Raw genomic sequence first — 72,089 nt, forward strand, 5'->3', positions numbered from 1 at the left:
TATATGACATATTTTCATACATCTTAATCAGTCACATGTTCTCTCGAAGCAAAGACACAAACTTTCAAACCACTCTTTTGATTTCACTGGGGGAAATAGTGAATCGAAATGATGTACACTACCATTCAAAAGTTTGCTTAGAAATGTCCTTGTTTTTGAAAGAAAAGCACATTTTTTTGTCCATTAAAATAACATCAAATTGATCAGAAATACAGTGTAAACATTGTTAATGTTGTTAATAACTATTGTAGCTGGAAACGGCAGATTTTTTATGGAATATCTACATAGGCGTACAGAGGCCCATTATCAGCAACCATCACTCCTGTGTTCCAATGGCACGTTGTGTTAGCTAATCCAAGTTTATCATTTTAAAAGGCTAATTGATCATTAGAAAACCCTTTTGGAATGATGTTAGCATAGCTGAAAACTGTTGTGCTGATTAAAGATAAAATAAAACTGGCCTTCTTTAGACTAGTTGAGTATCTGGAGCATCAGACATTGTGGGTTCGATTACAGGCTCAAAATGGCCAGAAACAAATAACTTTCTTCTGAAACTCGTCAGTCTATTCTTGTTCTGAGAAATGAAGGCTATTCCATGCGAGAAATTGCCAAGAAACTGAAGATCTCGTACAACGCTGTGCACTAGGAAACCTTAAGTCTTATTATATACAGCCGGGAGGAGTTTTTGGATATAAGAGCAACGTCAACTTACCAACATTACGACCAGGAATACGACTTTCCTGAAGCGGATCCTCTGTGTGGATCACCACACAGGACAATGGATTGGATCCCAGTAGGCGACCCAAAACAACGGCGCCGCAGAAGGCGCAGACGGAGCGGTCTTCTGGTCAGGCTCCGTAGACGGGCACATTGCTTACCTCTCCCGAGTTTACTACTCGCCAATGTCCAGTCTCTTGACAACAAGGTAGACGAAATTCGAGCATGGGTTTCCTTCCAGAGAGACATCAGAGATTGCAACATTCTTTGTTTCACGGAAACATGGCTCACTCAAGATACATTATCAGAGTCAGTACAGCCACCCGATTTGTTCACGCATCGCGCCGACAGAAGCAAATATCTCTCTAGTAAGAAGAAGGGCGGGGGTGTATGCCTTATGATTAACGAGTCGTGGTGTGATCATAACAACATACAGGAACTAAAGTCCTTTTGTTCACCTGACCTAGAATTCCTTATGATCAAATGCCTACCGCATTATCTACCAAGAGAATTCTCTTTGATTATAATCACAGCCGTATATATCCCCCCCAAGCAGACACCTCGACGGCCCTGAAAGAACTTAATTGGACTCTATGTAAATTGGAGCCAATGCCTCCACGCCTTCAGAGCCTTGACAACAGCCAACAGCTCCCGATCACCCACAACATAGTTTCACTCTGCCAGGGTGAGCTTCTTCAAAAAAAAGGCACAGGGGCGGAGCTTTGGTGGCGTACCCGAGCGGTGAGACAACACAGCTCCTATCCCAGCCTCGGACGCGTCTACCTCTACTATAAATGCCAAAGAGGGATCAGGATGAGCCAACACAGGAGCCGAGGTAAACAGAGCCTTTAGGTGACCAAAAGCCCTGTCCGCCCCAGCTGACCACTGCAGTCGCACCAGTCCCCCCTTTAGCAAAGAGGTAATGGGAGCCGCTACCTGACCAAAGCCCTGGATAAACCTCCGGTAGTAGTTGGCAAACCCTAAAAACCGCTGTACCTCCTTTACCGTGGTTGGAGTTGGCCAATTACGCATGGCTGAAATGCGGTCCTTCTCCATCTCCACCCCTGTTGTGGACAGGCAGTAGCCTAGGAAAGAGACGGACTGTTGGAAGAACAGACATTTTTCAGCCTTGACGTTCAGGTCATGCTCCAGCAGTCGACCAAGCACCTTGCGCACCAGGGACACATGCTCGGCACGTGTAGCGGAGTATATTAGAATGTCATCTATATACACCACTACACCCTGCCCGTGCAGGTCCTTCAAAATCTCATCTACAAATGATTGAAAGACCGATGGAGCATTCATCAACCCGTACGGCATGACAAGGTACTTATAGTGCCCAGAGGTGGTACTAAATGCCGTCTTCCACTCATCCCCCTCCCGGATACGCACCAAGTTGTAAGCACTCCTGAGATCCAATTTTGTGAAGAAGCGCACCCCGTGCAATGACTCTGTCACACTGGCTATGAGAGGCAGTGGGTAACTGTACTTCACTGTGATCTGATTTATACCTCGATAGTCAATACATGGGCGTAAACCTCCATCCTTCTTCTTCACAAAAAAGAAACTCGAGGAGGCAAGTGAAGTGGAAGGCCGAATGTATCCCTGTCCCAGAGATTCGGAGACATAGGTTTCCATAGCCTCCGTCTCCTCCTGTGACAAAGGATACACGTTCTCCTGGGAAGTGCTGCGTCTACCAGGAGATTTATCGCACAATCCCCCTGTCGATGGGGTGGTAATTGAGTCGGCGAGAGCCAAATCGGCATATTCAGGGGGGATGTGTATGGTGGAGACCTGGTTTGGACTCTCCACCATAGTTGCACCTATGGAAACACCTACACACCTCCCCGAGCACTGACGTGACCATCCCTTGAGAGCCCCCTGTTTCCACGAAATAGTGGGGTCATGATCGGCCAACCAGGGACACCCCAACACCACAGGAAACGCAGGTGAATTGATCAGAAAGAGACTAATTATCTCCTTATGGTCCCCCTGCGTTATCATACATAGTGGAGCTGTGACCTCCCTAATCAGTCCCGACCCTAAAGGACGACTATCTAAGGCATGTACAGGGAAGGGCACATCAACAGGAACAATAGGGATCCCTAATACACACATGTGCGAAACAGGAAGCTCTGGGTAAGTCGGGTGTCTACTCACCTGGGATGATCCACCAGTGCCCTGCCTGCTGCCTCGACTCCCTGGAGAACCTCCCCAGCACCGATTAGCAGTATGTCCTCTGCGGCCACAGGTGGTGCAGGGAATGGCCCCCCCTCCGGTCCCCCTCATAGCAGCACCTCCTAGCTCCATTGGTGTCGGATCTGAGGTGCTGGGGGATGGAACTGACGGACCCCGATCCGGACGTCCGCGGGAGGCCAACAGGTTATCCAGCCTGATGGATAGGTCTACCAGCTGGTCAAAGGTAAGGGTGGTGTCCCTGCAGGCTAGCTCCCTTTGAACGTCCTCGCGTAGACTACACCTGTAGTGGTCGATCAGGGCCCGCTCATTCCATCCCGCGCCGGCGGCCAGAGTTGGAAAGTCCAGAGTGAAGTCTTGTGCGCTCCTCATCCCCTGTCTGAGATGATAGAAGCGTTCCCCCGCTTCTCGCTCTCCCTTCAGGTGGATGATCGAAAACCGCCCGGAAGCGGCGGGTAAAATCCTCATAATTGTCCAACGTCGGTCCTTCCCTTCCCCAGACTGCGTTGGCCCATTCGAGTGCTCTAACAGTCAGACAGGAGATGAGGGCGTTCACACTCTCGCGTCCCGAAGGAGCTGAGTGAACGGTTGCCAGGTAGAGCCCCAGCTGGAGTAGGAACCCCTGGCATCCGGCAGCCGTTCCATCGTATATACCCTCGGGAGCGCGAGCCGAATCCCACTGGATCCAGGTGAAGGAGGGGTGGATAGCGGTGTGGGTTGTTGTGGGAGCTGGGGTGATGATGATGGGGTTGCTGGAAAACCCCCTCTCTCCCATCGCTCCATGGTTTGCAGCATGCGATCCATGGCTGTGCCGAGACTTTGCAACATAGTCGCGTGCTGCTGGACGTGCTCCTCCATAGGTAGTGGAGGGCTGTGTGCACCTGCTGACTTCATTTCATGGTGCGTATTTCTGTCAGAGTCTAGGTGATGTGGGTAAGGCGGAGTCAGGTGCAGGACACAGAGATGAGTAATAGTAACTTTACTCAAAATTAATCCTCCAACAAGGAGAACAAAAATCCAGAATCACATAAACGAGACAACTGACAACAATAAACACGCACAAAACCATGAAGGCTCCAGAGGGTTAAATAGTGAAATAATTCAAAAGTAATGGGAACCAGGTGTGTACAATACAGACAAAACAAATGGAAAAAGAACTGTAGATCGGTGGAGGCTAGAAAGCCGGTGATGTCGACTGCCGAACGCCACCCGAACAAGGAGCGGCATCAACTTCGGCGGAAGTCGTGACAAAAGGAGATGATCGTGGACTTCAGGAAACAGCAGAGGGAGCACCCCCCTATCCACATCGATGGGACAGTAGGGGAGAAGGTGGAAAGTTTTAAGTTCCTCGGCGTACACATCACGGACAAACTGAAATGGCCCACCCACACAGACAGCGTGGTGAAGAAGGAGCAAAAGCGCCTCTTCAACCTCAGAAGGCTGAAGAAATTTGGCTTGTCACAAAAAACACTCACAAACTTTTACAGATGCACAATCGAGAGCATCCTGTCGGGCTGTATCAGAGGGTAGTGAGGTCTGCACAACGCATCACCGGGGGCAAACTACCTGCCCTCCAGGATACCTACACCACCCGATGTCACAGGAAGGCCAAAAAGATCATCAAGGACAACAACCACCCAAGCCACTGCCTGTTCTCCCCGCTATCATCCAGAAGGCGAGGTCAGTACAGGTGCATCAAAGCTGGGACCGAGAGACTGAAAAACAGCTTCTATCTCAAGGCCATCAGACTGTTATTAAACAGCCATCACTAACATTGAGTGGCTGCTGCCAACATACTGACTCAAATTTCTAGCCACTTTAATAATTAAAAATTGCATATAATCATTCAACTGAGACTGCTTTTCTCTGTGTCACGGAGGCTCTCCACACTGCTAAAGCTAACTCTCTCTCCTCTGCTCTCATCCTTCTAGACTTATCTGCTGTCTTTGATACTGTGAACCATCAGATCCTCCTCTCCACCCTCTCCGAGTTGGGCATCTCCGGCGTGGCTCACTCTTGGATTGCGTCCTACCTGACAGGTCGTTCCTACCAGGTGGCGTGGTGAGAATCCGTCTCCGCACCACGTGATCTCACCACTGGTGTCCCCCAGGGCTCAGTTCTAGGCCCTCTCCTATTCTCGCTATACACCACGTCACTTGGCTCTGTCATATCCTCACATGGTCTCTCCTATCATTGCTACGCTGACGACACACAATTAATCTTCTCCTTTCCCCCTTCTGATAACCAGGTGGCGAATCGCATCTCTGCATGTCTGGCAGACATATCAGTGTGGATGACGGATCACCACCTCAAGCTGAACCTCGACAAGACGGAGCTGCTCTTCCTCCTGGGGAAGGACTGCCCATTCCATGATCTCGCCATCACGGTTGACAACTCCATTGTGTCCTCCTCCCAGAGTGCTAAGAACCTTGGCGTGACCCTGGACAACACCCTGTCGTTCTCTACTAACATCAAGGCGGTGACCCAATCCTGTAGGTTCATGCTCTACAACATTCGCAGAGTACGACCCTGCCTTACACAGGAAGCGGCGCAGGTCCTAATCCAGGCACTTGTCATCTCCCGTCTGGATTACTGCAACTTGCTGTTGGCGGGGCTCCCTGCCTGTGCCGTTAAACCCCTACAACTCATCCAGAACGCCGCAGTCCGTCTGGTGTTCAACCTTCCCAAGTTCTCTCAAGTCACCCCGCTCCTCCGCACACTCCACTGGCTTCCAGTTGAAGCTCGCATCTGCTACAAGACCATGGTGCTTGCCTACGGAGCTGTGAGGGGAACGGCACCTCCGTACCTTCAGGCTCTGATCCGTCCCTACACCCAAAGAAGGCCACTGCGTTCATCCACCTCTGGCCTGCTCGCCTCCCTACCTCTGCGGAAGCACAGTTCCCGCTCAACCCAGTCAAAACTGTTCGCTGCTCTGGCACCCCAATGGTGGAACAAGCTCCCTCACGACGCCAGGACAGCTTAGTCAATCACCACCTTCCGGAGACACCTGAAACCCCACCTCTTTAAGGAATACCTGGGATAGGATAAAGTAATCCTTCTAACCACCACCCCCCCCCCCCCCCCCTCCCAAAAAAAATGTTTTTGTAGATGTACTATTGTAAAGTGGTTGTTCCACTGGATATCATAAGGTGAATGCACCAATTTGTAAGTCGCTCTGGATAAGAGCGTCTGCTAAATGACGTAAATGTAAATGTAAATGTATAATAAATGTATCACTAGTCACCTAAACAATGCCACTTTATATAATGTTTACATTCCCTACATTACTCATCTCATATGTATATACTGTACTCTATACCATCTACTGCATCTTGCCTATGCCGTTCGGCCATCGCTCATCCATATATTTATATGTACTGTGGCGTACAGCAGGGCAGCCACCAGGGGGAGACTCGTCGAGGCCTGGTGACAGACGGCGTATACATCACGAGGCCATGGCGCCATCTGCTGGACGTGCCAGGTCTCGACGGGCTCTCCACCAAGGACTAATTGGGGCTGATTGGGGAATTGGTGAGTAATCAAGGACTGATTGCTCACCAGCTGTTCAAGCCCCATAAAGCTGCCAGAAGGGCAGCACACAGGGGAGTACTGGGGGAAGTGAGGTGGCTTCCGTGTAGTTGGAGACGGTGCCCGAGCTAAGACGAGGGAGTTGAGTTTGTGTGCCCCGACAGGATACAGCAAGACCCGGAGTCCAGAAGACGATATCCCGGAGAGGGTCTCATCGGGGAGACCTATCCTTTTCTTTTGATTTATTATTTAATAAACACCCTTGAAACCAGGCTAATCATACTCTGTCTGTGTCTGATCTGTGTAAACGTCTTGACCAAACCCCCTGGTCTGCCACAGTACATATTCTTAATCATTCATTTACACTTGTGTGTATAAGGTAGTTGTTGTGAAATTGTTAGATTACTTGTTAGATATTACTGCACAGTCAGAACTAGAAGCACAAGCATTTCGCTACACTTGCATTAACATCTGCTAACCCTGTGTAAGTGATCAATAAAATTTGATTTGATTTGACTACTCCCTTCACAGAACAGTGCAAACTGGCTCTACCCAGAATAGAAAGAGGTTAAAGACAGTTTGCACTGTTCTGTGATGGGAGTAGTACACAGCGTTGTATGAGATCTTCAGTTTCTTGGCAATTTCTCGCATGGAATAGCCTTCATTTCTCAGAACAAGAATAGACTGACGAGTTTCAGAAGAAAGTTCTTTGTTTCTGGCCATTTTGAGCCTGTAATTCAACCCACAAATTCTGATGCTCCAGATACTCAACTAGTCTAAAGAAGGCCAGTTTTATTGCATCTTTAATCAGCACAACAGTTTTCAGCTGTGCTAACATCATTGCCAAAGGGTTTTCTAATGATCAATTAGCCTTTTAAAATGATAAGCTTGGATTAGCTAACACATCATGCAATTGGAACACAGGAGTGATGGTTGATAATATGGGCCTCTGTACGCCTATGTAGATATTCCATTAAAATCTGCCGTTTCCAGCTACAATAGTCATTTACAACATTAACAAGGTCTACACTGTATTTCTGACCAATTTGATGTTATTTTAATGGACCAAAAATGTGATTTTCTTGAAAAAACAAGGACATTTCTAAGTGACCCCAAACTTTTGAACGGTAGTGTACATTTTTCAAGCAAAGTATAATACACCTATGTGTTGAATTGATGCGTCAACAGTCCAGGTAGTTCTGATATTCTGTAGTATTTTAGAGTAACATATTATCACAATCATCGATCACGGTTAAAAACTGATTTATTGCAGCTACATTGTCAAGCTGTCTGGAACAATGGCAATTCAACCTGCTGTGATCATGAGGAAGTGAAATACAAGTTACATATCGGCTGCCCTAGAATTGTATGGTACTGTATCCATGGACTTGTATATAGAATTCCAACTATTAAGCAATTAATTAGGATTTCTGTGTATCTCTGTTTTTTCAGGCCATTATTATGAATGAGAATTTGGTTGAGGGGCGAGCATTGTGTAAGAGTGACCTGTCAGAAGACTGTCAACTGTGGGACCTTACATACACTGCATTCGGAAAGTATTCAGATCCCTTGACTTTTTCCACATTACAGCCTTATTCTAAAATGTATTAACTTCATATTTTTCCTCATCAATCTACACACAATACCCCATAATGACGAAGTGAAAACAGGTTTTAAGATTTTTTGGGCAAAATTAAAAATGTTTCCATTGATCATACATGAGATGTTTCTACAATTTGATTGTGGTAAATTCAATTGATTGGACATGATTTGGAAAGACACACACCTGTCTATATAAGGTCCCACAGTTGACAGTGCATATCAGAGCAAAAACCAAGCCATGAGGTCGAAGGAATTGTTTGTAGAGCCCCGAGACAGGATTGTGTCAGGGCACAGATCTGGGAAAGGGTACCAAAACATTTCTGCAGTATTGAAGGTCCCCAAGAACACAGTGGCCTCCGTCATTCTTAAATGGAAGAAGTTTGAAACCACCAAGACTCTTCCTAGAGCTGGCCGCCTGTCCAAACTGAGCAATCGGAGGAGAAGGGCCTTGGTCAGAGAGGTGACTAAGAACCTGATGGTCACTCTGACAGAGCTCCAGAGTTCCTCTGTGGAGATGGGAGAACCTTCCAGGAGGACAACCATCTCTGCAGCACTCTACCAATCAGGCCTTTATGGTAGAGTTGCCAGATGCAAGCCACTCCTCAGTAAAAGGCACATGACAACCAGCTTGGAGTTTGCCAAAAGGCACCTAAAGGACTCTCAGACCATGAGAAACAAGATTCTCTGGCCTGTTGAAACCAAGATTGAATTCTTTGACCTGAATACCAAGCGTCACGTCTGGAGGAAACCTGGCACCATCCCTACGGTGAAGCATGGTGGTGACAGCATCATGCTGTGGGGATGTTTTTCAGCGGCAGGGACTGGGAAACTAGTCAGGATCAAGGGAAAGATGAACAGAGCAAAGTAGAGAGAGATCTTTGATGAAAACCTGCTGCAGACATCTCAGGACCTCAGACCGGGGTGAAGGTTCACCTTCCAACAGGACATCGAGTCCTAAGCACACAGCCAAAACAACACAGGAGTGGCTTCGGGACAAGTCTCTGAATGTCCTTGAGTGGCCCAGCCAGAGCACGGACTTGAACCCGATCAAACATGTCTGGAGATACCTGAAAATAGCTGTGCAGTGACACTCCTTATCCAACCTGATAGAGCTTGAAAGGATCCGCAGAGAAGAATGGGAGAAACTCCCAAAATACAGGGGTGCCAAGCTTGCAGCGTCATAACAAAGAAGACTCAAGGCTGTAATCGCTGCCAAAAGTGCTTCAACAAAGTCCTGAGTAAAGGTTCTGAATACTTATGTAAATGTGATATTTCCGTTTTTCATTTTTTTGCAAAATTTTCTGAAACCTGTTTTATATGTGTCATTATGGGGTATTGTGTGTTGATTTGATGAGGGGGGGAAACAATTGAATCCATTTTAGAATAAGGCTGTGATGTAACAAAATGTGGAAAAGGTGAAGCGGTCTGAGTACTTTCCCGATGCACTGTCGACAGGTGTGTGCTTTTCCAAATCATGTCCAATCAATTGAATTTAACACAGGTGGACTCCAGTCAAGTTGTAGAAACATCTCAAGGATGATCAATGGAAACTGCTGCATTTTGAGTCTCATAGCAAATTTACATTTATGTCATTTAGCAGACACTCTTATCCAGAGTGACTTACAGTAGTGAATACATACATTTCATTTTTTAATTTCATGCATTTTTTTATATATTTTTTTGTACTGGCCCCCTGTGGGAATCGAACCCACAACCCTGGTGTTGCACACACCATGCTGGCATTGCAAACACCATGCTCTACCAACTGAGCCACAGGGAAGGTGTAATGGGCTGAATACTTATGTAAATAAGGTTTTTCTATTTTTTCTGTTTAATAAATTAGCAACATTTTCTAAAAACCTGTTTTTGCTTTGTCATTATAGGGTATTGTATCTACATTTATTAGGAACAAAAAGATTTTATTAATTTCAGATTAAGGCTGTAACGTAACAAAATGTGGAAAAAGTCAATGGGTCTGAATACTTTCCGAATGCACTATGTGTACTTTGGATGGTGTGCATATTGATCGTGACCCTGCTTATAAATATCTGGGCATCTGGGTAGATGAAAAGCTGTCTTTTAAAAAGCATATTGATGAGTTAGTTAAGAAGCTGAGAATGGAAATGCGATTCTTTTAAATATATTTACTTTTTATTTATTTATTACCCCTTTTTCTTCCCAATTTTGTGATATACAATTGGTAGTTACAGTTTTGTCTCCCATACGGACTCTGGAGAGGCGAAGGTCGAGAGCCATGCGTCCTCCGAAACACAACCCAACCAAGCCGCACTGCTTCTTGACACAATGCCCACTTAACCCGGAAGCCAGCCGTACCAATGTGTCAGAGGAAACACCGTACACCTGGCGACCGTGTCAGTGTGCATGGGCCCGGCCCGCCACAGGAGTTGCTTGTGCGCGATGGGACAAGGACATCCCTGCCAGACAAACCCTCCCCTAACCCGGACGACGCTGGGCCAATCAATTGTGCGCCCCCCCAGGGGTCTCCCTTAGACCACTGCGCCACTCAGGAGGCTGAAAATTGGCTTCTTCTATAGAAATAGTTCCTGCCTCTCGTTAAATAGTAGGAAGCAGATTATTCAGTCGATGTTCCCATCAGTCCTAGACTATGGTCACGTCATCTATATGAACGCAGCTGCCACTTCATTAAAGCCGTCAGATGCAGTTTATCATAGCGCACTGCGCTTTATTACGGCAACAATTTTAGTACTCCTCACTGGATTCTCTACCAGAAAGTTGGTTTGTGGTAGGTTTGGTTTGTGGTTTGACGTCACTTAGGTTGATACATTGCTATGTTTTAATTTATAAAGCCCTTTTACTCTACTTAACATTATTACTAAACTTTAGACATAAGAGTTACCACACCTGGTCTCAGGGAAGTCTAACTCTGGAAATTCCTTAGGTCTCTACTGAGTTAGGTAAATAAGCTATTAGTTTTATTGAACCATATTTGTGGAACAATCTTCAAAATATTCTTAAATTTGATGTTTTGGAGCCTTTAGGGAATTTCAGAGAGCTGATTGAGGACATTAATACTGATGAATGTGTTTGTTTTTTATGACCGTGTTTTTCTTTCTGCTGCGTTTTTTTATATATTTTTTTATTCATCTTTAAAAAGACCTTGGTCTCAGTATGACTCCCTGATAAAATAAAGGTTCAATAAATATAATAAATAAATAGTCATTGAACACTGGTCATTTTAATAATGTTGACATACTTTATACACTGAGTACACAAAACATTAAGAACACCTGCTCTTTCCATGACACAGACTGACCTGACCAGGTGAATCTAGGTGAAAGCTATGATCCTTTATTGATGTCACTTGTTAAGTCTACTTCAATCAGTGTAGATGAAGAGGAGGAGACAGGTTAAAGAAAGATGTTTAAGCCTTGAGACAATTGATACATGGATTGTGTATGTGTGCCGTTCAGAGGGTGAATGGATGTCACGTCCTGACCATAGAGAGTCCTTATTTTCTATGGTAGAGTAGGTCAGGCGTGACTGGGGGGGTTAGTCTAGTTTATTATTACTATGTGGGGTTCTAGGTTTGTTTTTCTATGTTGGTGATTGTGTGTGATTCCCAATTAGAGGCAGCTGGTAATCGTTGTCTCTAATTGGGGATCATATTTAAGTAGCATGTTTTTCCACCTGTGGGTTATGGGATATTGTTTTGTGTAGTTGCATTGTCATCACGGTTCATTTATTCATTGTTTGTTTTATATTTTGCTAAGTTTCACGTTATAATAAAGATGTGGAACGCTACTCACGCTGCGCCTTGGTCCGACCATCATTACAACGACGAACGTGACAATGGGCAAGACAACAAATTGAGATGCCTTTGAACGGGGTATGGTAGTAGGTGCCAGGCACACCGGTTTGAGGGTGTAAAGAACCTTTAATACTACTGGGTTTATATTTTTCAACACCTAAGCAGCCCTCTCATATCATCAGTTTTTCAATAACCCGCTTTACAGAGTGGAATACCTTCAAAAACTAATATTGGACAACTTATAGACCAGCCATACTCAAAGGCGGACCGCGGTCTGGATCCGGATCCAGAACGGGGTCAATACGGACCTCGACTTATATATTTTTAAATTTAAGAACACAGTCAGGCTTTCAATTTAATGCAGTTGAGAGTTGTAATAACAGAACGCACAAGGTTCAATTTCGAAAATGTGGTAGTACAGTTTTCCTCGTTATGTCATTCACTGACAGATCACAGAGTCCTTTTTATAACCTGTCAGAAATTTCCAGCTTATCAACTAGCCCATGTTAAATACCAGCTGTCTAGGTCTTGTAGTTATTACGTGCCCATTGGGGCCTCAACCCCCAGGGGGCCCACATTGATTTTGTTGACTCATGCAGGTATCATAAGACATGGTAAAATGTGTAGAATCGCAGGAAATTAGCTTTAAACTGTTAAATGTTCTCTCTGCCCAATGGCAAAATGTGTTGAATTGCAAGAAATTAGCTTTAAAACTGTTAAATATTCTCTCTGCCCAATGGCAAAATGTGTAGAATCGCAGGAAATTATCTGCAAAACGTTTTTTTCTGCCAATAAGAGGGATCTTTTACTCCTCTTGTGTCAGTTACTATTTGTCTTTATATTAATAATTATTACCTCTGCATAGTTGAAGGGCTCATAAGCCAGCATTTCACGGTGAAGTCTACACCCGTTGTATTCGGCGCATGTGACAAATGAAATTTGATTTGATTTGAACAGTTTGGGGTCGCATGGGTCGCAAGTTGGGGGTTTGTTACTATGCCGATAATGACGATATTCATCCGGATTGTTGCTACCTAGAAAATGTGTGTGACGGGTAGTTGAGTGCCCCTGTTATAGACTTTCATAAACTAATATTGAACAGGTTGCAAACTTTCATAAACTAATATTGAACAGGTTGCAAACTTTCAGAAACGAATATTGTTCAGGTTAAAGACTTACTCTATAAACTGTAATACTGAACAGGTTAAACACTAATATCTAACTCATTATACAAAAAGTATAATATATAAATGGGAATATTGAACATGCTATAAAATCCCATAAACCCCCGTGTTATTGATCAGCAGAGTGAATACACAGGCAGATAGCTGGCAAAGAGATCCAGGAGGAGCGTTATCAGTTTTCAATAACAAACATTTTGAAAATGTTTCCTGTTATTATTGATCAGGTTATAGACTTGTATAAACTGTAATATTGAACAGATTATAAACTGTATTTTAGAAACAGTATTTAGACTTTCTTAAATTATATTATCAAACCGGTTACAGAGTGTAATATACACTTTATAACTTTAATATTGAACATGTTATAAACTGTGATAAATTGTTATATCGAACAGATGATATATGTTGGACCAGTTAAAAACACTTCTAAACTGCAATAAATGGTTTCCTATTGTAAAGTGCCGATCAGCAGAGGAAGTGTTCTCACCAGCAGCGATAAACAGGCAGATTATTAGCCCAGAGATCCAGGAGCGGATAATGCTGGTTATGGCCATGATGATGATCGTCTAGGTCCAGGTATCTCTCTCTCTACGATCCTTAGTCCTGATCCACTCACTGGTGGATGTACCTCTCTGTCAGACTGGTGTACTGAACGTTACACACACCTGTACTCTACACACACCTCTGGCTCCCCCAGGTCTGAATGGCAGGGTTTAGCCTTGGGGTGTTGTGTCCAATATGAGTCTGTCTAACCCTTGGACCCATTAAGTGTGTGTGTGTGTGTGTGTGTGTGTGTGTGTGTGTGTGTGTGTGTGTGTGTGTGTGTGTGTGTGTGTGTGTGTGTGTGTGTGTTCTGACCTACCTGGGTTCAAGTAGCCATTGTCATAAGGCGTGTAAGTGTCATAATTTTGCATAATACTTAATGGATGGAACCAAAAGACTTGGGACAAGATGGGAAGATACTCAGCGCAATCTTGAACCATAAAATAACAAACACTGTTACCAATGCACACATCATCATCACCTCATTTATGTGATTATTGGGTTTTATGCTCTGAAAATGGAGGAGTCAGTGACAGTCAGGCAATGTTGTGTCATGTCAATGATAGCATTGATGCAGGTTATCTGGGCTATTGTATCTTCTAATATTGTACTTATGAATACACAAATATGAATGATTGAATCGGGAAGGATGGGACAGTGGTCTATGTTGGTGACATCACCTTTGAATTCTGTGGCAACCGCCCCGCAAACACACAAACACACACCTATTATGTCTCTTTGTAGACCCTGGTAGGTTTGTGTTTCCAGTAATCATTAAACTAATCCAGTAATAATTGAATGTAAAACCTTTGTGTAGAGTTACTGTATTACCTAACACAGACAACAGGAAATAAAGGCAAGTCATGTCTCTGCCAGTAAATTGTGAAATGCTGCTTCCCTATATAGTTCACCAGTTTTGACCAGAGCATTATGGGCACTGGTCGAAAGCAGTGCAGTGGAAAAAGGGTGCCATTTTGGACATAGTCTTTAGTGAGAATGTATGACTCAACGAAAATCTATCTGTATTATAATTGGTTTGAATGTTGAACTTAATAATGTTTTGAGATGCTGTTGTGTATCAAGCTAGCCTGCTCTCTGAACCCAAAAGAGCCAAAGTCTCACAATGTAGCATACAATGTAGCACAGCACTACAATAAAATCTGCTAAATATGTGTAAGTGACCAATAAAATATGATTTGATTTTAATAATGGATGGGATATGCAGTACAGTGTGTATTCCACCAAGTTACTCAAAGTGATTTAAGAGGTGCGGCTGATCGATCCAACTCCTCCACTACCAAAGCACCAGGGTGTGATTGATTAAATGGATATGAATGGCATATCCATAACCCTAACTCCCTAACCCCAAACCCTTACCACTCTAAATCCAACATGGGTTTGCTGACCAGTGGTGTCTCTAGATTTTCCCTTCACTTTGGTGATGTAACGAGCGGCAGCCATTTTGTGCCAGAAAGCACATCACGCTACACCTCACGTTATTCCCGTTATCTAACATTTATCACACCGGTATGTCAAGGCTTCATTCAGATCATTCAAGACAGTATAATAGGTTTATACTTACTTTTATAATTACTATCTGTCTCTCTGACACTTAAACTGAAGAAGACATTTTTGGTTTAGACCTGGGAACTCATTTATAAAATGTTCTTAGTTTTTATACTACATTTAAAAGGCTTTTATAACTTCTCCATGTATAGCCAAGTACATTGATCTTCATCATGTAAGTTATTTTGAGGTAGTGTGTGTGTGTGTGTGTGTGTGTGTGTGTGTGTGTGTGTGTGTGTGTGTGTGTGTGTGTGTGTGTGTGTGTGTGTGTGTGTGTGTGTGTGTGTGTGTGTGTGTGTGTGTGTGTGGCATCAAAATGTGTGATCTGTTGCCACAAGAAAAGGGCAACCAGTGAAGAACAAACCATTGTAAATATAACCCATATTTATGTTTATTTCTTTTCCCTTTTGTACTTTCATTATTTGCACATCGTTACAGCACTGTTTATAGCCATAATATAACATTTGAAATGTCTCTATTCTTTTGGAACTTTTGTGAGTGTAATGTTCATTGTAAAAAAAAAAATGTTTATTTCACTTTTGTTTATTATCTACCTCACTTGCTTTGGCAATGTAAACACACGTTTCCCATGCCAATAAAGCCCCTTGAATTGAGAGGAGCAGTGGGACTTCTCGCGAGGCTTCCTCTGATCAGCCTACTACTACTTTTTTTCCTCAGTCGTGGAGCGCTTTATCAGCGGCAGTCTCCCCCCGTCGTCCTAACAGCATAGTAAGGGTCACTACCCCCACTCAATACACACAGAGAGAGAGACGGGCACATTAAACAAACACCTAGGTCTGACAGAAAAGCAGCGAAGACCGTAATTAAACCGCGCATCTTTGCTCCCCGACTAGAAACCCTCCCTCACCCCCTAACTGTGCCGAGGACACTGGGTTTAACGTCGTCTAAATAGGTTGACAGGGTGAGGAGGGTCGCTTGTCTCCCAGGGGATTCTGCGAAGCAGCGTCTTTAGCCGGGTTGGACCCACTAGGCTACTAACTAGCCAGGTAAGGTAAAACGCACAGCCTGAGCCCAGCTCGGTTCGGCTCGAGCTCCGTGCGTGTCTGTCATTTTATAGACGTTTTGCTGGAAATGACACGATCTAACCTCGCGCCTCTGTCATTCTCGTCGGTGAGTGAAATAGAATTGGAATATTCGAATGTGGGATATTCATTCACCCCGGCAACATGATCATGCAATTGGATATGGTGGGAAAGAGAGAGAGGTGGGAGGGAGAGAGGGGGTGACTGTGCGTGAGTGTGGTGGGGTATAGCTACTGTGCAGTCGTTGTTGCGTGTGTGACGCGCCTTCCACGGTGAGACCACTGAGACACGTGTGTTTGTTGGCGTTCGTCTCCTGGCACACACCTGTTTGGTTCATACTTTGCCGATGTCTCGTCTGTTATGTTTGTAATAGATTTTATAGACAGTGGGCGTCGTGTTTGTTACATGAACACTGGATGCGAAACGGAACATACAGGATTATATAGCTAGGCTTATTATTATGTTGCAAATGAAATTGTGTCAAATCTGTGCGTTGAGCAACACGGATTATGTAGGCCAAATCAGTGTTTATTGTAGGCCTGTTATTACTATTATTATTAGGCCTATTATTATTAGGCCTATTATCTTTTATTGTCCATTAGCTCATGACTGTCTCCTTCCATGTCTTTCTGTTTAATAGCGTCATTAGTCTTACCATGGCAACCAATTTCATAGTCTAGCCCGATGGCTGTGATCCTGTGCCATGTTGGAAAGATCAGGACAGACAGACATTTACTGGTAATGTCAGGAATGTCTGATGTATGTTTACCTCAGCTGGCAGTGACATAACACACACACACACAGCAGCAAGGTAATGTAGCTGGGTAACCAGGACTCTACCTGGAGAGAGAGAGAGAGAGAGAGAGAGAGAGAGAGAGAGAGAGAGAGAGAGTGTGTGTGATGCTCCTTGATGTTGCATAATGTCTGTCTATGGTGCTACTGTCAAAACAAGATGGCTTGGTTTGCTGCTATAACACCATATCTTCAGACTATAGGCTATATGTCTAATCTACATGTTACAAGATATAGGCTACTCCATAGAGAGAGATTGATAGATAGGCCTAGATTGATGGATAGATATGTGCTCTATAATTTCATTAAAAGCAGGAGGGTGGCGTCTTGTGAGTGGTGAGTGGCGCGTGGGCACACAGAGAGAGAGAGAGAGGCACACGTAAAGTCTTTTGACTAAAACAAAGTCTTGTTTACCTCGACTACCACCTGGACGCCTTTCCTACGCACTTCTCAGTAGTTGGTATTATTATCTTATGCAGGTGCATAACAGGTTTTGCAGGTGTGGTTCTCTTGCACGCGCCGAATACATTTTATTCATCAGCTGAAAAACCTTGCTGGCCAACAGATTCTTCTCGTGGAGTTTTCAGCCAATAGGGTTTTCAACACATTTATCTAAAGCCATCCCTTTAAATTTGGTCTACCTTTTTAATTTGAATGTTCTCGACAGACACAAGAACATATGAAGAGAACGATCAAGAATATTAGGGACAATGAAAAAAGCCATGTAAATACAGCATATTTGTCTCCTTTTCAGTGGTAATTGGTAGATTTAAAAATACTCTGATCTTGTATATTATTTAGGGTTAGGAAAGTATTTCTGAATAATAAAAACAACAGGGTTGGAGAGCCTTTATGCACACAATATATTGGCGAATCAAAAATAGTGTTTTGCTTCATCCTGAAAGTTCCCATTCAACTGTTCAATCCAGTAAATATTGGAAGGTGAGAAGAGTGTACAATAGGGGTTGAAGAGTAGTCCTATAAATCTACCCTAAGGAGCTGCATGGAACTGGGATGACAACGCTCCTGCGTTCCATAATGATTCAAATATGCTACATGTCCCCAATTATTGCACAACTTGTAATACATTAGCCTAATATGATCCACTATTGCTAGAGATCCTCAGGAACAACCACAGGAACGACCACAGGAACGACCACAGGAACGACCACAGGAACGACCACAGGAACGACCACAGGAACGACCACAGGAACAACCACAGGAACGACCACAGGAACAACCACAGGAACGACCACAGGAACGACCACAGGAACAACCACAGGAACGACCACAGGAACAACCACAGGAACAACCACAGGAACGACCACAGGAACGACCACAGGAACGACCACAGGAACAACCACAGGAACGACCACAGGAACGACCACAGGAACGACCACAGGAACGACCACAGGAACAACCACAGGAACGACCACAGGAACGACCACAGGAACGACCACAGGAACAACCACAGGAACAACCACAGGAACGACCACAGGAACATGAGAGAAATGAAAGTCAAATTAATTATCTAGTAATGGAATGATGCAAAATGTAAGGAAACTAACACTAAAGTGACAGTTATAAATGTAAGGAAACTAACACTAAAGTGACAGTTATAAATGTAAGGAAACTAACACTAAAGTGACAGTTATAAATGTAAGGAAACTAACACTAAAGTGACAGTTATAAATGTAAGGAAACCAACACTAAAGTGACAGTTATAAATGTAAGGAAACTAACACTAAAGTGACAGTTATAAATGTAAGGAAACTAACACTAAAGTGACAGTTATAAATGTAAGGAAACTAACACTAAAGTGACAGTTATAAATGTAAGGAAACTAACACTAAAGTGACAGTTATAAATGTAAGGAAACTAACAGTAAAGTGACAGTTATAAATGTAAGGAAACTAACACTAAAGTGACAGTTATAAATGTAAGGAAACTAACACTGAAGTGACAGTTATAAATGTAAGGAAACTAACACTAAAGTGACAGTTATAAATGTAAGGAAATCAACACTAAAGTGACAGTTATAAATGTAAGGAAACTAACACTAAAGTGACAGTTATAAATGTAAGGAAACTAACACTAAAATGACAGTTATAAATGTAAGGAAACCAACACTAAAGTGACAGTTATAAATGTGAGGAAAGTAACACTAAAGTGACAGTTATAAATGTAAGGAAACTAACACTAAAGTGACAGTTATAAATGTAAGGAAACTAACACTAAAGTGACAGTTATAAATGTAAGGAAACTAACACTAAAGTGACAGTTATAAATGTAAGGAAACCAACACTAAAGTGACAGTTATAAATGTAAGGAAACCAACACTAAAGTGACAGTTATAAATGTAAGGAAACTAACACTAAAGTGACAGTTATAAATGTAAGGAAACCAACACTAAAGTGACAGTTATAAATGTAAGGAAACTAACACTAAAGTGACAGTTATAAATGTAAGGAAACTAACACTAAAGTGACAGTTATAAATGTAAGGAAACCAACACTAAAGTGACAGTTATAAATGTAAGGAAACCAACACTAAAGTGACAGTTTTTATTTATGTGGGTATATTTGACGGTGGTTGCCAATAGTGGCTAATATTTAACACAATACAAATTGTAAAAAAAATACAGTGAAAAGCCTGGGAATATAATGAAGACATTCTAGAAATCATAAATCAACTCGGTAGGTTTGCTACTATACTGCCATGTGTGCATGGCTACAGAAGCTTATACTAAAGCTTGAGTCTCCAAATGTAATCCCTGCACTTTACAAGGCCAGCATTTCATAAACTTCACTGTGGGAAAGTTGACATGTTGATATCCAAACACGCCCCCATTCACATCAACTGGGCTGTAGTGGAGCGGTGTCCAAAATCACTAAGGATCTATCATGGTCCACACACACCAACACAGTCGCGAAGATTGCACGACAACGGCTCTTCCCCCTCAGGAGGCTGAAAAGATTTGGCATGGGGTCTCAGATCCTCAAAGTTATACAGATGCAACATTGAGAGAATCTTGACTGGCTGCATCACCGCCTGGTATGGCGACAGCTTGGCAACTGAATGCAAGGCGCTACAGAGGGTAGTGCTTATGGCCCAGTACATCACAGGGGCCGAGGTCCCTGCCATCCAGGACCTGTATATCAGGCGGTGTCAGAGGAAGGCCCTAAAAATTGTCAGACTCCAGCCACCAAGTAATAGACTGTTCTCTCTGCTACCGCACCTTTTTTTACTCATCACATACACTGCTGCTAGTATTTATTCTGTCACTTTATTAGTAGTACTAGTACTATGTACATAGAGTTGAAGTCGGAAGTTTACATACACTTAGGTTGGAGTCATTAAAACTCGTTTTTCAACCACTCCACAAATTTCTTGTTAAACTATAGTTTTGGCAAGTCGGTTAGGACATCTACTTTGTGCATGACAGAAGTAATCTTTCCAACAATTGTTTCCTGACAGATTATTTCACTTATAATTCACTGTATCACAATTCCAGTGGGTCAGAAGTTTACACACACTAAGTTGACTATGCCTTTAAACAGCTTGGAAATTTCCAGAAAAGTATGTCATGGCTTTAGAAGCTTCTGATAGGCTAATTGACATAATTTGAGTCAATTGGAGATGTACCTGTGGATGTATTTCAAGGCCTACCTTCAAACTCGGTGCATCTTTGCTTGACATCATGGGAAAATCAAAATAAATCAGCCAAGACCTCAGAAAAACAATTGTAGACCTCCACAAGTCTGGTTCATCCTTGGGAGAAATTTCCAAATTCCTGAAGGTACCACGTTCATCTGTACAAACAATAGTACGCAAGTATAAACACCATGGGACCAAGCAGCCATCATACCACTCAGGAAGGAGACTCGTTCTGTCTAGAGATGAACGTACTTTGGTGCGTAAAGTGCAAATCAATCCCAGAATAACAGCAAAGGACCTTGTGAAGATGCTGGAAGAAACAGGTACAAAAGTATCTATATCCACAGTAAAACAAGTCCTATATCGACATAACCTGAAAGGCTGCTCAGCAAGGAAGAAGCCACTGCTCCAAAACCGCAATAAAAAAAGCCAGATTATTTGCAACTGCACATGGGGACAAAGATCATACTTTTTGGAGAAATGTCCTCTGGTCTGACGAAACAAAAATAGAACTGTTTGGCCATAATGACCATCGTTATGTTTGGAGGAAAAGGGGGGAGGGTTGCTAGCCGAAGAACACCATCCCAACCGTGAAGCATGTGGGTGGCAGCATCATGTTGTGGGGGTGCTTTGCTACAGGAGGGACTGGTGCACTTCACAAAATAGATGGCATCATGAGGCAGGAAAATGATGTGGATATATTGAAGCAACATCTCAAGACATCAGTCAGGAAGTTAAAGCTTGGTCGCAAATGGGTCTTCCAAATGGACAATGAACTCAAGCATACTTCCAAAGTTGTGGCAAAATGGCTTAAGGACAACAAAGTCAAGGTATTGGAGTGGCCATCACAAGCCCTGGCCTTAATCCTATAGAAAATGTGTGGGCAGAACGGAAAAAGCGTGTGCGAGCAAGGAGGCCTACAAACCTGACTCAGTTACACCAGCTCTGTCAGGAGGAATGGGCCAAAATTCACCCAACGTCTTGCGGGAAGCTTGTGGAAGGCTACTCGAAACATTTGACCCAAGTTAAACAATTTAAAGGTAATGCTATAAAATACTAATTGAGTGTATGTAAACTTCTGACCCACTGGGAATGTGATGAAAGAAATAAAAGCTGAAATAAATCATTCTCTACTATTATTCTGACATTTCACATTCTTAAAATAAAGTGGTGATCCTAACTGACCTAAGACAGGATTCAATGTCAGGAATTGTGAAAAACTGAGTTTAAATGTATTTGGCTAAGGTCTATGTAAACTTCCGACTTCAACTGTGTCTACCTCAACTACAGTGCCTTGCAAAATTATTCACCCTCCTTGGCGTTTTCCTATTTTGTTGCATTACAACCTGTAATTTAAATTGATTTTTATTTGAATTGCATGTAATGGACATACACAAAATAGTCAAATGGTGAAGTGAAATGAAAAAAAAACTTGTTTAAAAAATATATATAAAAATGTCAAACGGAAAAGCGGTGTGTGCTTATTGTTCACCCCCTTTGCTATGAATCCCCTAAATAAGATCTGGTGCAACCAATTACCTTCAGAAGTCACATAATTAGTTAGATTGCACACAAGTGGACTTCATTTATGTGTCACATGATCTGTCACATGATCTCAGTGTATATATACACCTGTTCTGAAAGGCCCCAGAGTCTGCAACACCACTAAGCAAGGGCCACCACCAAGCAAGTGGCACCATGAAGACCAAGGAGCTCTCCAAACAGGTCAGGGACAAAGTTGTGGAGAAGTATAGATCAGGGTTGGGTTATAAAAAAATATCTGAAACTTTGAACATCCCACAGAGCACCATTAAATACTTTATTAAAAAATGGAAAGAATATGGCACCACAACAAACCTGCCAAGAGAGGGCCGCCCACCAGAACTCACGGACCAGGCAAGGTGGGCATTAATCAGAGAGGCAACAAAGAGACCAACGATAACCCTGAAGGAGCTGCAAAGCTCCACAGTGGAGATTGGAGTATCTGTCCATAGGACCACTTTAACCCGTACACTCAACAGAGCTGAGCTTCACGGAGGAGTGGCCAGAAAAAAAGCCATTGCTTAAAGAAATAAATAAGTAAACATGTTTGGTGTTCACCAAAAGGCATGTGGGAGACTCCCCAAACATATGGAAGAAGGTACTTTGGTCAGATGAGACTAAAATGTAACTTTTTGGCCATCAAGAAAAACGCTATGTCTGGCGCAAACCCAACACCTCTCATCACCCCGAGCACCATCCCCTCAGTGAAGCATGGTGGTGGCAGCATCATGCTGTGGGGATGTTTTTCATCAGCAGGGACTGGGAATCTGGTCAGAATTGAAAGAATGATGGATGGCGCTAAATACAGGGAAATTCTTGAGGGAAACCTGTTTCAGTCTTCCAGAGATTTGAGACTGGGATGGAGGTTTACCTTCCAGCAGGACAATGACCCTAAGCATACTGCTAAAGCAACACTCGAGTGGTTTAAGAGGAAACATTTAAATGTCTTGTAATGGCCTAGTCAAAGCCCAGACCTCAATCCAATTGAGAATCTGTGGTATGACTTAAAGATTGTTGTACACCAGCGGAACCCATCCAACTTGAAGGAGCTGGAGCAGTTTTGCCTTGAAGAATGGACAGAAATCCCAGTGGCTAGATGTGCCAAGCTTATAGAGACATACCCCAAGAGACTTGCAGCTGTAATTGCTGCAAAAGGTGGCTCTACAAAGTATTAACATTGGGGGGGTGAATAGTTATGCACGCTCAAGTTTTCATGTTTTCGTGTTTGTTTGTTTATTTAACAATAAATATTTTTCATCTTCAAAGTGGTAGGCATGTTGTGTAAATGAAATGATACAAACCCCCCAAATAACTATTTTAATTCCAGGCTGTAATGCAACAAAATAGGAAAAATGCCAATGGAGGTGAATACTTTCGCAAGCCACTGTACCTCGTACACCTGCACATCCACTCGGTACTGGTACCCCTTGTAGATAACTTGGCTATCATTACTCATTGTGTAAATATTTTAACTTTTATAACGTGATTTACTTCAATTATTTCGCTATTCTCTCTGCGTTGTTGGGGAAGGGCCAGTAAGTAAGCATTTCACTGTTAGTCCGGTTGTTCACGAAGCATGTGACGAATAAAAATTCATTTTATTTGAATGATTTGGTAAGCGTGTTGGGCCAGGAACCGAAAGGTCACTGGTTCGAATACCCGAGCCGACAAGGTGATTCATCTGTCGATGTGCCCTTGAACAAGGCACTTAACCCTAATTTACTCCAGGGGCGCCGTACTTCTATGTCTGACCCTGTAAAATAGGGTCGCAGGACCAAATTGTATTTTCTTCCTAATAGCGCGCACAGTGGACCCTGCGTGCCCATGTCTAGTAGGCTAGTATTTACATTTACATTTACATTTTAGTCATTTAGCAGACGCTCTTATCCAGAGCGACTTACAGTAAGTAGTGAATGCATACATTTCATACAATTTCATACATTTTTTTTTTTTTTTTTTTTTTAATAAATTTTTTTCTGTGCTGTATTTGTTGTGATAAGTAAGCTTGCTTGCATTCTATTCTACTCTGATTCATCGTGATCCCGTTACATGTTTTTTCTTCAACGAAAAGGCCTATATTGGATAGCCAATAGGCTCTGTGTATTAAGGTTGGGCGCTATTACAATAGCGTTGTCTATCGACGATGATTGACAGCCATCGTCTATGGGGATTTACATCGTGATGTGTCAGACGATGGTTTAGAACTTGACTGGCGCTGCACAGTAAAAAACGAAGTCTCGCAGCACACAGCGGGGCAGCACACAGCGGGGCAGCACACAGCGGGGCAGCACTCAGCGGGGCAGCACTCAGCGGGGCAGCACACAGCGGGGCAGCACTCAGCGGGGCAGCACTCAGCGGGGCAGCACTCACCGGGGCAGCACACAGCGGGGCAGCACTCAGCGGGGCAGCACTCAGCGGGGCAGCACACAGCGGGGCAGCACACAGCGGGGCAGCACACAGCGGGGCAGCACTCAGCGGGGCAGCACTCAGCGGGACAGTACACATTACATTCTGAGGAATTAGCTATAGTCTATTTCAAACAATATGTTACATAGTCTGCACAACGCAAGAGAGGAATGTAGGCCAGACAGAGCGGAGAATTCCACCAAAGCAGGAAAAATTGTCCAGTTGGAAAACAATATTATTTATTTTATTAGGCAAATTAAGCAATTATTATCCAGTTGTGAAGACGGAAGGCTGCTTCTATCCAGCCCATGATGTAGTCCTATAACCTGGCTTACTACGTTAAGACAGTCCTCATCAGACAGTCACTGTTCCATCATGATGTAGTCCTATAACCTGGCTCACTACGTTAAGACAGTCCTCATCAGACAGTCACTGTTCCATCATGATGTAGTCCTATAACCTGGCTCACTACGTTAAGACAGTCCTCATCAGATCATGATGTAGTCCTATAACCTTGGTCACTACGTTAAGACAGTCCTCATCAGACAGTCACTGTTCCATCAGGATGTAGTCCTATAACCTGGCTCGCTACGTTAAGACAGTCCTCATCAGACAGTCACTGTTCCATCATGATGTAGTCCTATAACCTGGCTCACTACGTTAAGACAGTTCTCATCAGACAGTCACTGTTCCATCATGATGTAGTCCTATAACCTGGCTCACTACGTTAAGACAGCCCTCATCAGACAGTCACTGTTCCATCATGATGTAGTCCTATAACCTGGCTCACTACGTTAAGACAGTCCTCATCAGACAGTCACTGTTCCATCATGATGTAGTCCTATAACCTGGCTCACTACGTTAAGACAGTCCTCATCGAATGTCACTGCTCCATCAAGATGTAGTCCTATAACCTGGCTCACTACGTTAAGACAGTCCTCATCAGACAGTCACTGTTCCATCATGATGTAGTCCTATAACCTGGCTCACTACGTTAAGACAGCCCTCATCAGTCACTGTTCCATCAGGATGTAGTCCTATAACCTGGCTCACTACGTTAAGACAGTCCTCATCAGACAGTCACTGTTCCATCATGATGTAGTCCTATAACCTGGCTCACTACGTTAAGACAGCCCTCATCAGTCACTGTTCCATCAGGATGTAGTCCTATAACCTGGCTCACTACGTTAAGACAGTCCTCATCAGACAGTCACTGTTCCATCATGATGTAGTCCTATAACCTGGCTCACTACGTTAAGACAGTCCTCATCAGACAGTCACTGTTCCATCAGGATGTAGTCCTATAACCTGGCTCACTACGTTAAGACAGTCCTCATCAGACAGTCACTGTTCCATCATGATGTAGTCCTATAACCTGGCTCACTACGTTAAGACAGTCCTCATCAGACAGTCACTGTTCCATCATGATGTAGTCCTATAACCTGGCTCACTACGTTAAGACAGTCCTCATCAGACAGTCACTGTTCCATCAGGATGTAGTCCTATAACCTGGCTCACTACGTTAAGACAGTCCTCATCAGACAGTCACTGTTCCATCAGGATGTAGTCCTATAACCTGGCTCACTACGTTAAGACAGTCCTCATCAGACAGTCACTGTTCCATCATGATGTAGTCCTATAACCTGGCTCACTACGTTAAGACAGTCCTCATCAGACAGTCACTGTTCCATCATGATGTAGTCCTATAACCTGGCTCACTACGTTAAGACAGTCCTCATCAGACAGTCACTGTTCCATCAGGATGTAGTCCTATAACCTGGCTCACTACGTTAAGACAGTCCTCATCAGACAGTCACTGTTCCATCATGATGTAGTCCTATAACCTGGCTCACTACGTTAAGACAGTCCTCATCAGATCATGATGTAGTCCTATAACCTGGCTCACTACGTTAAGACAGTCCTCATCAGACAGTCACTGTTCCATCATGATGTAGTCCTATAACCTGGCTCACTACGTTAAGACAGCCCTCATCAGACAGTCACTGTTCCATCATGATGTAGTCCTATAACCTGGCTCACTACGTTAAGACAGTCCTCATCAGACAGTCACTGTTCCATCATGATGTAGTCCTATAACCTGGCTCACTACGTTAAGACAGTCCTCATCAGACAGTCACTGTTCCATCATGATGTAGTCCTATAACCTGGCTCACTACGTTAAGACAGTCCTCATCAGACAGTCACTGTTCCATCAGGATTCGTCCAGTTGTGTTCGATTCCGCACTGTAGCCCAACTGTTTTTATTATTTATTAGTAGTATTTTTGGGGGCTTGGCCAATGGGGGCAATAGCATCGTATATCACTATGTTTTATGGGTACATAATCACCATAGGACAAAGGTTGACATCGCCCAACCATACTGTGTTCAGTATACTGCAATGTGTGCCTCCAATAACTGTGTGTGTGTGTGTGTGTGTGTGTGTGTGTGTGTGTGTGTGTGTGTGTGTGTGTGTGTGTGTGAGCAAAGCTGGAGTCTGGTGGGTGAAACATTAGCCCATACTCATCAAACTGTCAGTGTCCTGGAGACGTATAGCTAGGTCTGTATAGCTAGGTCTGTATAGCTAGGTCTGCCATGTAACCCAGAGTGACAGATCGGGGCGCGCGTCACTTAAAGTAAAAAACGACTGTGTGTGCACAGATAAAGATAAACAGAGAAATATATGTGACGATGCCATATACGCATACAGCAGCAGTTGGCCTCGGTGGGATCGGGAGAGAGGTGATACCACGAGAATAGAGCTACACACAGCGAAGACGGAGGGAGAACAGACACACACACACACACACACACACACACACACACACACACACACACACAGAGCTGCAGTGGAAGTCATGCACCCCTATTCCTGATGTGCCTCCCAAACTAATCATGTCGCTATGGCAACCACACATTGCAAAACCTAAACAACAACCTACAACTTCACGTGTGTGTGTGTTTTAGAGATCCTTGCGGCCGTATCAGCTGAGTTGGTCTGATTAATTTGACTGCTATAGTGTCATGTTTTCCTGCAATATTCAATATTGCTTTAAGTTATTTCCTTTCCCTTGTCTTTTTAAAGCCGAACTCACGCAGTCACTTTAGTAAATCCCTATCAAGCCCCTGTCTTTTTCCAAGCCTCCCTCTCTCCCTTTTTCCATATATCTATATTTATCTTTCTTTCTTTCTTCCTCTTTTTCTCTTTCTCTCTCTTTCTCTAGATCCGAGGGACTCCAGACACAACAGAGACCACAAACCTCTGACTACCTGAAACCAGAACCAGGAAGTAAACAACACAGAAAACAACAACATCATGAAGACCTCCACCGTCTTCCTCCTCCTCTCGCTCCTCGCCTCACTCTCTTGTTCCCAGAGCGACTCTCCAGAACTCACCGTGACAACGCGGGCAGGAAGCTTACGCGGCATCCGCCTACCGACACCCGACAGGAGTCACGTGACCGCTTTCCTCGGCATCCCATTCGCCGAGCCCCCGCTGGGCAAGAAGCGCTTCCGTAAGGCGGAGCCCAAGAAGCCGTGGTCGGGAGTGTTCGACGCTAGCTCCTACCCCAACGCCTGCTATCAGTTCATTGACACCTCTTTCCCCGGGTTCCAAGGATCTGAGATGTGGAACCCGAACAGGTTTACATTTACTTGGCCATTTTCCAGGGTTCTCAGATGTGTAACCCTAACTTGTTGATTGTTTAAGACATCTTCTTGTTGCGTCCCTAAATGCACTATATTCCCTATTTAGTGCACTACTTTTGACTAGGGCTCTTAGTGCACTACTTTTGACCAGAGTCCTATGTAGGAAACGGGGCCATTTCGGACATTTGGTTATCATGTTATTTATTCTCTTTTACTTCCTTTCATTATTTTACGGTAAAGTGTGTTTTGTGATTTTAAATGGATTTTAAATTATACCTGTTGTGATGGTAGCTAGCAAGGCCACAATGTTCACTAAATACAGTTTGATTTGATCTGATTCCAACAGGGAGATGAGTGAGGACTGCCTATACCTCAACGTCTGGGTCCCAACCTCCCCCAGACCTCACAACCTCACCGTGATGGTGTGGATCTACGGTGGAGGCTTCTACAGGTAAGTAGCCCAGTGGGCTAAGCAGATGGCCCTGTAACTGGAGGGTTTGATTTGGCAACTAGAGGGCTGCTGGGTTCACATCCTAACAACAATCACTTAACTCCAATTGTGCCCTTGTGCAAGGCACAACATGCTCTCCATCCAGGGGTGCTTGGTGTGTGTGATATCTGATTGATAAATGAACAAAAGACAACGTGCTCTCTATCCAGAGACAAAGTTCCATGTAACATATGGACAATAATGTTACATTGTTTTGTATTGTTCTACAGTGGCTCCTCGTCCCTGGATGTGTATGACGGACGTTACCTGGCCCACTCTGAGAAGGTGGTGGTGGTGTCCATGAACTACCGTGTCGGGGCCTTTGGTTTCCTGGCCCTTCATGGCTCTTCGGAGGCCCCGGGGAATGTGGGGCTCCTAGACCAACGTATGGCCCTCCAGTGGATCCAGGATAACATACATATCTTCGGGGGAAACCCCAAGCAGGTAATGATAACAAAGAGTTTGTGTGTGTGCGTTCTTGCCTGCGTGCTTGGGAGATGCTCTCTACAAATTCAATATTAATATTATGAACTACTACTACTCGTAGGTGACCATCTTTGGGGAGAGTGCAGGAGCAGTCTCTGTGGGAATACACCTCCTATCTCCAGACAGCCGCCCCACCTTCACCCGAGCCATCCTCCAGAGTGGAGTCCCTAACTGTCCCTGGGCCACTGTTACACCCGCTGAAGCCCAGCGGAGAGCTGCCATGTTGGGGAAGCTGGTGGGCTGTCCCTCTTGGGGTAACGACACAGAGCTGGTGGACTGTCTCCGTAACAAGCCCCCCCAGGACCTCATCGACCAGGAGTGGCAGGTCATTTACATTGACGTTTTACATACATTTTTACATCTTACGGAAAGTTTTACATCTACGGAAATTCATGTTTTGTAACGGCTGTCTGAAGAGAGAGTAGACCAAGGTGCAGCGGAGTTAGTGTTCATCATGAATATTTAATTACGTAAGAACACAATACAAAAAACAAGAAAACCGACAGCCAAACAGTACTGACAGGAAACACACTGAACAGAAACAATTACCCACAAAACCCAAAGGAAAAACATGCTCCTTATGTGTGACTCCCAATCAGCAACAACGAACTTCAGCTGTGCCTGATTGGGAACCACATACGGCCCAAAACAAAGAAACACACAAACATAGAAAAAGGAACATAGAACGCCCACCCAATGTAACACCCTGGCCTAACCAAAATAAAGAACAAAAACCCCTCTCTATGGCCAGGGCGTTACATGTTTACCTTTTATATTTCCGTTTTACGCAAAGCTTTGCATTTATGTTTACCTTTATGAGTATATATGTCTATTTTACTTTAAAATGTTGAATTGTGCATTTAAACTTAATTTTACATTTATATTTTACATTTTTACATATGTAAGGAATGTGTTCTAAATTAGGCTAAATAGAGAAATAAACAGTCAAGGTTTTGTGTTGACATTTATATTTGATCATGAATAAGTAGTACAGTTCTAGTGAATAGGGTCCCTATGGTTTATTTGATATTATTTACCTTTTTCCCCCAGGTCATGCCGTGGTCGGCCATCTTCCGTTTCTCCTTCGTGCCGGTCATCGATGGCGTGGTCCTTCCTGACAACCCAGAGGCCATGCTCTCATCAGGCAACATCAAAGACACCCAAATTCTTCTGGGAGTCAACCGGGACGAGGGCTCCTTCTTCCTCCTCTACGGAGCCCCCGGCTTCAGCAAGGTGTGTGTGTGTGTGTGTGTGTGTGTGTGTGTGTGTGTGTGTGTGTGTGTGTGTGTGTGTGTGTGTGTGTGTGTGTGTGTGTGTGTGTGTGTTAGGGCCATGACGATACCAGTATCTCGATATTCATTAGTAATGTTACAAGGAAACAAAACACGAAGCGAATTTCACTTCTTTAGGAAAACAGCCCTAATGTTGGAAACAACCATCATTATGTTGTCATCCAGTTTCACATGTATTTATTGTCCAAGCTATATGTTACATACAGAACAATACACATACATACAATATGTTACATACAGAACAATACACATACAATATGTTACATACAGAACAATACACATACATACAATATGTTACATACAGAACAATACACATACATACAATATGTTACATACAGAACAATATACATACAATATGTTACATACAGAACAATATACATACAATATGTTACATACAGAACAATACACATACAATATGTTACATACAGAACAATACACATACAATATGTTACATACAGAACAATACACATACATACAATATGTTATATACAGAACAATACACATACATACAATATGTTACATACAGAACAATACACATACATACAATATGTTACATACAGAACAATACACATACAATATGTTACATACAGAACAATATACATACAATATGTTACATACAGAACAATACACATACAATATGTTACATACAGAACAATACACATACAATATGTTACATACAGAACAATACACATACATACAATATGTTATATACAGAACAATACACATACATACAATATGTTACATACAGAACAATACACATACATACAATATGTTACATACAGAACAATACACATACATACAATATGTTATATACAGAAGGTTTTTAAAGGACCAAAGAGTTTGATCTGCTTTGTGTTTTCATTTTTGCCACGGAACAAATATTTTGATGCTGATATCGTCACAGCCCTTGTGTGTGTGTGTGTGTGTGTGTGTGTGTGTGTGTGTGTGTGTGTGTGTGTGTGTGTGTGTGTGTGTGTGTGTGTGTGTGTGTGTGTCTGTGTGTGTCTGTGTGTGTGTCTGTGTGCGCGCTCCAATGACACTAATACAATTCCACCCTAATCTTTCATTGGCCCTCCATAGGACAACGAGTCATTGATCTCCCGTGAGGACTTCCTGGAGAGCGTGAAGCTGAGTGTCCCGCATGCCAACGAAATCGGCCAGGAGGCTGTGGTGCTGCAGGTAGGTGGACCAGCAGGATAAGGAGGTGGACCTGTAGCCAAAAGGTTGCTGGTTTGAAACCCGGGTTAAGCCGGGCTCTGAAAAAAAGCGGTAATTGATCTGGCACCTTGAGGTTTGCTGGATGTGTGTGATTAGTGAATCAAATAGTCTAATAAAGTTGCTTTGTATGAAGGTCCCTGGTTTGAATACCAGTCTAATAAAGTTGCTTTGTATGAAGGTCCCTGGTTTGAATACCAGTCTAATAAAGTTGTATTGTATGAACGTCCCTGGTTTGAATACCAGTCTAATAAAGTTGCTTTGTATGAAGGTCCCTGGTTTGAATACCAGTCTAATAAAGTTGTGTTGTATGAACGTCCCTGGTTTGAATACCAGTCTAATAAAGTTGTATTGTGTTACAGTACACTGACTGGTTCGATGAGAACAATGGGGTGAAGAACCGAGACTCCCTGGATGACGTGGTCGGAGACCATAATGTCATCTGCCCTCTGCAGCACTTTGCCAGGACCTACTCCCAGCTCCACTCCAACCTGGGTGCCAACAATGGACAACAGGCGGGCAACGCTGGAGCCATGACCAAGGACGGGAACTCACAAGGTAAGAATTGTTCATAAATGTTTTTTCAAATATGTTATTTAATGTCTCGTTGGCTTTTAAAGTAACTGTTCAGTGAAAATCTTACTTTTAAAAGTTCAAATAATGTTGTTGGCTCATCCTATACTCCTATTTGTGCAAAGCAAAAATGTCCGATTTTTTTTTGTTTTCTGAACCCCCACTACTCGCATTAATATTTTTGATACCGGTGTAGAATATTATTGATACCGGTGTAGAATGTTATTGATACCGGTGTAGAATGTTATTGATACCGGTGTAGAATGTTATTGATACCGGTGTAGAATGTTATTGATACCGGTGTAGAATGTTATTGATACCGGTGTAGAATGTTATTGATACCGGTGTAGAATGTTATTGATACCGGTGTAGAATGTTATTGATACCGGTGTAGAATATTATTGATACCGGTGTAGAATGTTATTGATACCGGTGTAGAATGTTATTGATACCGGTGTAGAATGTTATTGATACCGGTGTAGAATGTTATTGATACCGGTGTAGAATGTTATTGATACCGGTGTAGAATATTATTGATACCGGTGTAGAATATTATTGATACCGGTTTGATTTAAGGTGACCACGCCCCCGAGTAGAGTAATCCCATGTAATCAGACTAGTTTTGGCGTCATCCTAAACAAACTACTGACACTTATGTCATTTCAATAAACGCTTTCAGCAGCGTCACACGTTGTTATTCACGTACTTGGCTGTCACAACAAATTATTTGCATGATACGTATGCTGCCACTCTGTGTTACCCGGCCAGCTAACACTGACAGTAAAGCTGTCGTATTATACTGACCTGCTAACACTGACAGTAAAGCTGTCGCATTATACTGACCTGCTAACACTGACAGTAAAGCTGTCACATTATACTGACCTGCTAACACTGACAGTAAAGCTGTCGCATTATACTGACCTGCTAACACTGACAGTAAAGCTGTCGTATTATACTGACCTGCTAACACTGACAGTAAAGCTGTCACATTATACTGACCTGCTAACACTGACAGTAAAGCTGTCGTATTATACTGACCTGCTAACACTGACAGTAAAGCTGTCGTATTATACTGACCTGCTAACACTGACAGTAAAGCTGTCGTATTATACTGACCTGCTAACACTGACAGTAAAGCTGTCGTATTATACTGACCTGCTAACACTGACAGTAAAGCTGTCACATTATACTGACCTGCTAACACTGACAGTAAAGCTGTCGTATTATACTGACCTGCTAACACTGACAGTAAAGCTGTCGTATTATACTTACATCACTGTTTGTTTACCGCTATCTTTTTTTGCCGGTTAACTGACATTAGCTGGCAGGCTAGTGAGAGAAATGAATCTGGATCTAATTTGCTAGTCTTAGACATACCGCGTAACTGCTTGCTGTCTTTGCCTGCAGTCTAGGTCTAGGTATCTAGAAAAGTTGATTCTTGTTGGCTTGACTATATGTCCTTTCAACTTGCTGGAGACCAGCTGGGGAGACAACCTTACCAAATGGCCCAAAGTAGACTATGGTGATATCTACACCTACGTGGTGGAATCTCCAGGGTTACACAGGCAATACACATAGCTAGTTAGATACAAACAAGTATTAGCTAGCGACTTACGGTGAATGAAGTGCTTCAAAACACACAAATGTATCGAGTAACCGGAGCCCACAGCTTTCCATCATCATTGCGTCGTATAGCCTGAAACCATGAGGTTCGTCTAACCTGGTCCTTGGGCAGTTGATGAAACTTAATTTGGCGGTCATTTCTCCTACTATTGTTCAAACAAAATGGTACGCAGCATCTTAGCTATGAAAGCAGGGTTAGTCAGCTAGCCTTAGCTATGAAAGCAGGGTTAGTCAGCTAGCCTTAGCTATGAAAGCAGGGATAGTCAGCTAGCCTTAGCTATGAAAGCAGGGTTAGTCAGCTAGCCTTAGCTATGAAAGCAGGGTTAGTCAGCTAGCCTTAGCTATGAAAGCAGGGATAGTCAGCTAGCCTTAGCTATGAAAGCAGGGTTAGTCAGCTAGCCTTAGCTATGAAAGCAGGGTTAGTCAGCTAGCCTTAGCTATGAAAGCAGGGTTAAGAAAGTCCATTGGAATTGGCTCTTTGGCTGATAATCGTGACAGACTGTCGCATGGAATGTACATCTGTTCACGCTAACATTTTCACGGTTAGAATCAGTGTTTTTAGGCATGATGTAGTTTGTTGATTTAAAAGACGACATGGAAGTATCGCTACAATCCCGTTAGCGGGATCATTTTTGTTAGAAATAAGAGCGCCGTATTCAAAACCACAAATCTAATCATTTCTACTTCTCAAACATAGGACTATCTTACACCGTTTTATAGATACACTTCTCCTGAATCGAACCACGTTGTCCGATTTCAAAAAGGCTTTACAGCGAAAGCAAAACCTTACATTATGTTAGGAGAGTACATCGACACAATAGCCACACCGCCATTTTCTGACCAACCACATGCATCACAAATAACCAAAACACAGCTAAATGAAGCACTAACCTTTGACAATCTTCATCAGATGACACTCCTAAGACATCATGTTACACAATACATGCATTCTTTTGTTCGATAAAGTTCATATTTATATATAAAAACAGCATTTTACATTGGCGCGTGATGTTCAGAAAATATTTTCCCTCAAATGCTTCCGGTGAATCAGTGCTACAATTTACAAAATTACTATTCGAAAACATTGGTAAAATATAATATTGTCATTCAAAGAATTATAGATTAACATCTCGTGAATGCAACCGCATTGCCAGATTTAAAAATAACTTTACTGGGAAATCACACTTTGCAATAAACGAGGTGATATGCTCAGAAAAATAGGCTAGGCGATACAGGTTAGCGCCATCTTGGAGTCATCTAAAATCAAATATACTATTGTAAATATTCACTTACCTTTGATTATCTTCATCAGAAGGCACTTCCAGGAATCCCAGGTCCACAAGAAATATAGTTTTGTTCGAAAAAGTAAATTTATGTCCCAATAGCTCCTTCTTGTTAGCGCGTTCCGAAGGCTACTCAAAATGTACGAAGCGCACGGGACTTGTCGTCACGAAAGTGCTTTTTTTTTCATTTACGTTCGTTCAAACATGTCAAACGTTGTATAGCATAAATCTTTAGGGCCTTTTTCAATCAGAACTTCAATAATATTCAAGGCGGACGATTGCATTGTCTTACAAAACGTTTCGGAACGAGAGAGTACCCACGGGCACGCGCATCATAGTAGAAATGGACTTCCCCCTATGACAAACTTTCCAGGCCTCTCGTTCGGTCAGTTTTTACCGGAGAAGACTCAAACCACTTTGTAAAGACTGTTGACATCTAGTGGAAGCCGTAGGAAGTGCTAAATGATTAATAAGTCCCTGTGTGTTTCATAGGCAAAGGCTTGAAAGTGATTCCACACATCAGATTTCCACTTCCTGTTAGGATTTCTCTCAGGGTTTTGACTGCCATATGAGTTCTGTTATACTTACAGACACCATTCCAACAGTTTTAGAAACTTTAGAGTGTTTTCTATCCAAATCGAATAATAATATGCATATCCTAGGTTCTGAGTTTGTGTAGGAGGCAGTTTAATATGGGCACGTATTTTTTTCTAAATTCTCAATAGCGCCCCCTGGCCTTAAGGTGCGTCAAGAGGTTAAAAATGACCAACCAATCATGTACAAAATGTTCATAGAATGATCAAAAAAAAGAATTTAACCATTGTTGGGTTATAAGTAAAGTAGGAAATTTAACATGGGAGTGAAGGGAGTAACCTAAGAAATTTAACATGGGAGTGAAGGGAGTAACCTAAGAAATTTAACATGGGAGTGAAGGGAGTAACCTAAGAAATTTAACATGGGAGTGAAGGGAGTAACCTAAGAAATTTAACATGGGAGTGAAGGGAGTAACCTAAGAAATTTAACATGGGAGTGAAGGGAGTAACCTAAGAAATTTAACATGGGAGTGAAGGGAGTAACCTAAGAAATTTAACATGGGAGTGAAGGGAGTAACCTAAGAAATTTAACATGGGAGTGAAGGGAGTGACCTAAGAAATTTAACATGGGAGTAAAGGGAGTAACCTGTGTCTGTACCCTCCTCGGGGGCGTGGTCACGTTAAGCCACGCCTCGCCATGTGTATCTGTACGTCCACACCATTCCAACACAGAAAGCTGGTTTTTAACATACTTAATTGCCATTTTTTTTGGAAGGAAAACTATTTCACTCATAATGTAATTGATGTTGTTCAAACAAAAAGTCTAACTCAAAGTCCTGTGTTATAATATAATATATGCCATTTAGCAGACGCTTTTATCCAAAGCGACTTACAGCCATGCGTGCATACATTTGACGTATGAGTGGTACCGGGAATCAAACCCACTACTCTGGTGTTACAACCACCATGCTCTACCATTGCCTCTCCTATACCTCCATTGATCCCAGGTGGAGTGTACCTTTGCCTGTTACAGATATAAAGTATAATACACCAGAGTGGTTGATGTCATAGACCTGCATAGCTTTAGGCAGCCATCTTGGTCAGGGATTCATTCTGGTGTCCTATTTTATTCTATGCTCTACCCCAAACTCTATAGGTGGAGTGTACCTGTACCTGTTTGACCACCGTGCGTCTAACCTGGCGTGGCCTGGGTGGATGGGCGTTATCCATGGTTACGAGATAGAGTTTGTGTTCGGCATGCCACTGGACAAGAGACTCAACTACACAGCCGACGAGGAGAAACTGAGCCGACGCATGATGAGATACTGGGCTAACTTCGCACGCACCGGGTAATAGAGAGAGAGAGAGAGGGGGGGGGGGGGGGGGAGCGGGCGAATCAGAGAGAGAGAAAGAGAGGGGGGAGAGAGCGAAAGAGAGAGGGGGAGAGAGCGAGAAAGAGAGGGGAGAGAGAAAGAGAGGTGGAGGGGAGAGAAAGGGGGGGAGAGAGAGAGAGAGAGAGAGAGAGAGAGCGAATCAGAGAGAGAGAAAGAGAGGGGGGAGAGAGCGAAAGAGAGAGGGGGAGAGAGCGAGAAAGAGGGGGGAGAGAGAAAGAGAGGTGGAGGGGGGAGAGAGAGAGAGAAAGAGGGGGACATATCTTTCTTCCTCTCTCTCTGACTCCTTCCTTCCACCTCTCTCTCCAGTAACCCCAACATCAATTTTGACGGCAGTGTGGATAGCAGGCAGAGGTGGCCGCAGTTCACCAACAGTGAGCAAAAACACGTGGGGCTGAACACAGAATCTCTGAAGATCCACAAGGGCCTGCGGAACCAGCTGTGTGCATTCTGGAACCGCTTTCTGCCACGCCTCCTCAATATCACCGGTAAGGGGGTTACACACACGCATATTCATTATTTAATTAATTATTGGGCTGCAAGTATATATTCAGCTGATTTATACAGAGATATTCTGAGGGAGCTCTGTGCAGCTAACTGTCTTTTACAGAGAAAAATACTCAACTGACTGACAGAACTATAAAAAGAACTGAGACAGGAGAGAGAGAGGGGGGCGGGAGGAGAGAGAGTGAACGAGAAGGGGCGAGTGAGGGGGGAGGGGGTGAGATGGTGTAGATTGTTTGGTTTTGCAGTGGAACTTTGTTCATGGTCAGTACCCAGAGTCAGATTGGATGAAGAAGTATAGGACAATGATGTCATAGATGTTAGGTTAGTTCCGGAATCTAAATGCCATACACACATTCTTGGGAACCAGATGTTGCATCCAGTGGTTCATTTGTAAATCGGGAGGTGGGGCACAAAAAGTGAGTGTGAGAGGGGGTGACCTGAGGAGTTCTGAGGTACCAGAACGCATGAGAAAAATAAATCACCTTTTATAATAAAGCATTGCATGTATATCATCGCATTTGCGTAGTAGCATAGAGCAGTAGAGTAGAGGCACTTACAGAAGTTGAACACATGGGAAAAATGTGGTCTTTTTTTACTTTTTCACATAACGTTTTTTTGAGGGGGCAGGAGAATTAACTCAAATGAACTTTCATCGATCGCTTTTATTATAATTTTGACATTGAAAAAAGTGAATGATTTTTTTATGCCACGGGAGGTACAGGATCTGGCCAAATAGGTTCAGGAACATAACAGTTCAGAACGGAGAACAGGATCCGACTCATATTAAACACTGACTGCATTCCAAATTGAACCCGAATCTCTATAAAGTGCACTACTTTTACCCGGGCCCATGGGGCAGCCTGTTCACTATAAACTCAATAGGGTGCCAGTTGAGACAGGTTAGCAGGAGGAAGAGAATGGAGATGGGTCGTTCGCGAACGAGTCGGCTCTAAGAGCCAGACGCAGTGTCAACCAATGAACCAAAGATGCGTGAGGGAGGGCCGAACCAACTCACACAGTCAGTCACACACTTAGCAGCCGACGAGAGAGAGGAAGGACAGCTGTGAAAACAACAGCTGGAAAATGAGTCGGAAGCGCAGTAGCATTTGGATGCATTTTAATAATGTAGACAATGTTAGAACACAGTATAGAATTTGCAAAACAAAATCTTATATGAAGGCGGTTCTACGCACAACCTACACCGGCATATGTGAACTGAGCACCCAACTGTGAAGCTAGCTGTAGCGGAGCTTGGAGAAACTAGCGGGCCTGCTAGTGATAGTGGTGGAGCCAGCACCTCCACACGTGGAGATGTATCCACTCAGTCCAGTAGACCTGCTAGTGATAATGGTGGAGCCTGCACCTCCACACGTGGAGATGTATCCACTCAGTCAAGTAGACCTGCTCCGCAACCCACAGCAACGCAGTCTTCTATGGACCAGTTCATGCCAAAGTCTATGTCTGTAGCAAAACAAGGCCAAATTGATATTGCATTGGCTAAAATGATTGCCACCAATTTCCAGCCATTTTCGATCGTGGAGGACAGAGGTTTTAGAAATGATAGCAATAGTCTAAATCCAATGTACACAATTCCAAGCAGGAAAACCCTTTCAAAATCACTTATTCCACAACTGTATGAGAGCACACAGGCTTCAGTGCGGGAAAGAGTCCAAAAAGCTACTGCAGTTTGCCATTTTATATGTTGAAGCAGTTTCTTGAGTCAAAGGATGCCATCATCTCTACCCTGGCCATTGTCAATGCACCTGTTGATGCTCTGACCCAAGAGAAATGGGAGGTGGTGGAGGAGGTCTGCAGAGTCCTGGAACCCTTTGAGTAGGTCACTGTGGAGATCAGTGGAGAGGTACAGTAAACAGTTATTACTACATCATTATTTAATCCAGTATTATATATGTATACGAGCAGTAGATGAGAATGTAGTATCAGTAGACAAAACATGAACCTGAACTAATAAGTTACTGTTCTCTCTTTTCAGCTATGTGACAGCCTCAAAAATGATACTCCTGTGTAAGGGTCTGCAGCGAATCACAGCCAGCCGCCAGAGAGAAGCAAATGTAACCACAGGACATGTGACAGAGTTGATGGACACCCTATGTTCATCAATGGACAGAAAGTTCCACAGAATGGAATATAATCATGTGCTATCAGAAACCGCTGCACTTGACCCCAGGTTTAAGAAGTTAGCCTTCAGTGATGCCAGAGCGATTGATGAGGCTCTTCAGAGAATAACCTCAGCAGCAGGGAGGGACAGCCCCAGCAGTCAGCTGACTCAGGCACCAGGACAACAGGAAGAAGAGGGATCAGATGGAGGGACAGCCCCAGCAGTCAGCTGGCTCAGGCACCAGGGCAACAGGAAGAAGAGGGATCAGATGGAGGGACAGCCCCAGCAGTCAGCTGGCTCAGGCACCAGGGCAACAGGAAGAAGAGGGATCAGATGGAGGGACAGCCCCAGCAGTCAGCTGGCTCAGGCACCAGGGCAACAGGAAGAAGAGGGATCAGATGGAGGGACAGCCCCAGCAGTCAGCTGGCTCAGGCACCAGGGCAACAGGAAGAAGAGGGATCAGATGGAGCAGAAGAACCAGCAGTAGTGCCACAAACATCTGCTGTTTGGATGCTGTTTGACGAGAGAGCAACTGGGGATGCAGCACGAAGGAATCCCTCAGCAGATGCCATAATGGAGCTCCGATCCTATTTGGAGGAGACAGATCCTCTGAGCTGGTGGATCTGCAGATCATCTGAGCTGGTGGAAGAACAAGGCCTCTGTCTACCCACGGCTTACTAAAGTCATGGCAGGGAGACTCTGCATAGTGGCCACATCCGTTCCCTCTGAGAGGGTCTTCTCGAAAACGGGACAAATAATTACTGAGAGAAGAAACCACATCAGCCCCTCGAAAGTGAGGCAGTTTGCATTTCTGAATGCAAATCTCTCAGAAAAGCTAAATATGGTCAGCATTGCTGTGTGCTGCTGGTTATAACATGGTAATAAAGAGAGAGAAAAGAGGGACCAGTTTAATGTTTTAAGTGGGATGCTGCAGTTTTGCACATTGTTATTTATTTTTCTTTGATATGGTGCAATATTATATTATTTTTGTTCAGATTGTATTCGTTTTGAATTGTTACATTTATATGCACTTTGTTTATATACATTAAAAAAGTTATACTTTAAATGCAAATATTTAATAGCGTTATTTTTCATAACAAACCAATGCATTTTTAAATACATTGTGGTTAAGGTAGAGTATGATATCATTTAATTAGAATTGTTTTATACTCTTATATTTAATCTCCCCTTCCTTCGTTCGTCAGTATTCTCTCCTCCTTCGTCAGTATTCCCTCCGCCTTCGTCAGTATTCCCTCCTCCTTCGTCAGTATTCCCTCCGCCTTCGTCAGTATTCCCTCCTCCTTCGTCAGTATTCCCTCCTCCTTCGTCAGTATTCCCTCCGCCTTCGTCAGTATTCCCTCTGCCTTCGTCAGTATTCCCTCTGCCTTCGTCAGTATTCCCTCCTCCTTCGTCAGTATGTGTTAATGTTAGAGATCTGTGTGAAACATGTCTGGTAATCCTCTGACCCTAACCTATGACCTCTGGCCAGAAAAACAGGGTCTCCCACCCTGGGTTCCTCTCCGACTAGGACTCTGTGAATGATAGTGTGTGATTCCATCTGTGGGCGAGAGTGGTCACTCTCTTTCACTTGTAGTAATATCTCTCTCGCTCTCTCTCTCTCCCCTTTCTCCTCCCTCGCTTTCTCTTCCTCCCCAGATAACATAGACGAGGCAGAGCGTCAGTGGAAGGTGGAGTTCCATCGCTGGTCCTCCTACATGATGCATTGGAAGAGCCAATTCGACCATTACAGCAAGCAAGAGCGCTGCACTGACCTCTGAGGAGAGGAGAGGGAGAGAGAGAGAGAGAGAGAGAGATGCCGACCATGTCCTTCCATATTATCCTACATGTCTTCATGTGATATGTTGAGGCTTGGTATGTTGAGGCTATTATATTTAACTCAATGTGTTTTTTCTGGTTTCCATTGCGGAGGTTATTGCAGGTCCATAAGACTATTCATCAGACAGGAGTTATGGAAGGAGGTGGTCATTGATGAAGAGTTTGAATAGGTGTGTCATTAGGTGTGTGTGTGTGTGTGTGTGTGTGTGTGTGTGTGTGTGTGTGTGTGTGTGTGTGTGTGTGTGTGTGTGTGTGTGTGTGTGTGTGTGTGTGTGTGTGTGTGTGTGTGTGTGTGTGTGTGTGTGTGTGTGTGTGTGGTACGACTGAACCTCTGTGTCCAACCCACCTCACTCTTTTCTTTTCTTTTTACTTAACTTTATTATTTTCCAGTTGATACAAATTTCACGATCTGCTCATTTGAAATGATCTTTATTTAAAACAGCTAGTGTTGTCTATGTATCTGTTCACTTGTCTTGATCTCATATATCCTTCCCTCTGGTTGGATAGTGCTGTTCATTGTGTCTCTGTGTAGTGTCTTCTGCTGTCTCAAATAGTGCACCACTTAGCTCTGGTCAGGGTAGTGCACTAGGAAGAGTACTACATAGGGAATAGAGTGTGATTTGGGATTGAATCTGTGTGGGTCCAAATGTAAAACCTAAAACCACTGATCAACTGTTATGTTAGTCTAGGAATCTGGAGCCATGTAAATCCCTGTATTCTGGGTTAGAAAAGAACTGCACTGAAACTGTTAGTGTGGTGTGTGTGTGTGTGTGTGTGTGTGTGTGTTACACTGTATGTAATCATGTGTTATGTTACATGTCCATCTTGTTGATCGCTGATCTCTGCTTTAGTATTGGTTTTTAATCCATAGTGTGTTTATGAACTGTGTATGCACTTGTCTGCATATATTCACATACCTCTGTCAATCACCTATATGTAGCTAAGCTAACTCCTCCTGTATGCCAGCACACCTACTGTTTGTTTTAGTGTGTATTATTATATTTTGTGTGTGTGTGTGTGTGTGTGTGTGTGTGTGTGTGTGTGTGTGTGTGTGTGTGTGTGTGTGTGTGTGTGGTGTGTGTGTGTGTGTGTGGTGTGTGTGTGGTGTACTACTGATGTTGTCTCTGTACCAATGGTTGATGTGGTTCACTCCATCCATCCCTCCTTCTCTCTGTTCTATTCCTATCTCGCTCCTTCCCATCATGTTTCTCTCTATTCCTATACATCTCTCTCCCCTTTCCACTCCCCACTCTTTCCACCTCACTGTCGCTTATCTCTCCATCTCTCTCTTTCATCTCGCCATCTCTCTCTCTCCCATCCATCTCTCTCTCTCCCATCCATCTCTCTCCCATCCATCCATCTCTCTCTCTCTCCCATCCATCTCTCTCTCTCTCTCTCCCATCCATCCATCCATCTCTCCGTGTCCCCAGAGGATGAGCGTTCTCGTTAGTCTAATGTAATGGAGGCTGAAGTAATTCACTCGGTGTGTGTGTGTTAGTAATTCACTCAGTGTGTGTGAGTAATTCACTCAGTGTGTGTGTGTGTGTGTGTGTGTGTGTGTGTGTGTGTGTGTGTGTGTGTGTGTGTGTAATTCACTCAGTGTGTGTGAGTAATTCACTCAGTGTGTGTGAGTAATTCACTCAGTGTGTGTGTGTGTGTGTGTGTGTGTGTGTAATTCACTTAGAGCGTGTGTGAAACAGCAGGACGCTGCGTCTGCCCTTCACTGGCTATGAGACTGACAGGCCTGGCTGTGCTGTATACTGCGGTGGCTGGGTTTGACGGAGGGAGAGGGTGGAGAGGGAGAGGGGGGGAGTAGAGAGAGGAATAGGGGTGAGATGAGAGAGAGATCAGGGCGAGGGGAAGGAGAGAGCAAGAGATGGAGGAACAAAGAGATAGAAAGGGAAGAGAGGGATAGAAAAAATAATAAAACAGGGTTCTGTGCTCCTCCTGTCTATACCAGTTATTGATCTTTAATGGGACATATACATAATACCTCTGTGTGGGTTTTGATTCCTTTTTTTCAGTATGTTATTTTAGTGTTACACTTGCATGCTTCAGGTTTACACCAACTACTGTGTCAGTATAATGGACTGTTGTGAGTTTGGCTGCTCTCTTGAGGGCTTTGTGATAAGTCCATGAGCCTGACTGACTGTGTATGTTTACTGTCAGTCTGAACCTCTGTCCACCTCTGTCTGTATAACTCTACAGCTGTCTGTCTGTCTATTCGTATGTCTGTCTGTGTCCCATCTGTGTGATGGTGTGTGTATATTTGTGTGAGGTCGTCTATTAATGATGTCATATGTGTGTGATGTCATATTGATTTGAATTCGCATCCGTTGACACAGTGGAAGAAATCATGATCAGCCTTGTGATTGGTCAGTGGGTCTTCCTGTGAAGCATTGTGATTGGTTTATTTACCTGCCATGTAGAACTCCTATTTAATGACTGGAGTAGAGTAGTCTAGCTTTAAAAATAAAAAAATATATAATGTATATTGAAAAGAATTTTAAAAAGTGAAAGACTGTCTGTAATTATTTAGATACTGGATGAGTCCCAAATGGCACCCTATTCCAATAGGGCCCTGGTCAAAGGTAGTGGGCCCTGGTCAAAAGTAGTGCACTATGTAGAGAATGGGATGCTATTTGGGACATGGCCACTTTGTTTGACTGAAAATAATGCATGTGTGTATCACAGGAGGTTGGTGTTACCTTAATTGGGGAGGACGGGCTCGTGGTCATGACTGGAGCGGCATAGGTGGAATGGTATCAAACACATGGTTTCCAGGTATTTGATGCCATTCCATTTGCTTCGTTCCTGACATTATTATGAGCCGTTCTGCCCTCAGCAGCCTCCTGTGGTGTGTATGAATGGCTGTGTTCCGATGAGTGAGTGACAGCTGCTCAAGCACCTCTTGTCCATTAAAGAGGGCCGGCTTAACCTTTCTCCTCCAATAATATCCACTGATGCATGTCCCGAGCACCCACCCCCTTTCTCTGTATTCTATTCCAAATGTATGACTGTTATTTTCTGTAGCGATATATTCCCTGATGTACTGATTTGTATTTTTATTATTATTACGATTATTACGACTACTATTATCAAATATTATAGCTTTGCGATTACAGTTTACGTTAGCAATAATATAACACATATGATGCAAATATATTTGATATTTAAATGCATTGACATTTATTGTGTGATGATGATGATGATGATGATGATGATGATGATGATGGATGGATATTATTAACAATGAAAGGGACGCTATACCTGGATAAATCTGTGTGTGTGTGTGTGTGTGTGTGTGTGTGTGTGTGTGTGTGTGTGTGTGTGTGTGTGTGTGTGTGTGTGTGTGTGTGTGTGTGTGTGTGTGTGCGCGTGTGTGTGGGAGAGAGAGAGTGCGTATGTGTGACAACTTTTGATTTGAATTGTTGTATTTATTTTTTTATCTTATGTTCTATTTATTTTTCTCTTATTTATTTATTTCTCTTTTGTTATATACATTTTTTTCAATCCAACAGTATTACTACAGTATACTAGTACATAGAGTATAGTATAATGGTATACACTGTATACTAGTACTACTAGAGTATTACTACAGTATACTAGTATATAGATTATGACCCCGGCCATGACCCCACTCTCCGAGGGTGTCTCAGGGGGAGTTGGGATATGCAAAAAACACATTTCCAATTAGGACAATTATAAGCATCGACCAAATTATTATTATGTTTATACAGTATTTACTGTATATATTATATACAGTATACTAGTACTACTACTCCTGCATCCTCATTTGTTATGGTCGCTAGTACTTTAAATAATACATTAGAATGGCTTTTGTAGAAGTATGTATTCATGAATGCTAGCTTGTTGTTTGTCAAATTGCAACAAAATAAAAACACCTTGCTGCTTACCAGTCATACTATCTCTCTTTCTCGCTCTCGCCTCTCTCTTTCCTTACTCTCTCGGTCTCTCTCTCCTCTCTTACCTGTCATACAGAATCATATCATTATGTTATAGTATATTACATCTCTTTTTCTCCATCTCTCTCTCTCAGGTTTGTATCACTGAAGCATTACAGATTGCGCGATAGAAAGGTAAAGGTAAGGGGCCTCCCGCAGGGGTCTAAGGAACTGTATCGCAGTGCTTGAGGCCGGGATGTCCTTGTCCCATCACGCTCTAGCGACTCCTTGTGGCGGGCCGACTTCGGTGGCACGCAGACTTCGGTCACCAGTTGTGTGAAAATAGATATATATATGTGTAAAGGTAATTTACGATTGAGCTGACATATGTATTCAGATCCCTCGACTTTTACCACATTTTGTTAAGTTACAGGCTGTGTGCTTAGGGTTGTTGTCCTGTTGGAAGGTTACCATTCGCCCCTGTCTGAGGTACTGAGCACCCTGGAGCAGGTTTTCATCAAGGATCTCTCTGTACTATGCTCCGTTCATCTTTCGCTCGATCCTGACTAGTCTCCCAGTCCCTGCTGCCCAATAACATCCCCACAGCATGATGCTGCCACCACCATGCTTCACTGTAGAGATCAAATTTATTTTTATATAGCCCTTCGTACATCAGCTGATATCTCAAAGTGCTGTACAGAAACCCAGCCTAAAACCCCAAACAGCAAGCAAAGCATGTGAAAGAAGCACGGTGGCTAGGAAAAACTCCCTAGGAAAAACTCCCTAGAAAGGCCAAAAACCTAGGAAGAAACCTAGAGAGGAACCAGGCTATGAGGGGTGGCCAGTCCTCTTCTGGCTGTGCAGGGTGGATATTATAACAGAACATGGTCAAGATGTTAAAATGTTCATAAATGACCAGCATGGTCAAATAATAGTAATCATAGTAGTTGTCGAGGGTGCAACAAGCACGTCCGGTGAACAGGTCAGGGTTCCATAGCCGCAGGCAGAACAGTTGAAACTGGAGCAGCAGCACGGCCAGGTGGACTGGGGACAGCAAGGAGTCATCATACCAGGTAGTCCTGAGGCATGGTCCTAGGGCTCAGGTCCTCCGAGAGAAAGACATGGTGCCAGGTTTCCTCCAGACATGGCGCTTGGCAGTCAGGCCAAAGAGTTCAATCTTGGTTTCACCAGAGAATCTTGTTTCTCATGGTCTGAGAGTCTTTAAGTGCCTTTTGGCAAACTCCAAGGGTACTTTTATGTGCCTTTTACTGAGGAGTGGCTTCCGTCTGGCCACTCTGCCATAAGGGTCTGAAGGCCTGACATGCACTGTCACCTGTGGGAACTTATATAGACAGCTGTGTGCTTGTACAAATCATGTCCAATCAATTGAATGTACCACAGGTAGACTCCAAGTTGTAGAAACATCTCAAGGATGATCAATGGAAACAGGATGCACAAGAGTTCAATTTCGAGTCTCATAACAAAGGGTCTGAATACTTATGTAAATATGGTGTTTTTGTTTTTTCGCCTTTTTATTATGGGGTATTGTGTGTAGATTGATAAGGGAAAAAAATATTGAATCCACTTTAGAATAAGGCTGTAATGTAACAACGTGGGAAAAAGTCAAGGGGTCTGAATTCTTTCCGAATGCACTGTATATACAGTACCAGTCAAAAGTTTGGACACACCTACTCATTCAAGATGTTTTCTTTTTTTTAACTATTTTCTACATTGTAGAATAATAGTGAAGACATCTAAACTATTAAATAACACATATGGAATCATGTAGTAACCAAAAAAGTGTTAAATCAAAATATATTTTATATTTGAGATTCTTCAAAGTAGCCACCCTTTTCATCTGGAATGCTTTTCCACAGTCTTGAAGGAGTTCCCACATATGCTAAGCACTTGTTGACTGCTTTTCCTTCACTGTGCGGTCCAACTCATCCCAAACCATCTCAATTGGTTTGAGTTGGGGTAGCTGTGGAGGCCAGGTCATCTGATGCAGCACTCCATCACTCTCCTTAGTCAAATAGTCCATACACAGCCTGGAGGTGTGTTGGGTCATTGTCCTGTTGAAAAACAAATAATATTCCTACTAAGCCAAAACCAGATGGGATGTCGTATCGTAGCAGACTGCTGTGGTAGCCATGCTGGTTAAGTCTGCCTTGAATTCTAAATAAATCAACAAAAATATATATATATTTGTCACATGCGCCAAATACAACAGGTGTAGACCTTACAGTGAAATACTTACTTACAAGCCCTTAACCTGTTGAGGACAGACGTTCCGCTAGCGGAACACCGTTCCGCCTGCGGAACCTCTTGCCAACAGCCAATGGCATCGCACGGCGTGAAATACAAAACCAACTAAAATACCAAAATTCAATTTTCTCAAACAATCAACTATTTTACACCATTTTAAAGATAAGACTCTCGTTAATCTAACCACATTGTCCGATTTCAAAAAGGCTTTACAGCGAAAGCAAAACATTAGATTATGTTAGGAGAGTACATAGACACAAATAATCACACAGCCATTTTCCAAGCAAGCATATATGTCACATAAACCCAAACCACAGCTAAATGCAGCACTAACCTTTGATGATCTTCATCAGATGACACTCCTAGGACATTATGTTATACAATACATGCATGTTTTGTTCAATCAAGTTCATATTTATATCAAAAACCAGCTTTTTACATTAGCATGTGATGTTCAGAACTAGCATACCCACCGAAAACTTCCGGTGAATTTACTAAATTACTCATGATAAACGTTGACAAAATACATAACAATTATTTTAAGAATTATAGATACAGAACTCCTTTATGCAATCGCGGTGTCAGATTTTAAAATTGCTTTTCGGCGAATATTTTGCAATATTCTGAGTACATAGCTCTGCCATCACGGCTAGCTATTTTGACACCGACCAAGTTTGGGGCTCACTAAACTCAGAATTACTATTAGAAAAATTGGATTACCTTTGCTGTTCTTCGTCAGCTGTTCTTCGTCATCGTTCGACTCGGTGAAACACAAGATATTATAGTTTTTAATCTCCTGTTGGTAGGATATACGTGGATATACATGCTTTCTGTTCGTCCCATTTATTTTCCAGCGATTGAACGTTAGCTAGCAGAACGGAAGGCAAGGACAGATTAGCCACTCATCGCCTGATCCTCACAAGGCATCCGATCTGTTTCTGCGAAACCTACGTTTCCTTTTCCAGCGAATCACGGGGATCTGGGCCTGGTCGGGCGTCAGTAGTATATCCCTCGCATCCGACTCATTGAAAAATAACTCCTCGTCCAACTTGAGGTGAGTTCTGATGTCCAGAAGCTCTTTTCGGTCATAAGCGACGGTAGCAGTAACATTATACACAAAACAAGTCACCAAACAAGTTACGTCCAATGCGAAAAGACAACCAAACTAGCATGGCTCGTTAACAGCCGATAAGATCACTGATAGTTTCATCAGCAAAGCACCTTCACACCATCATACCTCCTCCTCCATGCTTCACGGTGAGAAACACACCTATGGAGATCATACGTTCACCTACTCTGCGACTCACAAACATTTTACACTTACATTTATGTCATTTAGCAGACGCTCTTATCCAGAGCGACTTACGAATTGGTGCATTCACCTTATGATATCCAGTGGAACAACCACTTTACAATAGTACAACTATATACTTTTTGGGAGGAGGGTGGGGGGGGATTAGAAGGATTACTTAATCCTATCCCATGTATTCCTTAAAGAGAGACAGTGGTTGGAACCAAAATCTCAAATTTGGACTCATCACACCAAAGGACAGATTTCCACCGGTCTAATGTCCATTGCTCCTGCTTCTTGGCCCAAGCAAGTCTCTTATTATTATTGGTGACCTTTAGTAGTGGTTTCTTTGCAGCAATTAGACCATGAAGGCCTGATTCACGCAGTCTCCTCTGAACAGTTGATGTTGATGTCTGTTACTTGAACTCTGTGAAACATTTAATTGGGCGGCAATTTCTGTGGTGCAGTTAACTCTAATGAACTTGTCCTCTGCAGCAGAGGTAACTCTGAGTCTTCCTTTCCTGTGGCGGTCCTCATAAGAGCCAGTTTCATAATAGCGCTTGATGGTTTTTGCGACTGCACTTGAAGAAATTTTAAAAGTTCTTGAAATTTTCCGGATTGACTGACCTTCGTCTCAAAGTAATGATAGACTGTTGTTTCTCTTTGTTTAAATGATCTGTTCTTGATATTTTATGGACTTGGTCTTTTACCAAATAGGGCTATCTTCTGTATACCACCCCTACCTTGTCACAACACTAATGTTTGACTCAAACGCATTAAGTAGGAAATTAATTCCACAAATTAACTTTTAACAATGCACACCTGTTAATTGAAATGCATTCCAAGTGACTACCTCATGAAGCTGGTTGAGAGAATGCCAAAAGTGTGCAAAGCTGTCATCAAGGGTGGCTATGAAATTTATTTTGATTTGTTTAACACTTTTTTGGTTACTACATGATTCCATATGTGTTTTTTCAAAGTTTTGATGTCTTCACTATTATTCTACAATGTAGAAAATAGTAAAAAATAAAGAAAAACCCTGGAAATGGGTAGGTGTGTCCAAACTTTTGACTGGTACTGTATATATTCACTCTGACTCCAACATTGCTCGTCCTAATATTTATATGTTTCTTAATTGCATTCTTTTACTTTTAGATGTGTGTGTATTGTTAGATATTACTGCACTGTTGGAGCTAGGAACACAAACATTTGGCTACACCCGCAATAACATCTGCTAAATAAACTCAGCAAAAAAAGAAACGTCCCTTTTTCAGGACCCTGTCTTTCAAAGATAATTCGTAAAAATCCAAATAACTTCACAGATCTTCATTGTAAAGGGTTTAAATACTGTTTCCCATGCTTGTTCAATGAACCATAAACAATTAATGTACATGCACCGGTTGAACGGTCGTTAAGACACTAACAGCTTACAGACGGTAGGCAATTAAGGTCACAGTTATGAAAACGTAGGACACTAAAGAGGCCTTTCTACTGACTCCGAAAAACACCAAAAGAAAGATGCCCAGGGTCCCTGATCATCTGCGTGAACGTGCCTTAGGTATGCTGCAAGGAGGCATGCTGCAAGGAGGCATGAGGACTACAGATGTGGCCAGAGCAATAAATAGCAATGTCCGCACTGTGAGACACCTAAGACAGCCCTACAGGGAGACAGGACGGACAGCTGATCATCCTCGCAGTGGCAGACCGCGTGTAACAACACCTGCACAGAATCGGTACATCCGAACATCACACCTGCGGGACAGGTACAGGATGGCAACAACAACTGCCCGAGTTACACCAGGAATGCACAATCCCTCCATCAGTGCTCAGACTCAGGGGTGGAAATCCCGGGGGGGGCACGACCCCCCCCATCCTGGGAAAAATATGATTTGTCCCCCCCAATATATCACTGAAACATAACTATGTAATTTAAATAATATTAATAATACAGAATGAAAGCAATTGTGCTGATTATAGACACTTAATAGCGTGTTTTTAAGTTTCAAAATATTTGCCTCACAATGGTTTGATCCACTGCCAGTTCCTTAGCTTGCTAGGTAACAGAGAGGTCGTATTTACTGTCTGAAAGGCACTCAATGAACGTAACTGACGTGAGGTTAATCCAGTCAATCGCGCACACACACTAGCTGAATATGCAGAGCTAGCGCGCAAATATTAACTATTAAGCTAGCTTGTACCTATTCCATTTATGTGGCGTCGTCAAAGATGGAATCTTTGCTATCGTCAATTTATTCCAAGATCAGCATGCAGATGATGTAAGTTAGTGCTTCAAAGTCCCTGTGATAAGGTTACCGATAAACTGAAATCCAAACTGAACAGAACTACACTCTTCTACCATTGTCTTAAATATATTTAATGGTCTCGTTGCAAAAGCTAAATTGTCGCAAGGGAACTTTTATTTATTTACTTTATTTCACCTTTATTTAACCCGGGTAGCAAAGATTATAGCAAACACCACTGAAACTGAATTGGTGCTCGCTAGCTTTGCAAATTCAGCTATTGTTGGAAGCCAGCCAATATGAAACAAACTATTAAAATTACAAAAGGTTGCAGCATATGTTGTGTAAATAGTGAACTCATACAGCTGTCAACTCTTGTCATTTTAATCCGTTTCACATTTGCTAGCTACCTTTTAGATCGAAGCCAAATAGAATGATTGAAGATGATAGAAGCCCATCTCCTACTGTAAATAACCTACACACTACACGGTGTGTGTAGCCAGCCAGCCAGCCAGGTAGAAAAATGGCAGAAAAATAAAAGACGGACATCAGAGTATTTTTCAATACACCAAAACGCATAGTAAGAACCCTAGTAGCCTAATATCTCAAAGACTAGTTGATAAAATGTTCATAAGAAAGAAATGAAATTCTAATGGAAATGTTTCACAATGATGTCATTAGGCAGAGCAGGCAACAGATGGCACACAGACACAGAGTTGGGGACAGATATGCAGGGACAGACTGGCAGAGACAGGGAGTCTCAGGTAAGTTTGTTTAGTCTTTGTGTGGCAACATTATGAAAGGTTCTCAATTTTTTTGACTTGTAAAATAGGAACATAATTGGAAAATGCCATGGATACCCCCACTCTCAACTTAAACTGGTGACTGAACTAAGATTTGTTAAAGGCAATGGTATTGCTGTTGTGATTAGTTGTGTAGTTTTGGGTACCGGTAGTTAGGAGTACGGCAAACACCTTATTTCTTTGGTTCCTCAATATACATTTACCATATTACAATGTAGGCTATGTGTTACAGCACTACTTTTGGTGTCCCCCTCAGGAATTGCTCTTGAGAAAATTTCATGTAATTGTCCGCCCCAAAATTGATATCAGATTTTCGCCCCTGCTCAGACTGTCCGCAATAGGCTGAGATAGGCTGGACTGAGGGCTTGTAGGCCTGTTGTAAGGCAGGGCCTCACCAGACATCACCGGCAACAACGTTGAGCACAAACCCACCATCGCTGGACCAGACAGGACTGGCAAAAAGTGCTCTTCACTGACGAGTCTCGGTTTTGTCTCACCAGGGGTGATGGTTGGATTCGCATTTATCGTCGAAGGAATGAGCGTTACACCGAGACCTGTACTCTGGAGCGGGATCAATTTGGAGGTGGAGGGTCCGTCATGATCTGGGGCGGTGTGTCACAGCATCATCGGACTGAGCTTGTTGTCATTGCAGGCTAGGGCCATTCCCCCCAGAATGTCCGGGAACTTGCAGGTGCCATGGTGGAAGAGTGGGGTAACATCTCACAGGACGAACTGGCAAATCTGGTGCAATCCATGAGAAGGAGATGCACTGCAGTACTTAATGCAGCTGGTGGCCACACCAGATACTGACTGTTACTTTTGATTTTGCCCCCCCCCCCCTTTGTTCAGGGACACATTATTCAATTTCTGTTAGTCACATGTCTGTGGAACTTGTTCAGTTTATGTCTCAGTTGTTGAATCTTGTTATGTTCATACAAATATTTACATGTTAAGTTAGCTGAAAATAAACGCAGTTGACAGTGAGAGGAAATTTCTTTTTTTGCTGAGTTTGTGTATGTGACTAATAAAATTGTATTTGATTTTAGCCTCTCTCTCTCTCAATCTTTCATCTATTTACATCGGATAATTTGTGAGGAAAATGTCACAACAGACTGAAAACCGAAATCATATTGCCTACAGTCTATACAACCCAGTATACTGTATATCTTTACTGTGGAAGGTCAATTTTTGCAAAAAGCAAATCGTGGCAGCCTGCAGATGATGTCAAATTGTGGCTCCCGAGTGGTGCAGCGGTCTAAGGCACTGCATCTCAGTGCTAGAAGCGTCACTACAGACCGACTGTCGACACTACAGGCTGTATCACAACCGGGAGTCCCATTGGGAGTCCCATAGGGTGACGCACAATTGGCCCAGCGTGGTCCGGGTTAGGGTTTGGCCGGGGTAGGCTGTCATTGTACATAAGAGTTTGTTCTTAACTGACTTGCCTGGTTAAATAAATGTAAATAAAAAGTATTGCTGAGTCTACCAAAATCATAAGCTTCATACAACTGCGCTATTTTTTTTTATTCAAACTTTATTTAACTAGGCAAGCCAGTTAAGAACAAATTCTTACTTACAACACCAGCCTACCCCGGCGACGCTGGGTCAATTGTGCACCGCCCTATGGAACTCCCAATCATGGTTGGATGATATTCAGCCTGGATTCAAACCAGGAACTGTAGTGACGCATCTTGCACTGAGATGCAGTGCCTTAGACCACTACGCCACTCGGGAGCCTGACTGCACTGTACTGTAGGCCACTTGTATAAGTATGCATTTCCCCTCTGACTGCAGTATATCCTAAGTACATGTACAAGACAAAATACATCTTTAACACATTTAACCTCTTCCAGTTTCTAATAAATTACAATCTATCAATTTTGAATGTTTCGTAAAGGAGGTTGTAGTGTCTTGGTCTGGCCACAAGAAGGCAGTGTAAGCACAGAAATAAAGGATTACGTGAGGAACCACTCTTAAGGCCTAAAACTGGGCGTCACTATGTGTGTTCCTGTCTTGTCACAACACGCACACACACGCACACACACACCAGTCATCGTAAATCATCTCCACTACGATGACATAATGACATTTAACTAATCCCTTGGTTTTAGAGGGATTTAAGCCAAATCATTAATATAGATAATAGATTACATGTAAATAAATCAGCCCTATGTGGAAGAATTCAAATTGTGGCGACAATCACAATAGTTCTACATAAAAAATAAACTGCATTAGAATCGCAAAATTATTCACTTTCATAATATATTAAATCGATGTATTTTGACCTTACATCGACTAAGATAAACAGAGTAAGGTGTTTACACCCTATTGAATAACCTGGAATAGGCCATAACCATTTCAACATCGAATTATTAGTGTGCATATATTATCAATTTGTAAGGATTTGCTGGCGTGTGACTTCTTGCCCAAATACTAATGGTACAAAGGGAATAGCCTACGAAGTTACTAAACAAAGTTTACTAACAATTGTCTGTGTTCTCCTTGCTGTCATCTCCCTGTCAATCAGAATTTAAAGTCACCCAATCAAATGTACTTTCTTCAATCATTTGAATGTCAGTAGTCCACTAAAAACGGTGAAATTGGACACCTAGCATTTTTCGTTACTTCTTCAGCCGGTAATTTCTCTCCACCCCTCATCTTTCTTGCTCCCTGTGTGTCCTTACCGAAAAGCCGTGAAATTCCTGAAGGTTTATGCTTTTGTTATTATTGTTTTGGCACACAAATCAGTGTATTTTCTCGGCTACTAAAAACCGTTATAACTTTTAGGAAGTTTCTAACGTAACTGCGCCACTTGTAACAAACGTTCATTTCAATCATAGCCACGTTGGATAGTCTTGCAGTTCAACGCCCTACTCCGGTTAAAGTGAGAAAGAAATCCAGAATTAAGGAACCGGGGAATAAAAATAAGGGTGGAAAGTAAGGAGGGAGAGAAGGAAGGAGAATAAAGGGAAACTAGCAAGATTTTTTGCTCAAGAGAAGAGATAGAAAGTTATGTGGGCACAATCATCGTCTCCCCCGGTTTGACAGCGCAAGACGTTTCTACTCCTGGGGGAATTTGGTAAGTGATTCTGATAGCCAATGATCGATTGTGTAACCCAATAGCTAACTAAACAATATACTTATGTCCTACTTCTATCGATACGTGTCATGTGTCACTTCTCGTTTTCTTTAGGCTACCCTAAGACCTAAACACTCACGCCTTTCTAGTATTTCAGTCCTGAAAACACTTTATCCTTTATATAACTTTATTTATTTTATTTTATTATATGATTATGCAGTCTTGCACTGTACACACTTCAAATCAAATGTTATTGGTCACATACACATATTTAGCAGATGTCATTGCAGGGTGTAGCGAAATGCTTGTGTTCCTAGCTCCAACAGTGCAGTAATATCTAACAATACACATCTAAAAGTAAAAGAATGGCATCAAGAAATATTAGGACGAGCAATGTCGGGGTCCGTTGTATACATATACATGTATACACTGAAAAAAATAAACGCAACATGCAACAATTAACGACTTTACAATTCATATAAGGAAATCAGTCAATTGAAATGAATTCATTAGGTCCTAATCTACGGATTTGACATGACTAGGCAGGGGCATAGCCATGGGTGGGCTTGTAGCATCATACCCAAGAAGACCCGAGGCTGTAATCGCTGCCAAAGATGTTTCAACAAAGTAGTGAGTAAATGTGATATTTCCGGGTTTTTTTATATAAATTTGCTAAAATGTATAAAAACCTATTTTTGCTTCATCATTATGGGGTATTGTGTGTAGATTGATAAGGTGGGGAACAATTCAATACATTTTTAGAATAAGGCTGTAACATAACAAAATGTGGAAAAAGTCGAGGGGTCTGAATAATTTCCGAATGCACTGTGTATATATATATATATACACTACCGTTCAAAAGTTTGGGGTCACTTAGAAATGTCCTTGTTTTTGAAAGAGAAGCTAATTTTTGGTCCATTAAAATAACATCAAATTGATCATAAAGACATGGTAGACATTGTTAATGTTGTAAATGACTATTGTAGCTGGAAACGGCAGATTTTTAAAGTTATATCTATATAGGCGTACAGAGGCCCATTATCAGCAACCATCACTCCTGTGTTCCAATGGCACGTTGTGTTAGCTAACCCAAGTTTATCATTTTAAAAGGCTAATTGATCATTAGAAAACCCTTTGGCAATGATGTTAGCACAACAGAAAACTGTTGTGCTGATTAAAGATGCAATAAAACTGACCTTCTTTAGACTAGTTGAGTATCTGGAGCATCAGAATTTGTGGTTTTGATTACAGGCTCAAAATGGCCAGAAACAAAGAACTTTCTTCTGAAACTTGTCAGTCTATTCTTGTTCTGAGAAATGAAGGCTATTCCATGCAAGAAATTGCCAAGAAACTGAAGATCTCGTACAACGCTGTGTACTACTCCCTTCACAGAACAGTGCAAACTGGCTCTAACCAGAATAGAAAGAGAAGTGGGAGGCCCTGGTGCGCAACTGAGCAAGAGGACAAGTACATTAGAGTGTCTAGTTTGAGAAACAGACGCGACTCCGGGATGCTGGCCTTCTAGGCAGAGTTCCTCTGTCCAGTGTCTGTGTTCTTTTGCCCATCTTAATCTTTTCTTTTTATTGGCCAGTCTGAGATATGGCTTATTCTTTGCAACTCTGCCTAGAAGGCTAGCATCCCGAAGTCGCCTCTTCACTATTGACGTTGAGGCTAGTGTTTAGTACTTTAAAGTATTTTTACTTAAGTACTTTACACCACTGCTGTTGCCACATAATAGACACTGTTAACATAGTATCATTATTACATTGGAACTCTTGATATTAGTTTTCCAAGGATTCAGTATGTTCCATGTCAATTTTCCATGGGCTCCCGAGTGGTGCAGCGGTCTAAGGCACTGCATCTCAGTGCTCAAGGCGTCACTACATACCCTGGTTCGATTCCAGGCTGTATCACAACCAGCCCAGATTGGGAGTCCCATAGGGCGGCGCACAATTGGCCCAGCATCGATCGTCCGGGTTAGGATTTGGCCGGGGTAGGCCGTCATTGTAATAAGAATTTGTTATTAACTGACTTGCCTAGTTAAAGGTTCAATCAAATATTTTATAAACAAACGTATTTAGTCTCTCCTCTGTTGTCACTAACTTCAAGTCATCCTAAAATATGTTCCTTTGAATAATGTTTATAGCTTCTTCAAAGTCAAATTGTTTCCTTGCATATCATCATTTTGAAGTAGCAGGCCTAACACCAAGCAGTGTAATATAGTTGTTAAAACAGTAGGTTCATATATTTGTTTATAACCTGTTTATAAAGTATTAATAAACAACTATTTAGTCTTTCTGTTATACCAACAGAACCGCCCCCTTCTCCCCATAGCAGTGTGAAATCTCTCTCCTACTGACACGAGATGGAGGGAGTGAAGGAGAGAGAGAGGGAGCGGGGAGAGGAGAAAGAGAGCGACGAGACGGAGGAAGAGGAGAAAGAGAGCGACGAGGCTGAAGAGGAAGATGATGAAGAGGAGGAGGATGAAGATGCAGAGGGAGCAGCGTTGGTGTGGCAGGAGGGCTCGTACGGAGAGGATGACATGGGCCTACCCATAATGCACTGGGAGGCACTGAGCCTGCGCATCGCCGAGCTAGAGAAACAGGAAGAGGAAAAGAGAGAGAAGACAAAGGTGTGTGTTTGTGTCAGGGGTTACAGTTGAATGCTGTCTGTTATTTATGGATGGGGGCAGGTGTTTTTGGACAGGCAGAGGAGATGGGGACATAGAGAGCAGAGGGGGATGAGGTGGGAGAAGGCAAGGGTCAGGGTTTGAATACTGTCAGTTACTTATGGATGGGGACAGGTGATGCAGTTTAGGCCTGTGATCTGTTTGTTGGAGGGAAGTGTGCTATATGTATCAGTGAAGCTGTGTTACAAACAAACAAATGTTTCCATGAATGGAATTTCTTTAAGTCAAGTGCTTTGTTCAGTGGCTAGTTTTGCATTGAAAGCAGTGATGTAGTTCAACATAAAATAACATGGGTAAACGCTGGTCACAGTGGCTAAAGTACTTTTAAAGTGTGTTTCTGAAATAGAAAATAGGTGGCTCAACACTCACTCAAAATAAAAAAGGTGCTGAAACAGCATTTTAACCCTACACTGGGGCGGCAGCGTAGCCTAGTGGTTAGAGCGTTGGACTAGTAACTGAAAGGTTGCAAATTCAAATCCCTGAGCTGACAAGGTAAAAATCTGTCGTTCTGCCCCTGAACAAGGCAGTTAACCCACTGTTTCTAGGCTCTCATTGAAAATAAGAATTTGTTCTTAACTAACTTGGCTAGTTAAATACATTTTAAAAACTACATCTCTTGTTGAAAGACACTACATACACAATAGTTAGTAACTAAAGTTAGGTTTTACATACAAGGGATACCCTCCATATCTTGCGCTTCCTAAATCTGATTCATCTCCAGTCTTCCAGTGTCCTGGAACGAGGGAAGATGCTGTCCATGAGCCGGCCAGGAGAGAGAGATGGAGGGAAGAGTAAAGAGAGCTGGGAGGACGGAGGAGAGGCGGAGGACTGCAATAGCCGCGTGACAGCCCTGACCGCTCGGTACGAAGCATGGCGCTGTCTACGAAACAGAATGTTATGTTGGTAAATGTTATAGTAAAAGTACAGTAGCCAGGCAGATAGTAATGCAGCAACCCTGGCATTGATAAACATGATGTCTTTGAACAGTTCTTTTAATGGTTGAATGAATAAACTAAAACGACATCTAGACCGATGAATAAACTAAAACGACATCTAGACCGATTACTAAACTAAAACGACATCTAGACCGATGAATAAACTAAAACGACATCTAGACCGATTACTAAACTAAAACGACATCTAGACCGATGAATAAACTAAAACGACATCTAGACCGATGAATAAACTAAAACGACATCTAGACCGATTACTAAACTAAAACGACATCTAGACCGATGAATAAACTAAAACGACATCTAGACCGATGAATAAACTAAAACGACATCTAGACAGATGAATAAACTAAAACGACATCTAGACCGATGAATAAACTAAAACGACATCTAGACCGATGAATAAACTAAAACGACATCTAGACCGATGAATAAACTAAAACGACATCTAGACCGATTACTAAACTAAAACGACATCTAGACCGATGATTAAACTAAAACGACATCTAGACCGATGAATAAACTAAAACGACATCTAGACCGATGAATAAACTAAAACGACATCTAGACCGATGAATAAACTAAAACGACATCTAGACAGATGAATAAACTAAAACGACATCTAGACCGATGAATAAACTAAAACGACATCTAGACTGATGAATAAACTAAAACGACATCTAGACCGATGAATAAACTAAAACGACATCTAGACCGATGAATAAACTAAAACGACATCTAGACCGATGATTAAACTAAAACGACATCTAGACCGATGAATAAACTAAAACGACATCTAGACTGATGAATAAACTAAAACGACATCTAGACCGATGAATAAACTAAAACGACATCTAGACCGATGATTAAACTAAAACGACATCTAGACCGATGAATAAACTAAAACGACATCTAGACTGATGAATAAACTAAAACGACATCTAGACTGATGAATAAACTAAAACGACATCTAGACCGATGAATAAACTAAAACGACATCTAGACCGATGAATAAACTAAAACGACATCTAGACCGATGAATAAACTAAAATGACATCTAGACCGATGAATAAACTAAACGACATCTAGACTGATGAATTAACTAAAACGACATCTAGACCGATGAATAAACTAAAACGACATCTAGACTGATGAATTAACTAAAACGACATCTAGACCGATGAATAAACTAAAACGACATCTAGACTGATGAATTAACTATGTCACGCTGGTATAAAGGATTTTGGCGACAGGCGCAGGAATACACAATAAGGGTTTTTAATACACCCAAAACAAACACGTATACAAAAATACTGGGCTGTACCCAAACAAAAGAGTGAGGATAAACCTTGTTGAACGACACAGGACGATACCTGTATACACTATATATATATATATAGCACGCAGCATAACAGCTGCACCACCGCATAGGTACTCACACCACCAATGGACATGGGAACAATAACCGACAAAGGTGTACGTTATCAGACAAGACAGTCCGGGGTTGATGATAATGGAACCAGGTGTATGTTATCAGACAAGACAGTCCGGGGTTGATGATAATGGAACCAGGTGTATGTTATCAGACAAGACAGTCTGGGGTTGATGATAATGGAACCAGGTGTACGTTATCAGACAAGACAGTCCGGGGTTGATGATAATGGAACCAGGTGTATGTTATCAGACAAGACAGTCTGGGGTTGATGATAATGGAACCAGGTGTATGTTATCAGACAAGACAGTCTGGGGTTGATGATAATGGAACCAGGTGTACGTTATCAGACAAGACAGTCTGGGGTTGATGATAATGGAACCAGGTGTATGTTATCAGACAAGACAGTCTGGGGTTGATGATAATGGAACCAGGTGTATGTTATCAGACAAGACAGTCCGGGGTTGATGATAATGGAACCAGGTGTATGTTATCAGACAAGACAGTCTGGGGTTGATGATAATGGAACCAGGTGTGTGTAATCAGACAAGACAGTCTGGGGTTGATGATAATGGAACCATGTGTGTGTAATCAGACAAGACAGTCCGGGGTTGATGATAATGAATCCCGTTCAGTGAAGCCTAGAAAGCCGGTGACGTAGACCTCCAGAACTGGTGAACAGAATGAGCAGCAGTACCAGGGGGATTCGTGACAAACTACATCTAGACCGATGAATAAACTAAAACGACATCTAGACCGATGAATAAACTAAAACGACATCTAGACAGATTACTAAACTAAAACGACATCTAGACCGATGAATAAACTAAAACGACATCTAGACCGATGAATAAACTAAAACAACATCTAGACCGATGAATAAACTAAAACGACATCTAGACAGATTACTAAACTAAAACGACATCTAGACAGATTACTAAACTAAAACGACATCTAGACAGATTACTAAACTAAAACGACATCTAGACCGATTACTAAACTAAAACGACATCTAGACCGATGAATAAACTAAAACGACATCTAGACCGATGAATAAACTAAAACGACATCTAGACCGATGAATAAACTAAAACGACATCTAGACCGATGAATAAACTAAAACGACATCTAGACCGATGAATAAACTAAAACGACATCTAGACCGATGAATAAACTAAAACGACATCTAGACCGATGATTAAACTAAAACGACATCTAGACCGATGAATAAACTAAAACGACATCTAGACCGATGAATAAACTAAAACTACATCTAGACTTCTCCCTCCGTTTCATCACACAAGTGGGATTTGTTTATGATTCTAACACCAAAAAAATGGTTCGTCCTCCTCAGTCTTTCAAATCAGATGAACCTCCAGCTGTGCTTCATCAATGACAGCGGGAGCGAAGAAGAGGAGGAGGATTCTGCAGTAACGATTTGCACAAAGGTAAGTACACACTCAAAAGGTAAGGTCAGTCGTAGGTAGAGTGCTACAACTCATATCAATCAGAAAGAAAATAAAGTTTTATTTTATTCCAGATCTCGATCTTAAAGCCCTGTCACCATTTTGTTTTGGCCACTCCAGAATCCCAAAATGGCGGTAAAGAATGGTTCCAACGGTTCCAACGTGCAGGTGTCCCAGCAGCCCCAGTCCCCGGCTGCAGCCAAAAGCAAATCATCAGGCTTCAAGGCTGCGCTGAGTGCACTCAAAAACAAGCTGAGAACAGAGCAGAAACAGGAGGTGAGAGAGAGTATAGGTTTAAGCAATATGGCGCTTGCTTTCCCTTGCCTTCTGATACAACCCTTGACATCTACCCGAGGGGTTAGGAAGGAGGGACAAAGGGCTGATCATCATACTGTCCTCAAGGCCCACAGTGTTTGGTTCTTCGGTTTTATCCTCAGTTATCTTATATTCTGCCCTTCACTGTGTCTCAGAGCCTAACCATTTATTCTGCCCTTCACCACGTCCCCTGTGTCTCAGAGCCTAACCACTTATTCTGCCCTTCACCATGTCCCCTGTGTCTCAGAGCCTAACCAGTTATTCTGCCCTTCACCATGTCCCCTGTGTCTCAGAGCCTAACCAGTTATTCTGCCCTTCACCATGTCCCCTGTGTCTCAGAGCCTAACCAGTTATTCTGCCCTTCACCATGTCCCCTGTGTCTCAGAGCCTAACCAGTTATTCTGCCCTTCATCATGTCCCCTGTGTCTCAGAGCCTAACCAGTTATTCTGCCCTTCACCATGTCCCCTTTGTCTCAGAGCTTAACCAGTTTTTCTGCCCTTCACTCTGTTCCCTGTGTCTCAGAGCCTAACCAGTTATTCTGCCCTTCACCATGTCCCCTGTGTCTCAGAGCCTAACCAGTTATTCTGCCCTTCACCATGTCCCCTGTGTCTCAGAGCCTAACCAGTTATTCTGCCCTTCACCATGTCCCCTTTCTCTCAGAGCCTAACCAGTTATTCTGCCCTTCACCATGTCCCCTGTGTCTCAGAGCCTAACCAGTTATTCTGCCCTTCATCATGTCCCCTGTGTCTCAGAGCCTAACCAGTTATTCTGCCCTTCACCATGTCCCCTGTGTCTCAGAGCCTAACCAGTTATTCTGCCCTTCACCATGTCCCCTGTGTCTCAGAGCCTAACCAGTTATTCTGCCCTTCATCATGTCCCCTGTGTCTCAGAGCCTAACCAGTTATTCTGCCCTTCACCATGTCCCCTGTGTCTCAGAGCCTAACCAGTTATTCTGCCCTTCACCATGTCCCCTGTGTCTCAGAGCCTAACCAGTTATTCTGCCCTTCACCATGTCCCCTGTGTCTCAGAGCCTAACCAGTTATTCTGCCCTTCACCATGTCCCCTGTGTCTCAGAGCCTAACCAGTTATTCTGCCCTTCACCATGTCCCCTGTGTCTCAGAGCCTAGCGTGTGGTGATCCACTGTTGAAGAATAGAAAACGAGACCGTAGTGACCTGCAGGCCTTCAGTCTCAAAGATCTCAACACTCACATAAACACTCTCAATAAGGCAATACAAGGTGAGGGTCACTCAGCTAATACACTGGATATAGTTTGATTTTAGATATAGGCTGCATTATATTTGATAGATGCAGTATATTTCACCTTTTTCATGAAGAAGTTATACCAGCCTAATTATTTTACCTTCATTTCACCTTTGTCAAATGATCTGTAAAACACTGCCTTAGACCTTACGTTTTGTGTGTGTGTGTGTGTGTGTGTGTGTCATCAGACCTGAGCACTGAGCTGGTGGTTCACCTCCAGGCTCGAGACCAGCTGAGGACGAAACAGGACGCCATGCTGCTGGAGGTACAGGATATGACATCACTCTGACCCAGTCCCAGGCAAGACGGGGGACAGTTTGTGCCGTGGATTTTGTACTAGAAATTCCTCCCCAGGGTTCTATCTCTATGAGGAGGCCCATCACCATAGAATCCTTGTAATCATTCTAATTCTATGGTGAGTCGTCATCACATAAAATAGAATCCTGGTGTCTGTGATGTCACAATGAATCGATGACGGATTAGACACCGCTTCTTCAAACGAAAGGATGAGTCAAATCACTGTGAAGAGACTGCATCACTCCTAAAGACTTTTGAATTGAATTGCACAGCGTTTTGTTTTTCTTTTTATACCCATTGAGCAAAACTGGTTGAAATGACGTCATTACACCCAGTTTTACATTCATTATGACATCACGTCAACCAGTTTTGTTTGCCCTCTGTGTTTTTTTGTTGTTGTGGGAAATCAAATGTGTCTGTCTGGACTGTTAATGTTTTAGTGTTTTAGGGGGAAATAACTGGAAAATTATAAGGGATTAATAAACTACCATTGCTTCCAATGGAGTGATCAAGCTCTTATGTCATTGTCATCCAAGTGTTGAAATGTAATGGTTGTTTGCTAGCACATTATTTGAACTATGCGTCACATTACATCAAATAAAAATGATTCTGATTGCATCATAATCATCTAACCACTAGGCTACCGGGGTGGCAGGTAGCCTAGTGGTTAGAGTGTAGGGGCGACAGGTAGACTAGTGGTTAGAGTGTGGGGGTGACAGGTAGACTAGTGGTTAGAGTGTAGGGGCGGCAGGTAGACTTGTGGTTAGAGTGTAGGGGTGGCAGGTATCCTAGTGGTTAGAGTGTAGGGGCGGCAGGTAGCCTAGTGGTTAGAGTGTAGGGGCGACAGGTAGACTGGTGGTTAGAGTGTAGGGGCGACAGGTAGACTAGTGGTTAGAGTGTAGGGGTGGCAGGTAGACTAGTGGTTAGAGTGTAGGGGCGGCAGGTAGACTAGTGGTTAGAGTGTAGGGGTGACAGGTACCCTAGTGGTTAGAGTGTAGGGGTGACAGGTAGCCTAGTGGTTAGAGTGTAGGGGTGACAGGTAGACTAGTGGTTAGAGTGTAGGGGCGGCAGGTAGACTAGTGGTTAGAGTGTAGGGGTGACAGGTACCCTAGTGGTTAGAGTGTAGGGGTGACAGGTACCCTAGTGGTTAGAGTGTAGGGGTGACAGGTACCCTAGTGGTTAGAGTGTAGGGGTGACAGGTAGACTAGTGGTTAGAGTGTAGGGGTGACAGGTAGACTAGTGGTTAGAGTGTAGGGGCGACAGGTAGACTAGTGGTTAGAGTGTAGGGGCGGCAGGTAGACTAGTGGTTAGAGTGTAGGGGTGACAGGTACTCTAGTGGTTAGAGTGTAGGGGTGACAGGTAGTCTAGTGGTTAGAGTGTAGGGGTGGCAGGTAGACTAGTGGTTAGTGTTGCTAGGCCAAATCCCCGAGCTGACAAGGTAAAAACCTCTCATTCTGCTGCTGAACAAGGCAGTTAACCCACTGTTCCTAGGCCGTCATTGTAAATAACAGTTTGTTATTAACTGACCTGCCTGGTTAAATAAAATAATAATAATGAGTGTTATGACGTAGAGGTCAAACAAAGTGTTACCGATTGTTTTTATTCTTGTTGTTTGGACACCTTTAATTGTTTGTTTAGATGAATGTTGTCGGTAAACATGTCATTGTCTTCAGTTCTGTCTCCTGAATGTTTTAATGTATGATGATCGTCAAAGGAGTCAGTCACAGAAAGGGACATTACTAAAACCAAACAGGAGAACAAAGTAGCGTGAGCACAGCTCAACTCAATGACTTGGGGCTATTGAAAGGAGTATTATATCAGCCTGTGTACATGGTGGTTATAATGAACACAACGTCTACCGATCAGCCGACCGACAAGGTCCCTGAGCAAGGTTCCTGTTTGGGACTGTTGTCATAATACAGTTCTGTGAGGGAGTAACACACAGATAAACACACACACACACTCACATAGATATACACACACACTCACATAGATATACACACACACACACACACACATAGATATACACACACACACTCACATAGATATATACACACACACACACACATTAGATATACACACAAACACACACAGATATACACAAACACACACACACACAGATAGATATACACAAACACACATACACACACATAGATAGATATACACATGCATTCATAGATATACACACACATGCAAAGATATGCACACACACACACATACAAACACATATACACACACACACACAGGGAGCGTTGGGATTGTGTGCTGGTTTACATGCATTTACACGTCATCACAGGAGTGAGTTTGATGTCACTTCCTTTTGACATTCTATTCTACAATCATTTTGTATTGAATAAACAGTTTGTCAATGATACATATGTAGGTGTGCTAGTGCTATTTTGCATGTAGCTGTATCTATAGATTAATTAAGTAAGTAGTTATTTGCGTAATGTATTTAGCACGGATGTAAATTGTATACATTGCCCTGGTCACAGTTTGCCTTAACCAAATGTCTAGATCAGCAAAATAGGAGGAAGGGGGAGGGAGGGAGGGAGGGAGGGACAGGATGAGAGAGAGGGGGGGAGGGAGGGAGGGAGGGAGGGAGGGAGGGAGGGAGGGAGAGAGTGATAGAGGGACAGGATGAGAGAGAGGGGGGAGGGAGGGACTGTGTCACAGAGCCAGAGACACAAAGAAAGGGATGAGGTAGAGGAGCCAAAAACAGGTAGACCGAAAAAGGGAGGTAGAGACTGAACAACTGAAGGCGACTCATATCAAAAAAGAGAAAAGTAGAAAGAGAGAGACTTTTCAAGGAGTTTCTTCATTGGTCATTTTGTCCATATATATATATTCACTTGTTCCCTCCTTGGTTTCTTGAACATATCAAATTGGGGGTTTCATTTTCTCTGTTTTTCTGACATGGAAAACACTGATAGAGGGAGCTTTGCACAGAAGAGAATATCGCATTAACAGGTAAATCCTTAAGTCGCCCACTACGTTAACCAATTAAAGAGATTTTGGAATTTATGTTTTGTTTACGGTTACATGTGTACATTTATTACAGTTACATTTAAACATTTGTTACATTTAAACATTTATTACAGTTACATTTATACATTTTACAGTTACATTTAAACATTTATTACATTTAAACATTTATTACAGTTACATGTATAAATGTATTACAGTTACATTTATACATTTATTACAGTTACATTTAAACATTTTTCAGTTACATTTAAACATGTACATTTATTACAGTTACATTTATTACAGTTACATTTATACATTTATTAAAGTTACATTTATTAAAGTTACATTTAAACATTTATTACAGTTACATTTAAACATTTATTACAGTTACATTTAAAGTTACATGTATACATTTAAACATTTATTACAGTTACATTTAAAGTTACATGTATACATTTAAACATTTGTTACAGTTACATTTAAACATGTATTGCTGTCGTAGAGAGGGGACCAAAGAGCAGCGTGTTTAGTGCTCATGATGATAATTTATTATAACTCAAAATACTGAAGCAAAATAACAAAGAGGAAAACGACAGCACACAGTTCTGTCAGGTACAGAGACTTAACAGAAAATAACTGCCCACAAACACAGGTGGGGGAAAAAAAAATACTTAAGTATGATCTCCGATTAGAGACAACGAGGACCAGCTGCCTCCAATTGGAGATCATCCCCCCCCAAAATACATAGAAATAGAAACCTAGAACTTAAACATAGAAATACAAAAGATAGAAAAACACAAAACAACCCCTGTCACGCCCTGACCTACTCTACCATAGAAAATAACATCTTACTATGGTCAGGACGTGACAGTTGCAGTTACATTTAAACATGTATTGCAGTTACATTTATACATTTATTACAGTTACATTTAAACATTTATTACAGTTACATTTATTACAGTTACATTTAAACATTTATTGCGGTTACATTTAAACATGTATTGCAGTTACATTTAAACATGTATTGCAGTTACATTTAAACATGTATTGCGGTTACATGTATACATTTATTACAGTTACATGTATACATTCATTACAGTTACATGTATACATTTAAACATTTATTACAGTTACATTTAAACATTTATTACAGTTACATTTTTTGCCACTCTCTCTGTGCCATGCTTTTCTATGGCAACCAGCGTCCCGACGTGACACACACACTGTAACGGCTGTCGTAGAGAGGGGACCAAAGCGCAGCATGTTGATTGCTCATGGTGAATATTTATTTAAACTCAAAACACTAAAGAAAAAAATAACGAGAAAACGAAAGCGCACAGTTCTGTCAGGTACATAAACTAAACAAGACAACTACCCACAAACACAGGTGGAAAAAAAAAACTACTTAAGTATGATCTCCAATTAGAGACAACAAGGACCAGCTGCCTCTAATTGGAGATCATCCCCAAAAAAACAACATAGAAATAGAAAAACTAGAAACTAAACATAGATATACAAAACACAGAAAAACACAAAACACCCCCTGTCACGCCCTGACCTACTCTACCATAGAAAATAACATCTTACTATGGTCAGGACGTGACAGTATCCCCCCCCAAAGGTGCAGACTCCGAATGCCACTAAAAAAACAAAAAAGGGAGGGTAGGGTGGGTAACTCCTGTCTATGGCGGCTCTAGTGCAGTCCACATAACCTTATCCTCCAGCAGAGGAGGCGGCTCCAGTTCGGGGCGTAACCCCCGCTCCACCCGCTGATCCCTCTGCTTTAGTACCACCGGACCGTGGATCGTCGTCGAAGGAACCGGACTGTAGATCGTCGCTGGAGGCTCCGGGCTGCAGGCCGCCGCTGGAGGCTCCGGGCTGCAGGCCGTCTCAGGAGGTTCCGGGCTGGGGAGCGTCTCAGGAGGTTCCGGACTGGGGAGCGTCGCCGGAGGCTCCGGACTGAGGAGCGTCGCCGGAGGCTCCGGACCGGGGAGCGTCGCCGGAGGCTCCGGACTGGGGAGTGTCACTGCAGGCTGTCGTAGAGAGGGGACCAAAGCGCAGCATGTTGATTGCTCATGATGAATATTTATTTAAACTCAAAACACTAAAGAAAAAATAACGAGAAAACGAAAGCGCACAGTTCTGTCAGGTACATAAACTAAACAGAAGACAACTACCCACAAACACAGGTGGAAAAAAAACCTACTTAAGTATGATCTCCAATTAGAGACAACGAGGACCAGCTGCCTCTAATTGGAGATCATCCCCAAAAAAAACACAACATAGAAATAGAAAAACTAGAACCTAAACATAGATATACAAAACATAGAAAAACACAAAACACCCCCTGTCACGCCCTGACCTACTCTACCATAGAAAATAACATCTTAATATGGTCAGGACGTGACACACACAGTACAACCGAGACGTTGCAATTTAGTCATGATATTTTCCAGAACCATATATAGAGAGAGTTGGGCCAACTTTTAGAAATGTTGAATGTTGTTCTAATTCCAGAACTTCGGTTACGTAGCATTATTTAAATATCGGCCATGTAGTGTCACAATTCTGTAAATACATGACTTTGATCAATTCTATTAAAAAACCCAGGTAAATAGAGTTGTGTCATGTAGAAGGGATTCATTCATAAAGTTTGTCGTGGCATACAGAGCTGTCATGCCCATGGGGGCACGTGCCCCTCAGATTTGTCCTGTTTAAAAAATATATTGTTTTTCTGTAATACTACTAGCCACCTAGCAATTTCATGAAGTTGTTTTTAGCTACAGTAGCCCAGATACATTCCCAATCTCCCAACCTCATAACTATCTACCAAGAAGCCATTTCAGGCTATCAATCAAATTGGAGTAGCTAGCTTGTCTGACTATCTTAGCTGGCATGCTTGCTGGCAAGGTTGGTAGACTTTAGAAAAGCAAGCACTAAGTAAATGTACCGGACAAGACTCACATTACTTTAAAGCATTCATTTACAAAAAGAAGGAGAAGAAAACACCAGTCAGGAGGATACAGACAGCTCAAGAGATATGCTTAGAAATGTAGAAAAAGTGACATTTTTTACATAGAATTAATCATATCTTTCAGGTGTTTGAAAAATGCTAAATACTCCAATTTACACACGGGGGGCCTAGCCCCCCACTGGACCACTCCCCCAGCCATCCTCACATACTTAGTGCCACTTCAGATTTTTGGGGTGCATGACGCCCCTGGTGGCATTACCCAGATTAATTAGAATTCATATTTTATATACACTGCTCAAAAAAATAAAGGCAACACTAAAATTACACATCCTAGATCTGAATGAATGAAATAATCTTATTAAATACTTTTTTCTTTACATAGTTGAATGTGCTGACAACAAAATCGCACAAAAATAATCAATGGAAATTCAATTTATCAACCCATGGAGGTCTGGATTTGGAGTCACAGATCTGTTTGTAGTATACATTACTTCATTCTAATGCTGATTCATGCTACATTCTAAGTGGTATTATTATAGCCTGGTCCCAGATCTGTTTGTAGTATACATTACTTCATTCTAATGCTGATTCATGCTACATTCTAAGTGGTATTAATTATAGCCTTGTCCCAGATCTGTTTGTAGTGTACATTACTTCATTCTAATGCTGATACATTCTAAGTGGTATTAATTATAGCCTGGTCCCAGATCTGTTTGTGCTTCTGGCTACTACATTGACATTGTCAAGCTAAACTGATTTAACATGACAATTCCATAAGGAGTTTGCAGGAGATGAGACTGGCACCCAGGATAGACCAATATGACAAGACATACAGTATGCCCATGAATGACGTATACATCAAAATAAGTCTTGAGGCGAAAAGAAGGGGGGATGGAGTTGGAAAAGAGGGCAAAGAGGAGGCGGAGATGGATGGATGCATATAGAGTCATTGGAGGGTGGATGGGAGATGAAATGAAAGAAGGGGGGGTGGATGGAGAAAGGGATGAACAGATAGTGCGAGGGGAAGTGTAGTTACTGATTGATGAGTTAATGGAGTGATAAGAGACTGAATCAGCAGGATATAGTCATAGAGTAAGACGACACACACATACACACACACAAGAGGGCAAACAGCACTGGCGATTGTGTAAGGGGCTGGGTGGAGTCACCGGTCAGGAAGGGGTTGGGAAGGGAGGGAGATGTAGGGAGAGGTACATAGGGAGAAAACCTGATAGTCTACAGTATGTTTAATGAATGGATGAAAGATATTTAAAAAAAGATGATGACCATTTGGAAGAGTCTAGAACTCCAACCTTCTAACAATCTCATATCACTGTACAAAATGTTTTGATATGAGATGTAATGAGGGATTCTAACAATCCTCTCTTTCTTTCTAGGTGAACAGACTTTGAAGAAGTGAACCAGGGATTTGGATCTTTAGAATGCTAACAGAGGGGGCCAGAAGGAGCAGTGGAATGGCAAGATGAGACACCACCGCCTCAACTGTCACGGAAAAACCCAAACATCCCCATGACAACGACTGACGCCCCTGCGCTCAACGATGATATTATCGTCGAAGGAGTACGCCACCTCCTCAACTACTCCTCCGTCAATCCCTAGCTCCCTCCCTCCTCCTGCAGCATTGATGAATCCTACAAGTACATTTTCCTCCCTTTGTGCTACTCCTACACCTTCGTCTTCGCCATCACGCTCAACTCTATCGTTCTCTGGCTTTCCCTCAGACGCACCAAGCGTTGGAACGCCTCCCTCATCTACATGGTCAACCTAGCCTCCACGGACTTCAACGTGTGGCTTGTCGCTCCCCTTCCTGGTGGCTAGCTACGTGATGCGCGACCGATGGGTCTTCGGGGACTTTCTGTGCCGATTGGTCCGTTTCCTGTTCTATTTCAACCTGTATTGTTCTATATTCTTCCTGACGTGTATCTCCGTCCATCGCAACCTGGGGATATGTCCCCCTATGAGGACCATCACACTGGAGACCAAGAGAGCGGTCAAGGGGACGTGTGTGTTGATGTGGGGGGTCGTCTTCACCCTCACCTGCCAGATATTCCGGTTCGCCCCAAACGGGCCACGTGATGAGAGGCGTAGGGGGCGGGGCGATGGCGATTAACAGTAATAATACCTGTACCGTTAGTAGTAACAGTACTGGGGAGGTGGAGACGTATCAGAACTGTTGGGACGATGCTATAGATAAGGAGTTCCAAGACTACCATCCATTTTGGATCATCTTGCATCTGCTGGGGTTCTTTCTACCATTCTCCATCATCGCCTGGTGCTACTTACAAATGGTTCTGACAATATTCCTGACCCTGCGCTCCCAGCCTCAGTCACAGCATAGAGGACGAGGGGGAGAGGGAAGTTGGGAAGGAGGAGGAGGATGTGGAAAGGCAGGAGGGAATGGCGCTGGAGTTGAAGGAGGACTTCGGGGAGGAGGAGAGGGGATGTTGATCGTTTTTGGCACCCACTCTCCATACGCCCACCGGCATCATAAATCCATCAAAACCATCATCACCATCCCCCTTCTCTTCGCCCTCTGTTTCTTCCCCTTCCACGTCACCAGGACTAT

General features: G+C 42.7%; 2 protein-coding genes and 1 pseudogene across 4 annotated transcripts; all 3 read left to right on the top strand.

Annotated features, from left to right (window-relative positions):
• Positions 1-15,783: 15,783 nt before the first annotated feature.
• LOC106577883 (acetylcholinesterase) lies at positions 15,784-41,736 on the top strand. The gene is made up of 11 exons (XM_014156310.3): positions 15,784-16,133; positions 27,789-28,206; positions 28,559-28,663; positions 28,933-29,146; positions 29,250-29,513; positions 30,239-30,421; positions 31,561-31,659; positions 32,058-32,253; positions 36,864-37,056; positions 37,408-37,586; positions 41,381-41,736. The coding sequence occupies exons 2-11, from the start codon at positions 27,881-27,883 to the stop codon at positions 41,500-41,502; spliced, it is 1,881 nt and encodes a 626-aa protein (XP_014011785.1). The 5' UTR covers positions 15,784-16,133; positions 27,789-27,880; the 3' UTR covers positions 41,503-41,736.
• A 12,909-nt stretch (positions 41,737-54,645) lies between these two features.
• On the top strand, positions 54,646-65,936 carry LOC106577884 (schwannomin-interacting protein 1). Of its 3 annotated transcripts, XM_014156313.3 has the most exons (8): positions 54,646-55,143; positions 55,686-55,773; positions 57,456-57,775; positions 58,554-58,693; positions 61,572-61,665; positions 61,804-61,959; positions 63,120-63,237; positions 63,450-65,936. In XM_014156313.3, the coding sequence occupies exons 3-8, from the start codon at positions 57,509-57,511 to the stop codon at positions 63,548-63,550; spliced, it is 876 nt and encodes a 291-aa protein (XP_014011788.1). In that variant the 5' UTR covers positions 54,646-55,143; positions 55,686-55,773; positions 57,456-57,508; the 3' UTR covers positions 63,551-65,936. The 3 variants fall into 3 exon arrangements, with proteins under 3 accessions (XP_014011788.1, XP_014011789.1, XP_014011787.1); XM_014156314.3 differs by lacking the exon at positions 55,686-55,773 and having other exon boundaries at positions 57,478-57,775; XM_014156312.3 differs by lacking the exon at positions 55,686-55,773 and having other exon boundaries at positions 54,647-55,143.
• A 5,008-nt stretch (positions 65,937-70,944) lies between these two features.
• LOC106577889 (P2Y purinoceptor 4-like) overlaps positions 70,945-72,089 on the top strand; it is a 4,236-nt pseudogene continuing 3,091 nt past the window's right edge.

This window comes from Salmo salar, chromosome 18 (genome assembly GCF_965601325.2).
Source record: "Salmo salar chromosome 18, fSalSal1, whole genome shotgun sequence".
NCBI classification, from domain to species: Eukaryota; Metazoa; Chordata; class Actinopteri; order Salmoniformes; family Salmonidae; genus Salmo; species Salmo salar.

Excerpts from the sequence above, each read along its gene's own strand:
- LOC106577883 (XM_014156310.3), top strand. The coding sequence starts at position 27,881 with ATGAAGACCTCCACCGTCTTCCTCCTCCTCTCGCTCCTCGCCTCACTC. Across the intron at positions 30,422-31,560 it reads GAGCCCCCGGCTTCAGCAAG|GACAACGAGTCATTGATCTC; the intron begins GTGTGTGTGTGT and ends GGCCCTCCATAG. Across the intron at positions 32,254-36,863 it reads CAAGGACGGGAACTCACAAG|GTGGAGTGTACCTGTACCTG; the intron begins GTAAGAATTGTT and ends CAAACTCTATAG.
- LOC106577884 (XM_014156313.3), top strand. The coding sequence starts at position 57,509 with ATGGAGGGAGTGAAGGAGAGAGAGAGGGAGCGGGGAGAGGAGAAAGAG. Across the intron at positions 58,694-61,571 it reads GTGACAGCCCTGACCGCTCG|TCTTTCAAATCAGATGAACC; the intron begins GTACGAAGCATG and ends CGTCCTCCTCAG. Across the intron at positions 63,238-63,449 it reads TCTCAATAAGGCAATACAAG|ACCTGAGCACTGAGCTGGTG; the intron begins GTGAGGGTCACT and ends GTGTGTCATCAG.